The sequence below is a fragment of the Macrosteles quadrilineatus genome, unplaced genomic scaffold (assembly GCF_028750875.1).
Source record: "Macrosteles quadrilineatus isolate MER2022 unplaced genomic scaffold, UCM_ALF_1.0 Scaffold_1__1_contigs__length_201487025, whole genome shotgun sequence".
In the NCBI taxonomy this organism is placed as follows: Eukaryota; Metazoa; Arthropoda; class Insecta; order Hemiptera; family Cicadellidae; genus Macrosteles; species Macrosteles quadrilineatus.
The window spans coordinates 51346643-51418731 of record NW_026542594.1 but is presented as its reverse complement, the minus strand read 5'-3'; the positions used below and the strand labels follow the sequence as shown (position 1 = coordinate 51418731).

At 35.4% G+C, this 72089-nt stretch overlaps 1 long non-coding RNA gene across 1 annotated transcript; it reads right to left on the bottom strand.

Annotated features, from left to right (window-relative positions):
- Positions 1–34451: 34451 nt before the first annotated feature.
- On the bottom strand, positions 34452–39205 carry LOC128985616 (uncharacterized). The gene is made up of 3 exons (XR_008490054.1): positions 38978–39205; positions 36888–37047; positions 34452–34554 (listed from the first exon to the last, which is right to left on the bottom strand). It is a non-coding gene; the product is annotated as an uncharacterized LOC128985616 (long non-coding RNA).
- Positions 39206–72089: the final 32884 nt, after the last annotated feature.

The window sequence follows — 72089 nt, the reverse complement described above, 5'->3', positions numbered from 1 at the left end:
GCCCCAGAAGCCTTTAAAGTTGCCTCTTCAGATTTGTTTATATTACGACCATATGCATAATTCTACACTACCTAATTTAAATTGTGATTTATTGAATTTTTCAAAATGAAGTACAGTATTTGCAATGGATTTTTCTGATTTTAAAATTGATTTTCTTCTGCATCGTGTCATGTTTTGCAATACAATGTTCTATTACCAAATCAGTGGAAAATCCTAATATCACAGTAGATTTTGAAATTATTTCTTATGGAGTTAACTTATATCTATTGTATGGGTTGGTTTCTGCCTTTTTACCACTTCTTGGAGATTGTACGTAGGTGATATTCTTTGGCATATTGCATCTGTAGACGAAACTTTGGTTGGTGTAATTATTACAATGGAAAAGAGCGAGAAATCCTGGACAATTTGATATAGGCTAAAAATTAAACTCAATTAACACTGTGCTACATTTCTTGAGCAATCATTGAAATAACCGATTTGCAAACAATGGAAACATAGAAAAAGTCATAGAGCACAACCAAGTAGAAGAAATAGAAATAATGTTTTTTTTCACACTAAAAACGCTCAAAAAACAAGATTAACTTTTACGAAAAGAGATAAGATATTTACAAAAGATTTTGATTATATGTGGCCAACCGTCGTCTGGTTACGGTATGACGTTGATGCTTAGAATGGCCAGAGTCGTCTGGTTACGGTATGGGCCGAAATTTTTTTAACGGTAAAAAAAACACTTACAATCAACTCAGATTAGAATAATATATATACCATTCGAAAGATCACATTCTGAACTTTCATTTTATTACATAAACAAACCCTGTAGCAGGTATATAACAATGTCACGACGATTAGAAATCAAATGAAATTTTGGCGCGGTACGACATTTGCAGCCGACACTTGGGAACTGGCAAAACACGTCTTGTTTGGCATTACCCTGCTCGGGTAATTTTCGTCTTGGGATGTTGCGGGTGGTACCACGGGATAGCCATTGATTTTATCTTCATTGTGATAGTGATATTTATAACTAAATATTGATTGCACAATCGGTACGATTTTATGAAAACAGCTGTTTTTGAAATTTCTAACGAATGGCCAACAGTCGTCTGGTGACAGTATGGAAAATACGAATTATATACAGTGAAAGTTATTATTACCTAGTCATATAGTATATCATTTTGAAGAGGAAGAAATTTAGATTCAGAGAGTGGCAGCCCTGCACTAAGGGTTATTTCTGTATTCTCGCATGTAGACGACGAAGTGAGTCATTACTGCTACAGTCTGTCAGCTGTCTTGTATTGCCATTGTTTGTTTGTGTTGTTGCCGATCCGCGATTTATTACTAAATATGTTATTAGTTCGTAGTGTTAGTGTTAGTGAAGTGTTGTGTGTGTGTATAACAGTAATCTTCATGCATAAATATTACTGAATTGTGTGAAATAGTGTTCATAAAAGGAAAAGGTTGTATTTTGTTAGCATCATGTCCTAAAATGACGATTCTGACATTCAGAGATTGTTGTACCTATATAATGATATACCCAAGGTGTTATACATTTTTATAAAGGTAAATGAATACACTACAACATGTTTATAATGGTTTGGTTGGGGGTAAAAAAGTTTGTAAAAAAGTTATAGCCTATGCTAAACAGGCCTACTACTGTATTTTGTTAGCATCATGTCCTATAATGACATTTTTGACATTCAGAGATTGTTGTACCTATATAATGATATACCCAAGGTGTTATACATTTTTATAAAGGTAAATAAATACACTACAACATGTTTATATTGGTTTGGGTGTAAACAATTTGGTATAAAAATTATATAGGCTAGGCTACTAAATACTGTACACTCCATTTTCTCGAAATGCGCAAAAAATTCAAAACGTTCTCAAATTAATACATAGCCTAATCATAGGTGAAAATAACTTTTTACCATCATACTTATGACTTTTTTGGATTCCTTATTTCATTAGCTTTACAAATATGTAGGCTACATATCATCAGCCTACATAATGTTTCACAACACAAGCAAACACTGTAGGCTATAGTTTACACCTATTTGCGGTTTTGCGGTTATTGTATTATTATGTCCTTATTACGTACCTACAAAAAAATATTTCTAACATGTTATACATTTTTATGTAGGTAATTGAATACACTACAAGATTATTATGTTGGTTTGAAGTAAAAAAATTTGGTACAAAAGTTGTATACTAAGTACTGTGAATTTTTTTTCTCGAGAAATCGCTAAAATATAAAAACATTATTTTATATACGTATGTTTATAGGTAAAAAGTTATTTTTACCATAAACCTTATGACTTTTTTTGATTCCTTACTTCATTAGCTTTACAAACATGTATATATCATTATTAGTATACACATATATTATAGAACTTTTTACAACATAAACTAACACTGTACGGTTTTCAATTTTTTCGGTTCTCCGTTTGTCATTTATATTTCGCCCCAAAAACTTATAAAAAAAAAATATTTTCCTAACATGTTATATATTTCTATGTAGGGAATTAGATTGTCTACAAAATGTATATAATGAATTTCCCATAAAAAAATCCGTAGAAAAAAAATACCAAGGCCGCTTTTGAAATTTCAAAAAAAAAAATTTATTTTTTTTTATTTTTTTCACTTTACCGATAAAATACACTGTCTAAATCATTATGATATTACTATTTCTAGATTCTCCTGTTCTTTCCGAACAAAATGAATATGAGGTTGGCTAGGTTTACTTGTACGGTTGAATTTTTACGAATTTTCAAAAAAAGGTCTGCAAAATCGCCAAAATGGGTTGGCCATTCCCCACTTCTAACATTGGCCACTGCTAGGGCTAACTGTTGTGTAGATCGTGAGTATTTCCATAATTGTTGAGTCGCCTGTAATGCTTCGCAATTGCTCGAATTCAAGCAACAGGTACACTAGTTTTAATTAGTTTAAAAGGTAGGTTATTCTTTTGGCTAGGGCATATCTTGTTAAATATATTATATTAAAAGAAGAATGCTTGTTACTTTGTTATAAATATATATATTTGTTAAATACATTATATATTTGTGTCCATCCAGCTCTTGTGTTGTTATTGTTGGTTCTCCACCTCAGCAGTATTGCGCCTGTATCCCACCATTGATGTTGCGCTTCCAAGGGCTTTACCCTTTTAATAAATGGAGTTGGGACTTCAGTTATAAATTCATTGGTATAAAAGTGTTTAAACGAACCAAATTGTACTCCTCGACATGTTGTACATATTTAGTTTGAGACCACTTTTGTGCAGATGGTTACCTAGCCATACTTTTTTAAGTTAATGAGCATTTTAGTAGTGCTATATCAAATCTGATGTTCTTAAAGTCGATGTAAAGAGCCCAACTTGCTCGTTTTTAAACTTATACTCTAGTAGTTGTGTTCTATCAATATTTAACCATGCATTTTTGATTTTAGTCGTTTATATACTGTCGTATCATTGGATGTTTGTATGTTTGTATATTTGGCAGTGATAATCTCAGACACCACTAGACCGATGGCTACGAAACTTGGTACATACGTATAGATATTCATTGAATAGGTTTATACAACATCAATTTCATGATCCGTGCAAACGGCTCCGCCCCATGGGCTCTGGAGTTTCTCCTTGTTTACCTTGTGATTACGTAAATTATTATGTATATTATTATTATTATGTATATAAATCATGGAATTAAAGAATCTTAACAGTTGTTTCAACTAAACAATTTGATTCTGTGATTTTCAATAGAATTTAACAGTTAATAGGCTTACCAACAGGGTGCAGCTTTATTAATTGTTTAAATTTATTACAACACCTAATTTGTACCAAACAGAAACAAAAAGCTGTGATACATGGAATGTATGGATTTTTTTACAGTTACGTTTATGTAACCAGTTAGTACTAATAGTAAATTAATAAAAGCCTATCTACATACAGCAGATCTAGGGAACATAAAAATTGTTCTCTTAAGCGTTCTCAAGCTGCTTGCCATTATTTTCAAGGAACCAAAATTGTCTCTTCTGCATCTTGACCCCGTTGCAAGGCACGGATATAGCGGCTAGTTTACTCTATATTAACTTATTCCAAATTGTATATTAGGTCAAATAGTCATGTTAACAATTCAAATACTTCAGAAAAAAAGAGGTACCAGAGGGATAGGTCCGAATGCATTAACGTTGTAGTTATTACCTTTCTTGAATATTGGCACAACCTTGGATATTTTCAATTTACTTGAAAAATCCCTTTTTCAAGCGAGGCGCTTGAACACAAAATGAGAGATACGTTCACTTCCTCTACAATTTAGATAGTTTCACCACACAATTAGACACATTATATGTATCATAACTTGTTCTATTCTTCAGGTTTGAAATGATTTTTACAACATCACTACACTCGACGGGCTATCAATCCGAACAGATGTATAGATGGCTACAGCACATTGCTAACCAGACTTTTCAACCACTTTAGTTGAATTAAAACTAAAAAATAAACAAAAAATAATACTTAACAGAAAAACAATTATTTATATTGATAATTCGTTTAAAGCTTATGAGCAAAACTTTTTTGTATACATTTTTTGTTTGTTTTATAGACATGTATTTTGTTTTAAACTCGTACTAGTTAGATCTATGATGATCAATGCTACCGTATTAAATAAGTATATACATTTTGGCCAGTCTATTAATCCATCACACAAAAACTAATGAAACAATTTTGATTGGCATTCAGCAAAGACATAACCTACGACTATGATTGTACCATTGTACCATTGGTAAAATTTCCACCAGGAAATTCCAATTTATGTTACAAACCATCATAGTTCTGAGGTTTTAGAATGGGGATTGTTATTCATCTCAAAAAAGAAACGACTATTTTTTTTTACTTTTGTATCGTTTTGCATTTACAACAGTATTTATTTATGTAATGATACCATGACTGCTTCAGTGAAATGACTTCCGAGGTCCAACCTTATCATCATAATGTCAAATCATGTTTTTGAGGTGGTGGAAAATGCTGAACGGCTAGCTAGTTTTAGTTAGCCAAACTGTAATGCTAGTTTCCTAAACATTTACCTACAAATACAGACCAATTATCACAATACAATGAGTTTTTAAGAAAGAAAACCACACACTTCAAATTAGGTAATAATGTCCTCATACAGGGTCAGTTCACAGCAATAGAGCGTAGCAGTTATATTGTAGTAATATTGGTAATTATAAATCACTATACAATTCATTAGATTACAATCATTCAGGGGGGGACAATACGGTTGTATTGTGATGATAAGTCGGACTTGAAACCGAGACTTATTATCCCGCGAGATATTCCGTATTATACTATTCCATTCCATTTTGTAATGTTGAATAGACAGAAAACGTTTGTTTTTGCATAATCGTTTGTTTGTGTATATTTACTGCAGGGAATCTATTTTCTACAGTGTCACGATAGTTACAGAAGAGACTATTATCATTATGAAGGCTGTATTACACAGTGCGTGAGGAGCTCTAAATCAACCAATCACTTGAATGTCACGCCATGTCATACCAAGTGATGTGTCTGCAGCAGAGATATTTACCCTTCTGTCTCTTACTACGAGGACAATGTAAACGTTTGCTGCAATAATACAATTATAATTATTGGTACAACTACAGAACCATAGGGGGACAACTATAAATGTCAAGGGACTGAGAAATATATTCTCTATGTTGTGGTATTCTTAAAACGAGGTTATTAAAACACATAAAATGAAATTTTTCCCACTATAGTTGTACTTGAAAAAGTGTTTTACTTTATAACACTTGTTTAATAATTAAATGAATAAAAAAACAATAAGTAATAGTTTGAAGGGTCAAACTATTACTTTTTGTTTTTTTTTTATAAAAAAAAAAGTTAATCAAAAAGTTAAAAAAAATTCAAAAAGTTAAGCGTTCAAACTGAGTAGGGACTCAGTTTGAACGCTTAACTTTTTGATTTTAATTTTCGTTAGTGAAGCTGCGACGGGTTTGCAAATAAGATAAAGATAGGTTTCAAGCCAAACAATAACTAGTCAAAATGATATATATGGTTAAAAGATATATATAAATACAATGTGTAAATACAATGTAAATACAATTTTTACCACCAAAACTCCTCAACCCCAAAAAAACCGTTCCCATATTCCGGTCATGATTTTTAGCAAAATTGTTTGAATAAATATAGAATTACATGTTTGTTCCAAATTTAATGAAAATCAGATAATTTTAACGTAAGTTATCGTGCTAACGGATATATATATATATTGTTATAAATCGGAAGATTATTATTTATTTTATATTACACCTCAAGATATTTAGTTAATATTATAAAGTCAAGAAGTGGACATTTGGTTTTAAACATGTAGCCTACATAATACAATAGCAAGAGGAAGCGCTCGGTAGAGACAATGAAGACGACCCTTGTACTTTGCCCTACGCTTCTGGAAAGGCCTAGAAACGATCGGAGCTTCAGTTGAGTACGAGATACAGGTACGCATAGACTCGCGTTTCTGCCTGTAGTTGTAACCCGTAATTTATATTCTAAAGTTGTATTCTGATTACGTCTTTAAGTAACGTTCTATTAACTGGGGACGAGGAAGTAAGTGCGTATTCACGCGAGTTACGGTGAAAAGTATAGTACTGTTAACCTTAATTGAGTGGTTAATCAAATTATTTCGTGGGCTAGGCCTGGATCGGGTTTTCGTGTTGAGACAAAGTGCTCCGTTTTATGTTTCTTCGTGATGATTTTATGTTGCAACATCGTGAGCACATGTTTTATGGATGATTTTATGTAAGTTTTCTACAGTCTTTAACCATGGCAAAACAACTCATCGGCAAGGTTAGTGAGTTTAATGAGGATTTAGAAAGTTTTGAAAACTTATGTGGAGAGACTTGAACATTTCTTTACTATTAATACTATTGAGGATAAAACCAAGGTTTCATTTTTTGTGTCTGTTATGGGGCCATGCTTGTATTCAACCTTAAAGGATTTACTGCATCCTAAATTAGTAAAAGATGAGAAATATGAAGAAATTATCAAAGTTTTAAGGAAATATTTCACCCCTAAATGTAACATAACCTATGAAAGGTTTATCTTCAACAGACGTATTCAAAGGGAAGGAAAGAGTATTAGTGACTATTCTATTCAGCTAAAGAAACTTGCTGCTACTTGCAATTTTAGCTCATTTCTTGATGAGGCCTTAAGAGATAAGTTTTTATGTGGCCTGAAATCCTCACAGATTCAAAGTAAGCTCCTAGCAGAAGGGGATTCTCTTACTTTTTCAAAGGCTCTTGAAATCGCATTGGTCTTAGAAAAGGCTGATAGTAATGTTTGATCCTTGCATCCAGAAAAACAAATGACTTATGAAGTTTATTATGTTAAGAATAGTAGGCCTAGTCATAAGGTACCTACTGCACCATCTGCAGTTAGGCCTAAAAGTTTTGAGGTACGAAGGGGTAACTAACAAAAATGTTACCGTTGTGGGAAACAGCATGATGTTAAAACTTGTCCATTCGTAGATTTTACCTGTTTCCAATGTAAAAGGAAAGGTCACTTAGCCAGTGTGTGTCGGTCTAGAAATAAGTTTAAGCCTAGCGGCAATAGGCCTAGGCCTAATGGGAATATCAATTTCTGTGCTTCTCATGAGGATAATGATGACGGTCCCAGTCAAGATATTGGGGAATCGTCATACGAACTTTATACCATAGCATATGCTAATGATAACAAACCAAATAGTTTTGTAGTCAATTTGGTTGTTAACCAGGTTCCAATTGAAATGGTTATAGATACCGGTGCAGTTGTCACCTGCATGCCAGACAATATTTATTGTAAAAAATTTCAAAGGGCTGGCTCGGAGTTGGAAGATTGCAACATTAAGCTTAAAACATATACTGGAGAAAATATTCCTGTTCTCGGAAAGTTTCAGGCACATGTAACCACATCGAAGGGGGAATACAAGTTACCTGTTGTCGTCGTCAAGAGCTCCCGAGACAATCAACCTACCTTGATGGGACGGAACTGGCTGGAACAGCTCCAGTTGGATTGGAGGGCGGTCACCCCGGGTCGATTGGAATGTGCTAACAAGGAATGTGCCAGTAAGGATGTGCATCTCGTGAACGGTAAGTCCGTTCCAGAAAGCTATAATGACCTAGTCGCTAAGATTAAAGGGAAATTTGCTCCTGTTTTTGAGGAAGGACCCGGTGAAATCAAAGGCAGTTCTGTAAATATTATTTTGAAAGAAAATTCCAAATCGGTCTTTTGTAAGGCCAGAAGTGTACCATTTGCCCTTAGAGGGGCGGTTAAAGACGAGCTGGAGAAATTACAGAAAAAAATGGGACCATTTACCCTGTAACCAAGTCCTCATGGGCGACTCCCATTGTTGTTGTACCCAAGAATAATAATGAAGTTCGAATATGCGGGGACTTCAAGGTCACTAAATCAAGGTCATTAATCCTTGCTTGCGGACGGATCACTATCCGTTACCGAATCCTGAAGATATCCTTACTCGGATATCAGGGGCAAAATTTTATTCAAAGTTAGATCCCTCTGCGGCTTATAGCCAATTAAGGGTTAATGAGTCCTCACAAGAGTTGCTCACAATCAACACACATAAGGAATTGTTTCGTTACAAAAAGTTAGCCTATGGTATCACTAGTGCAGGGTCTTTGTTTCAAGCGACTATGGATCAGATTTTGAGTGGAATAAGTAACACAGTGTGTTATATTGATGACATTTTAGTGTTTTCAAAGAGCCTATCTGAAATGGAAGTTTTAGTCTAATTAGTTCTTAGTAGGCTAATGGAATATGGAGTAAGAATAAATATTAGTAAAAGTGAATTTTTCAAGTCTAGCCTTGTGTTCCTAGGCTACCGCCTAGATGAATTGGCAATTCATCAGAGTGAGGAATTAACCAAGGACATATTAAATGCACCCAAGCCAGAAAATGTTTCTCAGTTGCGGTCATTTTTTGGGCTCATAAATTTTTATGGAAAATGTATTCCTAATTTGGCAACTTTGCTACACCCGCTCTACAGGCTTTTGAATAATGATGCAAAATGGTTCTGGTGTAGTAAATGTGAGTTCGCTTATGAAGAAAGCAAAAGACTGCTAGTTAGGGACAATGTCTTAATGCCCTATGACCCAAATCTAGATGTAGTAGTCACGCGTGACAGTTCAAGCTATGGTATCGGTTGCGTCATCACACATGCCTTACCTGACAAGACAGAGCGGCCGATCGCATTCGCTTCGCGTACGCAAACGAAATGTGAAATAAAGTATAGCCAAATAGAAAAGGAGGCTCTTGCGTTAGTTTACGCTGTGAAAAAGTTCCACAAATTCCTATACGGAAGGAAATTTACGTTGGTCACAGACCACCGTCCATTGATATTTTTGTTAGGGCCTACTAAAGGTATTTACATATTTACATATTTACATTTGTTGTCATGAGAGCCGAAGCCCCCTGACTGCTTACCCGGTACCTATCCTTCAGGACATACCCGGGCCCCATGATGTAGGCCGAAGCATACGCATCAACCTTTAGCACATCATGGGCGGATGACTTAAGGTCATCAGGCTCGCCGGCTGCCGAAGCAGACCCTTCGGAAAGAGGGTTGCCCCTCAATCCTAACCAGGGATTCCGGCTGCTTGTTTAAGCGTCACTCAACCTGGGTTCCACTAGGTCGGAACCTAGAGGTCCATAGTTGAGCGCCCCGACGCATTTAGTGCAAGCAACACTCGGGACCTATCTCATCCCTGACAGGCAGAACCCGCCATCAATAGCCAGGAGGAAGGGGACCATCAGCACGCTGACGGGGGGAACCCCAACCTCCCATTTACACCGCTGCCCGATCGAGGCCTTACCCATTGCTGGGAAACCAGAGATAACCAGAGCGATAGATCCCCAGATACCCCTGGCGGGCTCGGACCCAGCACCCGATCTACTTCGTTTGCCCGTCAGACCCAACATCACTGCCAGGCCATCAGGGTTTCCCAAAAGGAGGCAGGTATAGAAGTGGGACCCACCCGGATGAACCTATCCACCAGAGGTGGCGACACCCTTGACTCAATTGAGGTTCCGGGAAGAACCCCCCACACTCAAGATAACCATACCGTCCGTGCTCAGAGACAGGGATAGGCTTGCATAAGTACCTACAAACCGTTGCCCTCACACTGCGGAAAGTTACGTTGCCCTTGATTGTCCCCGTGAGCTGCGGGTACTTGCCCGTTTTCACCTCCAGGAAAGGTTACTTCCAAAGTCGAGGATTTGCCCACTGAATGCTGGTCGCACACAACAAGTAGGCCGAAGCCCAAAGAACCACAGACACAGGTAGGTTAGAGATTATGATGTACTTCCATCTCTCCTAGAGCTAAACACCCCTCCATCCTGGATAAAGGAATGTCACTGGGACCCGATGCCCAGTCGACCATGTCTGTGGCCAACTTGAAAATGCCGATACCAACACGGAGCATTTACCTCCCCTCTGGGGGCTAGGTATTTCACCTCCCAGGACGAGGCTACTTCCAAAGTCGAGGATATGCCTCACAAAATGTCAGTCGAACACAGCAGGTAGGACTCAGTCACAACCACAGTTACAGGTAGATGAGGAGAGGCGGAATTAACGGCGTCACTGAGAGCTAAACACCCCCCCCACCCTGAATGGAGGGAATGTCACTGGAGGCTCCCCCTAAGGGGCTGGCGCTTACCAGTCGTCCATAACTGTGGTCTACCTGAAGTGCCGGGTCTGACACCGGGCAGTTACCTCCCCTCTGGGAGAGCTAGGGTCCGCGTGGTCGCCCAGGCCACGAACCCACGCAAGCGTGAGCCCCCTGCGGTTAAAGGTATCCCGATACTGGTCCAAAGGTGGGAACTGACCTTGGCCGCCTACCAGTACGACATTCGGTACCAGAAGGGTACGGATATTTCTAACGCCGATGCGTTATCACGACTGCCCTGTGACAAGGGAGAACTCGAAGGTGAGATTTCTTTCTTCTCTTACGCTCACCAGCTACCGATTACTTCAAGGGAGATATCTACAGCTACAAGGTTCGATCCAGTATTGTCAAAGGTAATCGACTATGTTACGAACGGATGGCCAGGACATGTTGAACGAGAAGATATGAAACCTTACTTCAATAAAAGCACTCAACTTTCAGTGGAACAGGGTTGCATTTTGTGGGGTAATAGGGTCGTAATACCTCCCACACATCAGAAAGAAATTATTTTGTTGCTCCACTCAGAACATCCGGGTGAGAGCAGAATGAAAGCTTTGGCCCGTAGTTTCGTCTGGTGGCCTGGATTGGACAGACATTATTATTATTATTTTATTATTATTATTTATTTGTCATGAGAGCCGAAGCCCCCTGACTGCATACCCGGTACCTATCCTTTAGGACATACCCGGGCCCCATGATGTAGGCCGAAGCTTACGCATCAACCTTTAGCACATCATGGGCGGATGACTTAAGGTCATCAGGCTCGCCGGCTGCCGAAGCAGACCCTTCGGAAGGAGGGTTGCCCCTCAATCCTAACCAGGGATTCCGGCTGCTTGTTTAAGCGTCACACCACCTGGGTTCCACTAGGTCAGGACCTAGAGGTCCATGGTAGAGCGCCCCGACGCATTTAGTGCAAGCAACACTCGGGACCTATCTAATCCCTGACAGGCAGAACCCGCCATCAATAGCCAGGAGGAAGGGGACCGTCAGCACGCTGACGGGGGGAACCCCAACCTCCCATTTACACCACTACCCGATCGAGGCCTTACCCATTGCTGGGAAACCAGAGATAACCAGAGCGATAGATCCCCAGATACCCCTGGCGGGCTCGGACCCAGCACCCGATCTACTTCGTTTGCCCGTCAGACCCAACATCACTGCCAGGCCATCAGGGTTTCCCAAAAGGAGGCAGGTATAGAAGTGGGACCCACCCGGATGAACCTATCCACCAGAGGTGGCGACACCCTTGACTCAATTGAGGTTCCGGGAAGAATCCCCCACACTCAAGATAACCATACCGTCCGTGCTCAGAGACAGGGATTGGTTTGCATAAGTGCCTACAAACCGTTGCCCTCACACTGCGGAAAGTTACGTTGCCCTTGAGTGTCCCCGTGAGCTACGGGTACTTGCCCGTTTTCACCTCCAGGAAAGGTTACTTCCAAAGTCGAGGATTTGCCCACTGAATGCTGGTCGCACACAACAAGCAGGCCGAAGCCCAAAGAACCACAGACACAGGTAGGTTAGAGATTATGATGCACTTCCATCTCTCCTAGAGCTAAACACCCCTCCATCCTGGATAAAGGAATGTCACTGGGACCCAATGCCCAGTCGTCCATGTCTGTGGCCTACTTGAAAATGCCGATACCAACACGGAGCATTTACCTCCCCTCTGGGGGATTGGACAGACAAATTGAAGACATGGTGAGTACGTGCTCAATCTTTCAGAAAAAACGCAAGTCTGCCCCATTAGTTCCACTCCAAACTTGGACTTGGCCGAAACACTGTTGGCAAAGGCTTCACTTGGATTTTGCCTACTTTGAAGGGAAAGATTTCCTTATACTAGTGGATAGCTGCTCTAAGTGGATTGAGGTATTTTATATGTCCACAACTACATCTCAGCACACCTTTGAAAAGCTCCGTCATTGCTTTGCGGCATTTGGGCTACCTTCAACAGTAGTAACGGATGGAGGACCGCAGTTCAAGTCATCTAAATTCAAGGAATTTATGGAAAAAAATTGTATACATCATATCCTGACACCTCCATTTCATCCTGCTTCCAACGGCTTAGCCGAAAGAGCAGTACAAACAGTGAAGGAATCATTTCTCAAACTGATGCTTCATGATGCCAAATGTAATAGCAAGCGCTCAACGCAACACCACATTGACGCTTTTCTGTTCACGTACGGGAATACACCCCATTCAATGACAGGATTGACCCCATCTGAATTAATGTTCAAATTCAAGCCCAAAACACATCTGAGTCTTTTGAAGCCTCACTTGACCAGTCAGATGGAGATTAAACAAGAAGGCATTACACGTACGGCCAACAATCACCTTGGTAAGCCTCGGAGTTTTGTAATTGATGACAATGTTTACGTCCGAACAGTTCGGCAGGAAAAGATCAAGTGGCAGCCAGGAGTTATAACAAAGGTTGTCAGTCCTGTGACATATTTGGTCAGAGTTGATGGTAGGGTTAGGTTTGTCCACGCAGATCATCTCAGAGCAAGGGCCGGTGAGGAGGAAGAAGAAGATGATTTTATTCGTTTCCCAAGAGAAGCCTTTCGATTAAGTCCCAAACAAACTGAAACAACTGAAAGGAGCCCTCAGAACTCGCCTTTGAAGAAGGCTATCACTCCCGCTACCCCTCCTTCACCGCAAAGGTCACCAGAACCAGTCGTCACATATGATGCAGACCAACGCCACGACCAACATCAAGAACAGGCTATCCTTCGACGCTCGCAAAGGCCCCGGAGAGTACATAAGCATGTAAATACAGAAAATACATGTAAATAGACAAAACATGTAAAACCATGTGTAAACATGGACATGTAAATAGAGAAAGAAAATCCTCCCAAGTTTTGTTTTGTTTATTTTATTTGATGGAAGCACATTCTCTTTTTGGTTGGTAGGAATTGTTATAAATCGGAAGATTATTATTTATTTTATATTACACCTCAAGATATTTAGTTAATATTATAAAGTCAAGAAGTGGACATTTGGTTTTAAACATGTAGCCTACATAATACAATAGCAAGAGGAAGCGCTCGGTAGAGACAATGAAGACGACCCTTGTACTTTGCCCTACGCTTCTGGAAAGGCCTAGAAACGATCGGAGCTTCAGTTGAGTACGAGACACAGGTACGCATAGACTCGCGTTTCTGCCTGTAGTTGTAACCCGTAATTTATATTCTAAAGTTGTATTCTGATTACGTCTTTAAGTAACGTTCTATTATATATATTGATTTGAACTGGGGGCGTTTTTGGCCATTCAGAAAATCAAAATTAAAAAGTAAATCGGTCCTGGATCTACGCCTTACCATGAAACGTGTGGTAATAGCTTATTTCATATAGGCGAAATTCACTAAAACTGGGTAATATCCAATGTTATTGTTTTTAATAGAATACACATTTTGTATAAATTATAATTATAGGTTTGATCATCCGTCCGATTAGGCCTACTTCCTTTGAAACATTCATCAATGTTTACGTTACTCGTCAGTAACGTATCTTTAATTTAAGGCCTTAAAGTGTTTTTTAAGAAATCTTAGAGTCATAAAGTATAATATGATTGACTTAAATAGTCATTATTTGTTTGTCAAATGGGAGTAAGGGATATTATAGAGCCCTTTTAAATTTGCATTGTAGCTCGTATACATTGACAACAAAACATTGAAATTATATTATGAAGGTCCTATATAAAAAGCACAATCTTAGAAATATTGGAAAAAGGATGATTAGAGAAGAGAGATATTTTCTCTCTAAATCTTAAACTTAGCCTGGTGACTATCAATTAGACATTTCTCTTCAAATGACTTAATGGATTTGGTACTCTTGGTTAGTTTAACAAATTAAACAGTTAGGTCTTGTTGTATGGAGCAAAGCTTTAGAAAGTTCGTAAGTCCATTAACCTAACTGTAGTATAACTCTTGTTCTTATTTAAATCCCTAACTGATTGTCCAATTGTTTTAAAGTGATCAGGCTCTCTAGTATATATAATCCGTTTTTATTAACCGTCTCAGCGTAGAAGTCCAGCAAGTTAATCCTAGTTGATTGTTAAAAACTTGGCAATAAGAAACTTGTATTTTATTGTGTTAAAATAGGAAGTTTATGCAAGTTATGTGAGCTATTTAACTTCACCGTTGTGATTGATGATAAACATATTTTATATGAGTTGTGCAGAGTTCATTTGGTTTATTCAATTTTCTGTCAACTGAACTTTGGGAATTTATTTTATTTAGCCTATAGTTATGACTTACCTCAATTTATTTCCTTTTTTATTAACAATTCATAATTTGATAGTAAGTTGGAATCCTTTCTATTTGCGAGTTATTTTTGGGGTCGCAAAATAGGTATCAATCGGTAGGCAGGTGTCTTGCAATGTGTTTGATTGAACACATTCGTTGCCAGACATCCTAACGGTTGGTTACGTTTTAGTTTCATGGGTGATAAAACATTTTAGCATTTGAAAAAAGAATTTTACATGTTAATGTCTATTATTTTGGATCTCAAACTTAATCATTTATGAACTCGAATCTTCCGAGCGAAGTGATTGAGCAGGTTATCAATCTAGCGTTAACCGTTAGGCGTACAGGTAAAATTAACGTTGTGCTATTTGGTAGGCCTAGTTAGGTTTTGGGCTTTCACCCTTCATTCTTGCTTAAAAACTATATTTTATGAACACTGTTCCAGAAAAAAGGCATATTTGAAATTGGCCCTAAGTCACTTAAAAAACATTATTTTCTTTATAATATTATGACCAAAAACAAGAATGAAATAGTTTTAATTTGTCAAATTACCTGTTATCTTTGACCCTTCAAATGGTCCAGGTAATTAACCGAAAGACATAACATAACAGTTTTATATTTATAAAATATGTATTAGAAAAGGGAATGATAAGATGTCACTAACATGGCTTCATACAACCTCAATTGATATCAGAGTCTATATTGCTCTTATAATGCTCTCAGGTGGCTAGTTTAACGATTGGTTGACATTTTGAAGCAAATGATGTAGAGTAACTACTATGTTGTATTATTTACTACGTGCCATTTAGTTTCAAAAAATATAACAGATCATTAGGTAGAAATAGCCCGGCTACTCACAAATAAATTCGTTTGTGCTGGACTATAAAAAACGTCTCACATACTTTCTTAGTTCAACATTGCATAAGTAAGGCACTAGTTATGATGTACATAACTTAAAAACAATGTAACTGGACCACTTAAAAAGAAGCCTATTATATAAAAGTGGTCATACTTATTCTTCATATTTGTCTTGCACTCTATTTATAAGGAAGTAATGATTAAGAAATAATGTACAAATTTTATCTTCGTATAAGATTTATTTGAGAGGATCTATTTCTTATTGTAATGCAGATTAGTGCACTGTAGCAGTTCGTAGTATTACTTGTTTTACGTTTTATACTATATACAGTTACAGTAAACTTAATATTACTAATTTTTATAATCCAAAGTATCATACATACTACAAAGTGGTATTAAAAATTTACATAGAGAGTTATTGTACTTCGCTAAATTAATATTCTTGGTTATAACGTTGTAAAAAATAATATCTCAAATTATCGTTTTAACATTTAGATTTTCCTGATTATCTATAGAATTTCATCTATAAAAATTGTTAAAATAAAACGTTCTACAGCCAGCAATGCATTTTGTAATTACCATACAGTTTCCTTCGTTTTCAACAATATTATTATAGCCTACATATCTAATTATGTATTTTTTATACTCACCCATTTTATTTTCTCGGAAATCCTAATGAAATACTCACGAGGACTCCATTCATAATTTTCATAGTTTATAACTTATTAAATTATCATACCTTAAAACATCAACTGCGCTTACTGAAATACGTGTCAAGTAAATATTTGCGTAAATACATTAAACGTATTACAACAAATTTCAACAACAAACAAGTTTAAATTTCAATGCTTCATAATTGTTTGCAGCACTGATACTATTTACCATGGTATATAGCAATACCTTATCATGGTATATGGCCATACCTTATCATGGTATATGGCCATACCTTATCATGGTATATAGCTATACCTTATCATGGTATATTGTCATACATTATCATGGTATATTGCTATACATTATCATGGTATATGGCCATACCTTATCATGGTATATAGCAATACCTCTTCATGGTTTACTCATTGACATACTTCATAATGGTATACATGGTGTCCCGTAACTCTCTGAACACATGTATATAGCTTTCTTGCTTAGTTAACAATTAAATAATTAAAACACTTTATCGCACTATACAGAACTAATATATAATCTTTTCGTGGTAAGGGATCTACTTAGACTATTTAGTATGTACAGTTAGTGGTTTTACCTCTTGTTTAAAATACCAAATCTTTGGCTTGTTTTAACCGTTTTATGTACGCGAGATTGATTTAAAAGTTAGATGGTTTGTTTTACACATCTGACATTATTGAAAATGTTTAATCAAACTGATTGGTCACATTGATCTAATATTGCTTTCGTCATACTGCAGCAAAAACAATAGTTTTTTAATACATGCGTTTTGGGTTTATAGTAGAATATTTACTCCCTAGAGTGGAAAAAGCCTTTTTAGAAAAGAATCACTTTACGCTCTAGTGATTAAATATACCAAAAATGCGTATTCCACTCAAACGCAAATGTCACAAAAGATCACCAGGTTTTTTTCTCTCATTTTACTGCATGCATACGTGCTATTTCGTACTTACTATATTTTGGCTTGTTATAATCATTTTATATAATTATTATTTTGTCTACATCATAATTTTTTTAAGGCCATAGCAACGCAAAACCGCAATGTAAATGCGAGTTTTTCTAAGGTCTAAATGTTTTCATATCGAACTTATGAGCTAAAAGCCATTTATTCCAATCTTGTAGCGAAATCCCTACTCTGGAATTCGAAATGATGTATACATACACAAACATACCTCATATTCTACATACTATTCAGCTAGGCTTGTGCTTGTTGGGAAGGGGAAGGGAGACCCAGACCTGCCATCCTCTTACAGACCTTTGTGTATGTTGGATACGGCTGGCAAAGTCCTCGAGAAGTTGATCCGTTCCCGACTGAATCCAGCCGTGCTGCGAGGGACCTGTCCCCTCGCCAGTATGGATTCAGGATGGGGCGATCTACGGTTGACGCTGTTGAGGAGGTGAAGCAAGCCATGATTAGAGCTGAGGATTTTAACCACTACTCTCGTAGGGTTGTGCTGCTCGTAGCTCTCGATGTGCGAAACGCATTTAATTCCGCGAGGTGGTGCGATATGCTGGATGCTCTGGAGAACACCTTCCACGTTCCGACATACCTCATGCGTATCATAGAGGATTATCTCCGGTTCCGTAGGCTGTTAATGTCTTCTGTCCAGTCCGTACTCTTGTACGGTGCTGAGGTGTGGGCAGACGCACTAAATAAGGAGGTATATAGGATGCGGCTCACCCGAGTGTAGCGTCAGGCAGCACTAAGAGTTGCATCCGCCTACCGAACAGTGTCCGAACCTGCCGACCTGGTGGTTGCTGGAGTCATCCCCGTCAAACCTTTGGTGGCGGAGAGAAAGGCAATTTATCAGCACCGTGGGGAGGACCAGGCACGAACAGAGGAACGCACCCGCACCTACCAGCTGTGACAGGAGAGCTGGGAACGGGAGACTTGCGGACGCTGGACTTGGCGACTGATACAGCATGTCCAACCTTGGGTTAATCGACGGTGCGGAGAGGTGGACTTCTACCTCAAACAATTTCAAACGGGTCACGGCTGTTTCCGGTCGTACCTGTTCAGGATGGGCAAAGCCGTGTCACCCGATTGCATATACTGCTCAGGCATTCCCGATGACGTGGAACATACCTTTTTCCACTGCCAGCGTTGGGAAAGGCCCCGCCTTGAGGCTCAACAGTTACTAGGACACGGTCATACTGATGATGACGGAGGGTGAGGACAATTGGACCTGTGTGTCACATTGCATCCAGGGTATTCTCCGCGCCAAGAAGCTCGACCTTGACCGGGATGAGGTGTAGGTCATAAATTATCTAAATGCCAAATACGGTGAGAGCCCTGAGGGCTTTGGTCACATGTTGGCCTGACTTGAAGTAATGTGACAAACAATTCAAGGTCTGTGTCGAACAGAGTAGAGGGGGTTTTTTAGTGAGTAGTCTGTGATAGATTCAGGAGTCTCACACTACATGCTGGCTACCTGTGAGCGTAAAAGCATTTTTCCTCCTCTCCCTAAAAAAAATCTACATAATATTTCTAAAAGTCATATGGGAATTATGATTGAAAAAAGGAATGGATTTTTTTTATTCTTGAAGTTAATAACTCTTTAATTTCCTAACAAAATCAAATAATTATTTTTTCAAAGCTGTGCTATTATAAAATGCTTGATATTCTTCGTTCACTCCGCTGAATAATGAAATGCAGATATTTTTATCATAGATATTTTTTTATGGAGAGTATCAACGGCTTAACAATGTTCATCAATAACTAAATAAGTGAACGGTTCCTGAAATCTGACGGTTCCTACATAAGTTGTCAATAACCCTTATCATGGGCAAACGGTGGGAGTAAATTTGTTTTATATGGAATATAAAAAAAAAACTTTACAATAACTTTTGAACAGTAATTTCTACAGCATTGGGGGTTGAACCATTTATTTAGAGGTTAAAGGACTATAAAATAGTACATTTCAATCGAGGTAGTTTGAGCAGTTTTCGTAAAAATTACAATTTAGCTGATTTCCGTTATTTTATTTGTTTTTAAGGGGAAACTACCATTATAAATCAAATATCCCAGAGAATAAAAAAAGCCTAAATATCCTATAAATTAGTACCCATATAATAAACTTCAGCAACGAACACATCAAAATTCAAAAATTCAAGTTAAAATGCTTTATTGAGTGCTCTTATACAGCTTAAACAGCCAAATACATAAGGCAGTAATACAAAATAGCATAAATTAGATTCAGATGTGGTTTGTAGCTCTGTACACATCCGCACACACGTACGCACGCATAACTGACACACACAGATAGACACACAGAGAAATTACTTTAAAACCACTTTTTGGGAGTCAGGTGGGCACAAAACAAATATCCACCTAAATCTGAAATTCAGAAATGTTGACGGAAACTATAATTTCTCTACATACGCAGAAAGTAAAAATAACTTCATTAAGAAATTACAATGTTAATATACTTAACTGACGATAATCATTTAGATTTTAGTTTGAAACGTAAAATAATTGCTAGATGCTTTCAAAACTACTTATAATTTTAAATTTAGTTTTGGTTGTATAAAATAACTCATTATATTGGATGTATTTATTTGGATACACTTTTTATTGTTTTGTTAAAAAATTGCTTTATTTTTTCTCTGTATCAGTCACATAGGTCTGTACATTATGTGCAGATTATGTTAGTAGAGCTAATAGAAGCTTCACTTCAAACATCAAAGTTTGTTGCAGCTTTGAGTCCTTACACGACTTCTCTCTGGTCAATTTGTATAAATCAATATCATGGAAATGTTGGCCTATTTATATGTTCATTGCAGGAATCATTACCTAAAATACTTAGGGTGATTAAAGGACCCTTTTGAATGTGGAATCTCGTCTGTGGTTTTGCATTGTTTTTGACCATACATTAAATTAGAGACATTCGTTCATCTAAGTAAATTGATACACTTTAATTGACCTTTAGGTAACCACCTACATTTTAGGTAACTATTAAAGTAGTCACCAAATCAAATATTATTTTATTACATAGCCATTAGAGAATTATAACTTTACTTTAAATTCATTTAGGCAAATGGAGGCTTTTAGTCATTCCATTACTAGATTTTGGTTCTTTTTTACATAAAAAAATTTTAAAAACTTTAAAATAAATATAAACACTGTAGGTGTAATTATCTATTTACTTGTTTAATACATAAATTTACAATACGACGTTATGACTATTTAAACAACATCCCTCTGGTATATTATACTCCCTCAGACGTTCTACCAATAGTCTGGGGGTTTTAACTGAGTTGTTCTTGATTTGACAGCATTTAGAAATTTATTAATTAGGACACAGCCAACCTTGTTCTGAGATCATTTGTGTAGCCTACATGTACTCAAAACCAAATTTTAGAAAGATGTTCTTCTCTAATGACACTTCAGATTTGTAAGTAGTGTTGAAAAGAAATCATAGTATATCTTGCTGTGAAATTTAAATGCATTATCCTTTGGTGGTAGTCAGGTAGAGTGCAAAATTCCCAATCATTTTAATGACATTGATATTTATTAATATGAACTCAAAATCATACATCTTGTAACAAAATAAATTTCTACCTTCAGGTATAAAACTACATGAAATAAAAATTAAGCTATATTCATTCCCAAACAAAATAAATGTGTGGATCTTTCTTTAACTGTGATACAATCAGGGATAAGGCTCCCCTGGGCTGCCCTTGCTGCTATTCATAGTCATTGACATATCATCATGGTAGTACATAAGGTAATTATTACATCTTGAACCTCGTCTGAAACATTGCAATATATACAAATAAAATGTATTATACATAAAATCTACCTGAAAATATCACATGACAATATTGCCTCTTTAAAGGTATTAAACATTTTTCATTGTGCATTACATTCAGACATAAAATGATTTCACGCAATTCAAGACTTAATATAATCACTCATTTAAATCTTTCTCAAACAAAATAAAATCAGAAATTTTTTTAAAGTAAAATCACATGTGGACTCAACTAATTAAAACGTTATAAGCCATTCATTGATAACTAAATCTAAAATATTTCTTTGACAGAGCATAGTGGAGTTCTAAATAAAATTAGAAAATATAATTTTCAGGGATACTTCTAAAATTAAATCAAATAATTTTGTTCCTTATTGACGAGTTCTCAACTAACATAGCCCAGTGTAACTAACACCTTCCACCGACCTATCTAACGGCTAGTTTTTAAATTATCAGTAGTACCACAAACAATGCAGTTACTCTGCATCCCCTCAGTCAATACTTCACTAATGAACTAAGTTGATACAATAATTCCCTCTTGTGCACGAATAGTAGATTGATGCAATTTTTAATTTATAGAATTGCGGTATTCAATGATAAGTATAATATTAATAAAGCCATAAAAATTAAACTTCATTCTAACAATATATTTGGTATATATTGACCTAACATCAAAACCAACCTTGAAACATTAATTTTTACCGTAGTTCTGTTTGACACAATATTTTCAAATATGTTAAAACCATATACTAAACGGTTCAGGTAATTTCCAACTCTGAGAGCTCTAGGTTATTAAAAAGAGGCAGGACTTTTACCATCAAAGTCAACATTTAAAGCATAACGTGACTCTCCGTAGAACAAGGAACAGGAAAGTAGGATGTCTCCACTGATTCTGGACACGTTTGAAGTCACGCTGTGTCACATCGTTTGTCTTTTTTATTTTGTTTGAGTTTTTTTATATTTATTTGCTTTATCTTTTTCTGTCTTCTTCTTACTAAAAAAAATAAACTATATCAATGTTACCTTTAATGCTTTATTCCTTTACACTTTCTTCCCTGATGAAACTCACATAAGACCCCCTTCCTCTTTTCTCACTTCTTTTATTGATTATTATCTAGCTTTTATTTGCGAGTAACTATTCAGGCAATTGAAGTAATAAATGTTTCGATGTATTAAATGTTAATTATACATAGGTACCATTAATAAAATGAATGAAGGTCGTTTTAAATTAAAAGCCATCAACGTAAACTATTTTTGGTTTTGATTTACACATTTAATCAATAGTATAAAATGTGTTACCCTTTTGAAAATGAAATGAATAAAAAGATACCACAATGTGCATAGCTAAAAGTATTGGGAACTGTTAGTATTTAAATAATGGCCCGCATCGGATAATGATTAGATCTTTAAAGGAGAATGTAGGCCTGCAATATGTTGACCTTACTCAAAATTCCAAAAAGACAACGCTGTAACAAATAACTAAATGACTGAAAAAATCCCTAGCTAAAAGAAAATGGTTAAGTTGGACCAGCAAAAGGGATGTTACAGAAACACCCCCATACTAAATTAATTATATAGGTTTTTTATGCTTATATGAATAATAAGGAGAAATCTAAAAATAAATCTATGGAAGTATTCAAATAACTTGATAAGGAACAACACACAATCTTATGCATACCTGAATTACAAAAATCATATTAATATAATATATAACTTGAATATGAAACATTGTTGTGATCTCAAAACAAAGTGAACAATAATTTTAAAATGCAAGTTTTCATATTATTACTCTAGTTAAACATCGGTACCTTCCAAACATAACTATTGATGAATATCCTAACTATAAATGTTTGTTCAATGAGTGTAGCCAGCGATCATGAATATCGGGATTAGTAAATTGGGATTTTAAACTATGTCTAGGACGTCAGAGCAAAAAGGGGGAATGTCACAAAAACACGAATTTGAGATAACAACGATTGAGTGTTTTCAAACACTCCCAAAATAAATACTTTACCGTCCCAGTGCGATGGACATTCCTCCTTTTTACCCTGTATGTCTTTAATTAAAATATTCCTTATAATGTTATATCGTTTTATCTATGGACATTACACTTTTTCTCCCAGGTCATTATACAGAACATTGACCCGTCGTTATCTAAAACAAAATTGTTGGACATTCCCCCTTGTTCCCTTGGTGTCTTCTTATTTAAATGAAGTAACTATTAGTAATTACCATGCTTTTTTATGAGCCTATTTTGATCACATTTGGAACATGCATTTATTTCATACTAAACTAATTACATAAAAAACACTTTTTCACTCTCCCTGTTGCAACAAACATAGAGTACTCGTTAAACTAATTCTATTTAAATGGGGAATAAATCTGATCTTTTTTAAGGAGACATTTTAGTGTAAATCCAATTAGGCAAGTGGAAATTCGCTTAGTCTGCAGGTTTGCTGCGGCAGGGGTATTTATTAAAGTCATACAGAAATAATCAGAACAATTTTTAATAGTAGTTTAGGCCTACACATTCTCGTCAATTTACCGTCATGAATTAAAACAACCAATAAGAATAAGTTAGTACACTACTTGCATTTTTATTTTGTCCACATTCGTTTACACTCTGTAAATAAAATAACAAATGAGATATTCTTAACATATACTATAATAAGCTACAAAACGCTTATATTATATAAATTTATAAAAAAATATATATATTTATATATAAAATTATATTAGGCTACAGTACTATAATTTTAGGGGGAGCGAGCTGGCGTAGTGGTTAGAGCGCGGGACTTCAGTCCCTGAGGTCCCGGGCTCGATCCCCGCCAAGTCACCAATGGATTTTATCCAAGTGATAATGCCGCAACCCCTAGGTCTAGCCTGAAGTAATGTGAATAACAATCCCAGGTTCGTGTCTTAGGACAAAAAAAAAACATGTAGGGTGACTTGCCCAGTGAATGACCGGTGCCTATGAATGACCGTTTCATTCTAAATCATCTATAATAAGAGTTAAATTAAGACAGGAGTGAAAAAAAAACTAGTTTAGACAATAGATATTACTCTATTCTTCATATTGAATCGTAATTTTTTAATTATTGTTTATTAATTATGTTTATTTTGATGATTTAGCTTGGACATGTTTTGAATTTTCGTTTTTAGCTTCTGCCACTATAAGAACTCTGCAGGTAAGGCATATTTCATTAATTTTTTTTGTGAAAAATAGCTGTTGAAATGGTGATTTATTTGCCTTATACTTAATATTAAGATTGTATATTAATCTTAAACTATCTGATTTCATACGTAAGCCAAAAAATAAGTTTTTATTCAAGCAGTCACATACTGGAACAGATTCCTGGGCTAAACCAATGAATGACCACCCAGTCATTTTTATTGGGTTTGGACTAAAATTTACAATTTACTTATCAAAATGCTCAGAAATTATTATGGAATACAATTATCAATATCAGACTAAAATTATAATTCATTTTCTTTTACCTAACCAGTAAATGCTATATCGAAGTCATCTACTTATTTTTTCTAGTAAACATTTGTCATTGAAATGGTTATTGATTGGTGTTTTATTTAGACCAGAGTTACTATTTATCCCAATCGAATATCCTCTTTAGCAGTTTAAGACTTTTTTTTATCAGCTAATCAGGCCTGCCTATGTTTTCATTTTACATTACACGTAAAATTGTATATATTTCTGATAAGATTTTTAAATAGCATTAGGCTTTTTCTTTTAAGCTTTGTTAACATTTTTAAACAATATAAATCCCCCTTTTTTGTATATTACTGATTTTATAAGTGATTTACTAAACCTTCCGAAGTCGGTCATTCACTGGCACAGGACTGGTCATTCACTGGCACGACATCGGTCATTTACTGGACTCATGACTTTGGTGTATAAAAAAACAATTTTTACATGCATAATTGATCTTTTATGGGCAATTTATGATATAGGGCAATCCCTTAAATAGCAACCAAGAAGTGGGTGTAATAATATATTCAATTAATACTCTCATTTAAGAGCATTGTTAAGTTAACAAAGAATTTTACCCTTAACCGGTCATTCACTGGGCAAGTCACCCTACTTAACAAATGTATATTTAAACAGTATAGTACAGTGTGAGTAGAGTTACTACCAAAACAACCGTATTTAGTAATGCATTTAAAATTAAACGAGCAATCATTGGCTGATACACAAAAGCTACCTCTTCATCATGATGTCGCCTACAACAGTGTTCGCAATATATCACCGAGACTGGCGTATAATGTATTAGTTTGAGTATAATTGATGGCCACAACTCCATTGTTATGGCAAATAATTAAACACCCGAATAAATAAATAATTTTATATTTTATAGAAAAATCATATTTTTTCACGTTTAAGGAATTTTTTTGTTTTTTTCTAGGAAATTTTAAACCCATATAAGAAATTTTCAATAAAGACAAATAAGATAAATTCATGTTAATTAAGTATAAATATTAAACATCAACCATATATTAATGGTACGTTAATTTGTGATCAGCCAAAGGCTTAAAAATTTCTCATAATTAGAAAAATCTACCTTTTTATAACTCAACGTCTTACTTTCTTTTAAGGTCGCAGAGAAATAGGTTATTTATAAAGTAAAAAAATCGAGTTAACTGAAGGACACTCAGGAGATCGCTTTGTTCTCACTCCAGACTTATAATTAAAATGAATGTAGTTGAACTAAGCAACTGATAGAGTGTGAAATGCTGAATAATTATGTCCAATATGCCATATAGGACCACTGTTTGTAAGGTTTACATATGTTATGTTGCAGTCTAACTATCGCAGTAACAAATCTAATGGAGGAAATATACTTTTGTCAGTTGATACCACAAACATAAAGTAGCTTTAGTAGTGCATAGCTAAAAGTATTGGGAACTGTTAGTATTTAAATAATGGCCTGCAGCGTCAGCATATTCAGTTCACTGTGAACGTCTCCATCAACGATGTTCTTTTTAATATAAAATAGGTCCTTAAATATAGGATATCTATTTCATACAATTTCAAATTTAATAGTAAATTGTACAGTGTAAGCCTGGAAAGTTCCATAAGTAATATCATGGTGCTGGGGGAAGTTTGATTTACTTTGACGAATTAGTTAACAATAGGGATATTTATCATAAGTATAAGGTAATGAAAGTTTGGCATTTTCTTAGCGATAAGATTCTTCTTTGCCTCTAGACTTTAAGTTCAAGGTAATAACACTTCAAGTTGGTCATTTGAAAAATAAATAAATAATATCGTTACAGTATTTTTCTATGTGTATAAGCGATATGATTCGTACGAAAAAGGTAAAATGTGTTTTCACCGGTTACGTTAAATATAATAGTAAATGCGTAACTATTAAAATTGTTAAGGGCCATACACATGTTCCTATTTCACCACGTCCCCCTGGTTCAAACTCAAATCACTAGTAACTGAAAAATGCATGTAAAAATTAATGCCAAACCCATACGAAAGACGGCTACTCTGCTAGTACTTTAATAAAAACACAAACTTCTGCAATATTGGTGTGCCTTATTAAGGATTTTCGAGTTATATGTATATTAGCAAAGTACCCGTACTTCGTACGGGTTGGGCGTATGAGTTTAAAATGAGTATTGCAGTTATACTCGTGCTTTGAGTTTGCAATGAGAGAGGACCCTGTTTGATAAAATGTTGGTCTTTAATTTTATGGTATACTGTAGTATAACACATTTACCATAGCCATAATGTTCTACTACTGCCCCTAAATAATTGAAAAAGTAAACAATGAAACATTTGAAAAATATCACTTATTATTTATTATATTAAAAACATAAACATTACGATACAAAATCCTATGTTGAAAGTTCTCACTGTGTATCACAGATTTTTTTTCTGCTTGTTTCAAATCGGCTGTTGTCATAATTGCAAAAAAATTAACAGTGCTACACCCTGTTGGTAAGCCTTATAACCTTTTATTGATAATCACTGAGCTAAAATTATAACTGGAGGTAGCACTGCCATGGCAGAAGTCTGTTAAAAGCGTGTCGCTGATTTTGTTAGGTTGGTATAGCAGTGTTTTCTTATCATAGCAATAACATCGCTTCTTATAACTAGGTTGGTATAGCAGTGAGTTTTCTTGTCATAGCAATAACATGGCTTCTTATGACACCCGCCTCACGCAAACATGGCGGCTGGCGACACGCATCTTTGACATTCAGTGCTACCTCCAGTTAGAATAATTATAGCTCAGTGTTGATAATAGAATCAACTTGTTTAGTTGAAACAGCTGACAGAATTCTTTATTTCTTTCGAAAGGATTTTTAAGATAAGAATAGACATATATGTTAATCGAAAATGTGAGCTATCATCACGTCAACTTTTAGCCCAATCCAACCAGTAGTTAATGCGTAGTGGTGTAAAAACGCTATTCACTGGATGAGCAGCAGGAGCAACCCCAATTGAACCATAGCACCCCACCATTTTAGTAATATAATTGTTAATTGTATAAATTCTTCAAAGAAATTAGTTGGTAACAAATCAACAAGGCTCAATAAACTCAAACCATGGATAACCGTTGACTTAATCAGACAGATCAGATTTAGAGATAAAATCAGCAAAAGAGTTAAAAGACAACCCTTTAATTTAGAATTGAAACAATTTTACCATAATTTAAAGACAAATGTTAATACTAACTTAAAGCAAACCAAACGTAATTATTACCGATCAAAACTTAATGAAGCATCTCAAAATCCCAAGAAACTATGGGGATTAATCAATGAACTGGCTGGCAGGGTAAATAAAAAAGAACCCTTTCCTATTGGAAAATTTGTTTCTAGCTCGCAATCTCAGATTTCTACAACATACAAACAAGTAGCAGATGAGTTCAATGAATTTTTTTCGGAAGTAGGTAAATCACTCGCTGACGCAATTGATTATAGTGGGGACCCAGTTATGAATGACTCTGACTTCCGCCTTGATTGCGACTTTACGATTCAACCAATCACTGAACTAGATCTCCGACGCTATGTCTTCAGTTTAAGGGGAGGGTCTGCTCCGGGCTATGATGGTGTATCGGCCGACGTCATAAAAAATAATTTTAATATTCTGTGGGAGCCACTGTTACATATAGTCAACTTGAGTATTAACACAGGATCCTTCCCAGAATGTTTTAAATTAGCCAAAGTATTTCCTATATACAAATCAAATGACATCACAAATAAAACTAATTTCCGACCAATCTCCTTGCTTAGTGTTTTTACTAAGGTGATTGAAAGAGTGGTGAAAGACCAATTAGTTACTTACTTACAAATCAATAACATACTCAGCGAGCGTCAGTACGGGTTTCGTCAGGACAAAAAAATTTCAGATGCGTTGTTCGATATTAATAAAGAATTAAATTCTGCGATTTCAGAAAAAAATCATCCAGTACTAATTTTCCTTGATTTAAAAAAAGCATTTGATTCTGTTGACCGTTCAAAATTATTGAGAAAAATGGAATACATTGGTATTCGCGGAAACTCCCTTGCATGGTTCCAAAGCTACCTTTGTAACAGATCACAATTTGTTTCCATTAATGACATTGCTAGTAATGTATTGCCAGTAGACTATGGTGTGGTCCAAGGCAGCAACCTTGGGCCAGTTTTATTCCTAATTTATATAAATAATATTTCAAGACTAAACATCTTTGGTAAAATCTTTTTATTTGCCGATGATAGCCTAATTTTCTTGCAAGGAAAGACCTGGCCCAAGGTGTATGACAGAGCCACACACGACCTCATGATAATTAAGAAGTGGTTAAATCAACATGTCCTTTCATTAAATGTTTCTAAGACAAAATTCATGCCTATATCTATTAGTAAGAGTACAGACTTCAATTTAGGCAATCTCACAATCCACGAATGTGACGATTATCAAAGTAATTCTTGTAGATGTGACAGTATAGAAAAAGTCAACTCTTATAAATATCTAGGTGTATTGTTTGACGAACGATTAAAATGGATAGATCACGTTAATTATGTTAGAAATAAAATTAGGAAATTAATTTTTGCCTTCAAACACATGAGAGAAATTTTGACTGTTAAGGAATTAAAAATGGCTTACTTTGCTTTTGTTCAATCATTACTTTCATTTGGTATTATAGCTTGGGGTGGCTGTTATAGGAGTATCCTGGAACCATTAAATATTGCTCAAAAATTGATTTTTCATTATTCTACACACGAAAGTACACTTTCTAAACGTAAAATGAGATAAGAAAATAGGTAATTCCCGCTACTGCACGGAAAAGTTACATAACGTTAACTTTCCGTGCGTATGTACTGCACGGAAAGTAACCGCTATGGGATTTTGCGGTGCAGTCAGATCAGCTGATTGTATTGTTGTTGAAAACACATTCCTCGCTTATATATTGACATTGTCAGTTAGGTTATGTTTGTTGAGATAGATTCTTTGAACTATGTGTACTAATATGGATAATATTCCTGAAACTTTGATGAACAGAGCGGTAAGTGTAACAAACGAATTATTGCCTGATGTGTCGCGTTTAAGATACGAAAATGAATACGATAAGCTTTGTACTTGGTGTCAAAAAGAAAACATTAAACCTAGCCAGGTTAATGATGACATACTTCTAGTCTATATGTCAGAACTGTCGAAAACTATGAAACCTAGCACCTTGTGGAGCAAGTATTCAATGGTTAAAAATGTCTTAAAAGTAAAAGAAAATCTTGGAAATTTAAAATTTCCAAAAACAGTTGCATTTTTAAAGAAAAAGTCTGTTGGTTTCAAACCTAAAAAAGCGAATGTTTTTACATCTGATCAAATTTCTCAGTTCATGATCAACGCTCCCGACAAAGAATGGTTGTTAAGTAAAGTAATTTTGACGTTTGGCATTTTTGGAGCCCTTAGGCGAGATGATCTATTACGCCTTAGCATAAATGACGTAAAAGATTATGGCAGTTTCATTAAGGTTACATTGAGAGATGGTAAAACACATGCTAGCAGAAGTTTCATCATTACAGACGATGAATGTACGTATCAACCCTGCCAGCTAGTACGTAAATATTTGTCTTTACGCCCATCAAAAATGACGAGCCCTAGACTTTTTGTTGGCTTCAGGCAAGGCAAGTGCGTAGCACAACATGTCGGGAGTCATACGATTTCGGATGTTCCCAAAAAGGTCGCCCAGTACCTTAAGCTAGAACAGCCTGAATCCTACACAGGTCATGCTATTCGACGCACATCCGCGTCAATGCTGGTGGAAGGGGGAGCGGATTTACTCACACTCAAGAGGCACGGAGGCTGGAAAAGTGCAACCGTTGCTGAAGGTTACATTGAGGAGTCCATAAATAGAAAAATTGATGTGTCTAAAAAACTTTTTTCAAAACCAAGTACTTCAATCTCAAATCAAAACAATTCCTCTTTGAATTTACTTCCAATCAGAGACATTACTAATTCAATTTCAAATTACAACAATTCCTCTTTGGATTCACTGCCACTCAATAACATTTCTAACAATGATGAAGAGGTGAATCTGGTTTCAAAACAATATTTTACAATCGACGATGTAATTTCATCAGAAGAAGATACTGTGCAAAATCGCAATTTCATTCAAGAAAATAATAAAGTTGATGGAACACACTCGGAAGTCAATGTTGCAGAAATGAGAAAAAACCTAAAGCTACCACAAAAAATGTTAAACATAAGTGAAAATCAAAACTGCGACTTTAACATACATTTTCATTTTCATTAATAAAGATTTATCAGCGTGTTGATCCTATGTAATCATCAAAGGTCTCTTTCTTTATTTGTTTATTCATCAGCTTGTTCTGTAGTTAATTTAATAAAGATACTTTTTTTTACCCAAAATAGTCTGTTTTTCCTCAAACTATTGGCCATGCAATTATTAATAAGTGCACGGAAAAAACTCATAACGTTAAGTTTCCGTGCTTATGTCGAGGTACATACACACGGAAAGTTAGCGTTATGAGTTTTTTCCGTGCACTTATTAATAATTCAGAGTTGAGTTTTTTTTTCATTAGTTCGGTTTTTTCTCTTAATACTAAGTTAAATAAACGAAAATTTTCATGTTTTTATAAGTTTTCGGTATCGTAATGAAAAATAATGTTCAATACTCGCCTCGAAAGTGTCATTGCGGGGCACGATGGCGTTTCCAGCGCTCGGCTTCGCCTCGCGCGAAAACGCCGTCTCTCCCCGCAAAGAGTCACTTTCCAGTCTAGTAATGAAAACTACTATTAAAAATAGGATTTGGGAAATGCAAACGTTACCCGACTGACGCTCTATTTAAAGAAATAGGAGTCCTCACTGTTCGCCAGTTGTACGTAAAATCAATATTAATAAACATTCATACAAATTATAATAACATTTTTCAAAATATTTCACATTTATATAACACAAGATATTCTTCTAGAGTTGGAATCACCACAATTCAAGTGAATTATACTTTTTCTACGACTAATTCATACTATGTTTCACACCTAGTCTATCGTAACATATGCAACATTTTTAGGGATTTCAATTTTTACTTTCTCCCCCTATACCATAGTATATGGAGAAAGTATTGTTTTCGTCAAAATTTTCGAGTTTGAGTTTTGAGTGGATATATACGTTTTGGGTCCCCCTGGACCCAAAAAAGTGGGTTTTGAAGTGATGTCTGTGTGTGTGTGTGTGTGTGTGTCTGTGTGTCTGTGTGTCTGTGTGTCTGGATGTGTACAGAGCTAGGGACTACACCTGTGGTCCGATTTCAATGAAATTTGGTATGTAGGTTCTAATCCGTGGTATCTCCAGGTGTTTTTTTCATTTTTTTGAAATTTTGATTTTTTATGGGGATTTTCCCATAAAAACCCATAAAAAACTGAAAAAATCGGATTTTCTCAAAAACGGCCCGACCGATTTTGATAAAAATTTAGTATGTTGTAGCCCTTTAAATTCTGAACAAAATGGTACAAATCCCATTTCTGTAAAAATTACGGTTCAAAAGTTATGGTAAATTATGTTATTTTCCCATAAAACCCCCATAAAATAACAAAAAATAGGATTTTAGACAAAAATCCGGTTTTGATTTAACAGAGTATGTTATGATCCTTACAATTTTGATAGTTTTTGTCATTTTTTAGATAATTTTATTTTTAATGGGGATTTTCCCATAAAACCCTATAAAAAACTGGAAAAATAGGATTTTCTCTAAAATGGCCCGAACGATTTTGATAAAAATTTTGTATGTTATAGTCCTTTATATTCTAAACAAAATGATACAAATCCCATTTCTGTAAAAATTACGGTTCAAAAGTTATGGTAAATTATGTTATTTTCCCATAAAAATCCCCATAAAATAACGGAAAATCGGATTTTCCCAAAACTGGCTAGAACGATTTTGATAAAAATTTAGTATGTTATAGTTAGAGTAAATATACGGAAATGTACAAATCCCATTTCCGTATATTTACTCTCACCGCTTACTCATGAGAAAGGTTGTTGACAATCTTATGGGAGAAAGTATGTGTCAGAATGCTGATACCGTTTATTTTGATTGTGACTCATTAAAGGTATTTAAATTCCGCGTCAATGATTTCCTATTCAGTTTAAATATCGACGAGGCCAACTCTATTATCACGGCGGACTACCGGCGCACTTGATCCGACCTTTGCACTGACTGACCTTGGCACTTTGTTAGGACTGTCCGCAGTCGAATTACCACTCTCCTCCACCCCACTGTACTCTTACCCTACAATCCACTCATCACTCTCTTCACTACGACCATTACACACGAAACTCACTCACACACATACACACTCTCTCTCCCTCTCTCCTGGCCACCACGGAAATCTATAAAGCGCTATCTTACCAGCACTGTGTTCATGGAAATACATTCACTTATTTAACTAATAATAATAACGACCTATTGTCTTTTTTAACTGCTATTCTAAAATTCAATAATTTTTCTTTTTTCTATTTGACAGCAACTTAGCAGACGCACAGGTAGCACTGCCTATGTCTGCTAGTTCCTTTATTTTATTGTTATAATTTTTGGCTTTATTAAAACTAGTATAATATATTTTAGTGACAAAAGATCTGTCTATTATATTTCATTTAGTTTATAATCACAGTTTGTAGCCTATGTTTTTTGGAATAAACGATATTCATTCATTCATTCATTCATTCATTCATTCATTCATTCATCATGTGTACACAATATTTTACTCCATGTTGTGTGTTTCACCTGTTTTGGTTTGAGTATAAAAATGCTATTCACCACATGAGGAGCAACTGTGTAAAAACGCTATTCACTGGATGAGCAGCAGGAGCAACCCCAATTGTACCATAGCACCCCCCCCCCCAGTCAGCACACAGAAGTATATAATATGTATTATTTACTTTGAGCCAAAGTAAATCCAAAATAAATTATACGTATTGAATTGATATAGAATACTTCTATTTTACGTCTATACGTCCCACTTTATTTTGTAAATAATACGTATTACTAATACGTCAATTTACGTAAACCATATACACAAATAATACGTCAATGATATATGTATATGGAATGTAAATTTTGTACAAGCTAAACTGAAGCAATAATATGTAAATTTAAGTATTATTTATGTAAATCATCTTAATTATGTACAGTAATGCAAAAAATATCTGAATCTAATTAAATTGTATTAAGAATCAATTTATCCAATTATGTTTAGCACCTAAATAAACTTAATAATAAATGTTCTGTCAGTAATCAACATAAGAAAGATGGATTAGTTCTCAGCTAAAGTCAATTATTATAAAAATATTACTCATCTTAAAAACTTGAGGCACTTTTAAGGGTGACTCTTTAGGCGATAAACTATGGTCAGTACGGTAGTACTATGAAAACTGTGGTAAGTTCTAATTTATTTTTTTAAATTGTCTTCACTCATTCATGGTGTGTTAGTATTTGTTTGAATTGAATGCATAAAAATGTGCATAAAATAAAACTTTATAGGAAACAAATTCTCATTAATCAAAAGGAAAACTAATCATTCTAGAATTATTAACATAATATCATATAATTAGTAATTAGAATTGAATTTGTACCCAACAAAACTAAAATCAGAACAGTAGGCAATAAGTACAAAGTACAACTTTACAATTAAAAATGTAATCTTAATAAATCAAGTACAGCTTTACATTTGAAAATTTAATCTTCGAGCCTGCTGGAACCATTCTTTAACCTTGGTTTCAAATGCCTTGTATGTGACATTGTCTCCATGAGACGCTGCAACAACACCTGAAACATGATTTTACAATGTGATACCACAGAGTTTTCACTATAATTGTTATGTTATAAGCAAGTGTTAATGTGTTTGATTCAGTTTTTTCTCATAAGGTCGTTTCTTTTTAACTTAGAAGAAGGCTTTTTACGGGGGTTCAAAACAATTTACCCTTGATAATCCGACATGGCGGTGATGCCACTGGACACTAATTAGTTAATACTAAATACTTTATGAGTATAAACTCGGGAATATTTTGCAGGGCCAGTTTGAGTAGTAAGCATAGTACGTGGTCGAAGCAAAGCAAAATGGCGCATCCAATGTTCAGGATTAAGGAGACCCACAAATAGACTCGTTCATCAACACTTCTCTGTCATCTACTTGGACTGGTCTGGTAGACCTTTGCATGTTTTAGACATAGCCTACATACTCTAGCTTATTCGTGTATCCAGAAATAATCATTACTAATAACAGTGCCATAATTAGAGTACTTGCGGACCTAGGTCAAACTAACCTTAGCAGTTATCCTACGATCACGGCGAAATCGTTAACATATCCTGTGATCATGAAACCATTGCCACCTACGATCGCCATGAAATTGGGAAAATCACCACACATTGGTAGTCAAACATTTTTGGCAAACTGACATTCTAATGGGCCTATTTAAGTAAATGTCCGATTATTGAGAGCCAACTGTAGTTACCTAGATTAATAGAGGCCAAGTAATGATTTACAAAAAGTTTTTTTATGTTATGGATATCAAATACCCCCGCCACAGCAACCCTGCAGACTAAGCAAATTTCCATTTACTGGGCTGGATTTCTACTTAAGTACAGTAGAGTCTCGCAAACTCGGCACTCGATAACCCAGCAGTCTGGATAACTCGGCCATCACCTGGCTCAGAAAATTAGTGATTTTTGAGTACGACATGAGTTAAACATGGGCTCAAGTTAAATCATTCCCAACTTGTACCAAGGATTTATTGTACTATATCTGATGACTTAATACTGACTTGTAATATAAATATAAATAAATAAGGCAGCTAAGAGGATTACAAATTGTATGGTTCTTATTTATAACCCTAGTTCCCAATAACCCGACATTTCACAAACTCGACACCCTTCCAGTCCACATTACGCCGAGTTTTCGGGACTCTACTGCATTCCCTTAAAATTGTAAGATTTATTTCCTATTTAAATAGGTAACATTGATTATAATGAGTACTGTACTTAGGTTTGCTGCTACAAGGAAGGAAGGTATTGAAGTGTTTTTTTTTTAATTTCAATTGAAATGTTCATAAACTAGAATGAAACAAACAAAATTGTCAAATTTGACAAAAATATATTTATATAGCCTACAAGCAAACTAGCCTACAACAGTTTTTCTCCATGAGAATAACATAGAAATTATTAATTTACAATATTTTTCGATTATCTCCGTAACCGATAGGCATACAACAACGCTTCAATATACAAAATTATTTCTTTTATAAGCTATACAAAATGGTATGGAAAGAAATCGTGAAGTTTTGTGTTTTTAGAGTCAAAAATCAGAAAACCCAATTTTTACCCCATAAAACCCCCCATAAACCCTCGTTCCCATAGTCTGTTCAAATTATTTTGAATAAACGTAGGTTATACATTAGTACCAAATTTGATCAAAATCTGTTCATTTTTGCTCGAGATATCGCGCTAACGGACATATACATACATATGTATATATTTCATATATATATATGAATTTAAACGGAGGGTGTTTTTGGCCTATGGAGGACCCCAAAATGAAAAAGTAAATCGGTCCCGGGTCGAGGTCTTACCATGAGACCTACAGTAATAGCTTATTCCCTATATGGGAAATTCGCTAAAAGAATTTAAACTTGTTGTTAGCTTGTTAAAATTTTCCTTTAACTTTTTTTATAACTATTTCTTCTTTTTCTTTTTGATATTTTCTGTTTTTGTTGGTTTAAATTAGGGGCCCCAAATAAAGTCTCCGGTTGGGAACATAAGAGGGTTTTAATTGAATCTAATGATGAATATAGAACGGATTCACGTTTAACATTAGCCTATTAGTTTTAGAAGAAAAAAAAACGGCATCTCATCCTTACAAATTTCTCCCACAGTCTCCCCATGATTAGATACAGATTAGATTTAAATAAATCAAATATTTCACACACCTTTAAAAAAAGAGTGTTCATAAATATTAAGTTGGGTAGCTTTTTAAAAATAGATTTAAAATTATAACTCAAACAAAAGAGTTAATCACTGCTCCCCAGGTAAAATAACTTTTCAGGGACTATTATTTAAATTCCATTAGATTCCAGTAACTATTAGTAGGCAACTATTATACTCACTCTCCAGTGTTTTATGAAGTTGAGGCTGTGGAGGGTCCTCTTTCCCTTCCTTCCCTCCCAACTGAAGCTAACATCTACTTCGTTTGTCCGCGATCTGATGAGGGCTCGACAGACAGAGTCCACCACTGTTGCGCCCCCCAATCCTTTGGAAGAAGTCGATCTACAAAAACAAAAAAACTTTTTAGTCATATTTAATCGTTTTATACTTTTGGCTAAGTACCTTCTTAGGTGTGTTTGACTGTTATAACCATTCTATTTCCCAAAACAATAAGTAAATCCAGACCTGATTCCACAACTGGCCCCTAGGAGTGAACATAACATAACCTAGATACAGCAACAGAAGGTATGTTTTTTAAATTAGGCCTATTTGTTGCATTCACAATTAATTAAGTTTATCTTATTTACTTATGACAGATATACCTATCCATGCATAAGCTAACTTAATTCCTTGTAATAATTGTTGAATGAATTGTGTATGCCTAAGGCCCATGTTATATGGACAGAAAAAACGCGACAGATTTTTCGCCGCGTAGACGCCAAGCCTACCGAGCAATGGACGTCACTGTGTGCAAGTTATACGAACGTTTTATCTGTCGCATCGGACACTGTAAACCTGGCGTCAGCGTGGACAACGCGACCGGACCGGTAAAACTGGCGGAAAAAACGCGACAGAAATTATGCGAGTACCTAAACTGTTATACGGGCAGCTTTTACACAGCAGATCCGTGCTTCGCCCCACCATACTTCTCCGACAGGATAGTTCCCAGGCGACTTATCGGGAGTGGAAATTCACAGTTCGGCGACCTTCGGGCTCCCTCGGAGCCTGTCGCGGCGTGTTTACTGCTCGTATAACAGCTCCCTGGCGTCGATGACACAGCGTGATTGCTGATTGTATAACAGCATTGAATTTGTAGATCAGCGTCGGCGTTTTATCTGTCGCGTTCTTGCTGTCCGTATAACATGGGCCTAAGTTAATTAGCATATAGTATAGTTACCTATTAGTCATTTGTAAATAAACAAACCGTCTAACAAAAACTGGACAAGTTCAAAAACCCTTAGCAAAAAATTAACTTATCTCTTGATAATTTAACATAAGGAAGCATATAATTAGTTTTGTTAAAATCTTAGTGTAGGCCTGGGAATTACCATTACCTACTGTAAATTTAAAAAACATCAAGCGTAACTTAAAACACAGAGGATACTCGTCCAGTAACAGGACGTGGATTAACTTAGGCGTCCGGCACTGACGTCACAGGGTTGTGAGGGCCCGGAACGCCATTACCACAACGATACGATGTACAACCATCGGTGTTTGTCGTGTAGTGGATAGAGTGCTAGGCTGATTAACGCAAGAGGTCCCTGGTTCGAATCACATCGGTAACTTTAACTTTTTGTCAAAGATTTTGCTTTGAATGCCATTAACTGTACATCTTTTGTTAGAATTTTTGGCATTTATAATTTTATTTTATGAACATAATTTAACCTTCATTCATTATCATTTTTCATTATCAGCAAGTTGGGTTGATTAGGTTAGGTTAGGTTATGACAGTAACTGCTGGACGCCTAATCCATGTCCAGTTACCGGATGCGTATCCTCTGCGAATTTAAAAACCCTGTAACTTACTAATGTGCTAATTAATAGGCCTAACCTAAGTTAGTTAATATCGTAGGCCTACTTGATAAAATCTTGGCTGCACTTTAGTTTCTGTCCTACATTTACTCACATAACTCAAGTTACCTAGTACTTAACTGCATGTTTGGTTAAGTTAAGTTTAGAACAGTTTCATCAGCTGGTAGCACAAATAGGCCTACCTATTTGTGTAGTACCGTACCTAAATAGGTACTAGAAAACATGTTCTAGTATTCGTGGCTAGTAGTCCTATAATAGTAAATGTAGGACAGAAACTAAAGTGCAACCGAAATCTTGAAAGAATACACACCTACCGAAAATATCATCCAAGACCAGTAAAAATGAAGATGTAACTTAAACCTTCTTTATCCAATTGTCTGTGATGTAACTTAACTTAGCCTAGCCTAATTAAAATCCAGTATTTGTAAGTTTAGACCATAAATAAAAGCAGAACACTTACCTTTGAGGGTTGTAGAAAATTGATGATGAATTGAAAACATAAATAAGTTAGGTTGATCTAGCGAAAATCTTAAAAGTAGGCCTAGGACCAACGGTAACACCGATGGCCAATAACCTTCTTCTTGATTCTTGAACTTAAATAAGTTACAACTGTAAAATAAACTTTTAAAACTAACTAAAAAACTGAATAATTAACAGCTAAGTTTTGGAAACAACGATTGAAATATTGATCTCGAACTAGAAGAGGGCAGAGACTACACAGAATAAAAAGCAGAAGAGATAAAGTAAAGCACTCGAACTGCAGCAGAAACACAGAACTAAACAACTAAAACAAAAACAACAATGGCGGCCTCGGCTGACGGCTAGTCGGCGTTACGGTACTGTCCGACCCATTCGATACTATCGTGCTAATACGATTTTCAATGCATATCGAAAGACCAGTAATGCTCCGTGTAGAAAGGATTTATGATTTATTTCAGTTATACCTTAGTAATAATAATAATATTAGTTATTAATTATTAACTTATTTAGTTTTTCTAACTTAGACTTTAGTAGTTACATAAATTTAAATTAATCATAACTGCCCAGTAAGCTATCGAATAGAAATATCGAGCCTATCAAGTTCGATGTTGATATTGACTATCGATATAATTCTAGTATCTATCAGTCTGGCTTCGATATTTTTATTCGGATCCAATAAGTCAACGCTGCAACCCCAACCCCAATCCCAAACCGGTTCGGTCTAACTACACTTCTTGGCTTGGTGAAGGAATTCTACAAGTGACCTTCACACTTGCCACCCCTTTGTATTACAGCTCTTTGTCTAGCTGCCTGTATTGTAAATTCCTACTGTCCCTTCTTCTAAGAAAAACTTTCTCTAAAAGCAACTGTTTGGTCTGAGTGAAAATATCTCTTTCTCAAGGCTTTGAGCAAAATTTACAAATCTATCTGGTATGAATCCAGGAAAATGGTTTATGTATATTTGACGTAAATATATGTATATTTTACGTCAATATTAAAGTATATGGGATGTGAATAAGTTACATTCAGTATACATTAAATGTATCGAGAAATAGGCCAGAAAATAGGTTTAAATCAATCACATATTAATTAAGACAGTATTTCATGTTGACCTAAAACAAAAGGTAACGATATTTTCTATGTAAATATCAGCGAGTAAATTATATGTGAATTTTACATATTTCAATATACTTTACATAGTTTACCAAGATTGACCTTAAATATATGTATATAATACCTCGTGTGCTGACTGGGCCATCATGTGTACAGGATATTTTACTTCAAGTTGTGTGTTTCATCTGTTTTGGTTTGAGTGTAACATCTGTTTTGGTTTGAGTGTAAAAACGCTATTCACTGGATGAGCAGGTGCAGGGGAGTAGTGGCAATATGATGGTTTTGCCTCACTTTCGGCACGTTTTTCCCATAAGAATAACATGGTGAGCTTTTTTTAGCCACCAATTCCAAAATTCCTGCTCTCGACTATACAAGCCTATACAAATGTCCAATACTATTGTACAACTTTATTACTATTTCAAATCCACATCCATTCGCACATATATTCTCAAAATCGAGCAAGGTTTGCATGTGAACTTAGGGTTGCTTCTCAACATCCTTTGTGGAAATCCACGAGTTCTGGCTACTTGGGAACCCAAGCCATTTGACATACAACAAATCACCCTTTCTCCTAATCACCTTTTCTACCAAATACATGTCTTTATACTTGGTCTTTAACAACTCCTCTGTATATAATCCTCCCCTGATTATTTTGCCATTTTCATCTTTCAAAATATATGTCACAGGCTTTGTATTCTTTCATTCTGCTATTATAAATAGCTTCACTGTCCAATTTGGGGTATAACCTTTACTAAATACATGTTTATACTTGGAAATTCTCACGCTATCACCCACCTTATATTTGCTCCTCGAGCAGTAAATAGCATTTCTACACTCAAACCAAAACAGATAAAACACACAACTTGAAGAAAAATATCCTGTACACATGATGGGGTGCTATGGTACAATTGGGGTTGCTTCTGCTGCTCATCCAGTGAATAGCGTTTTTACACAACTATGCGCTGTTGAACCCCAAACAAACTAACACACAAACACACAAACCTTCACATTTATATTACCAATTATTATGATGAAATTCAGTATAGTTAATTTAAAATGAATAAATAATAACGTAATGGTCAAAATGCGTTACCAGCACACAACTCTAAAACTTGTTAATAAGAACATTAAAGTGTAAAAAACGTAGTTTTATAATAATAGAGTAGGCTACTTTGTTTAGTAGAATGGAATCATTTTCAGGTATTTACGACGATTTACGACGGTTAGAACAGTGTCATCTCACCTAACCTAACCTAACCAACCAATTAAGTAAAAAATATATATACCAATTAAGTGTTGGGGGGGGGAAGGTATGGGGGTTTAGTGAGTGGGAGAAAATTTCGCGCCGTTCCGGCCAAACCTCGCATGCGGGGTTGGTTCGGCAGATTGGCCACAACCTAAACCCCAACTCTCTCACTTGTTAGCTGCGGAGAGCTACCTTCTGCCACTGGGTGTTGGTCCACCTACAGAACCAAGTGAGGGGGCCCTAGACTAAGGTGTAATGCGATCCGTGCCAAGAGTCTTGTGGCACTGAGGGCCTAATATTTGGTGTCTTAACGGAGCCTTCTGGGAACCAGGGGTAACCCAGTCGTACACACCCCTTACCTCTCTAATCGGGTCACTTGGGAGGTGGACTTAAATACCCGGTATTCGTGAGAACAATGTAGACAATCTGACCCAAATGGAGGAGGAAGGTCTACTGAAATCTGAAAATGACGACAAGCTCGCAGAAACCGGAAAGGAACGAAAAACGACTTTCCAGGGGCGAGTTGCAAAGATGGAGGATAGCGGATGCTTTAGCCAAAGGCGAAAAGGTGCTATCCAGAAGTAAGAGAAGGCTGGTGTGGGCTACCAAGCACCCTAACTCTGCTGCCTACAAAGCCAGTTTCTCCGGGAACTAGGATGCTGGGAAAAAGCAGGGCAAGGGTGGTACCCCCAAAGCTGACTCTAATGAAGCCTCCAATAAGAAAGGCTGTGCTGACGCGGCCACAAAGGATTGGCTGGTCAAGCAAGTTCAGGAGCTGAGTCCTTTCAGGGAAATCTCGCTATGGCTTGCCCCAGCCTGAGACCTTGTGAAAGCTGTGAAGGTATATTTATGTGCCCAGCCCTACAAGGTCTGCCTATGAGATCCCTCGTACGAAAAACGACTTTCCAGGGGTGAGTTGCAAAGACGGAGGATAGCGGATGCTTTAGCCAAAGGCGAAAAGGTGCTATCCAGAAGTGAGAGGAGGCTGGTGTGGGCTGCCAAGCACCCTAACTCTGCTGCCTGCAAAGCCAGTTCCTCCGGGAACTAGGATGCTGGGAAAAAACAGGGCAAGGGTGGTACCCCCAAAGCTGACTCTAATGAAGCTTCCAGGAAGAAAGGTGGAGGCTGTGCTGACGCAGCCACAAAGGATTGGCTGGTAAAGCAAGTTCAGGAGCTGAGTCCATTCAGGGAAATCTCCCTACGGCTTGCCCCAGCCAGAGACCTTGTGAAAGCTGTGAAGGTATATTTATGTGCCCAGCCCTACAAGGTCTGCGTATAAGATCCCTAGGCCTATTGATGGGAGATCAAAGGGAAGAACAGGTCACCATAGTCAAAAGGCTCTCACGGTTCACCAAGGACCTGGGATTTGACGGAGAATGAGGACCTGTGAACGAGGGTGCACAATAAGCTGTTCTAGCTGCGATGCAATCCCATGGTAACTTGTAAGCCTGGCCCTTTGTTTGAAAAAAAAGTGTTGGGGGGAGAGGGCTTAGTCAAATACAGGAATCAGTATTTGATCTCAAATATTTTCCCCCACTTCTAGTAATCTTCAATGTAATCTTTGCTCAATAGTTACATCTGAAATTTTTCCATTTGTAATTATTGTAATGATTTGTATTTGTAATGATTTGTATTTCTAATAATTTGTATTTGTAATAATTTGTATTTGTAATAATTTGTATTTGTGATAATTTGTAATTTCCCTTTGTAATGTGTAATTTGCTAGCATATTGTGCATGGCTTGTTATCAACACATGTTACAAGTCCTTTGATTACATTTTTATTCCAATTTTGTTCAACCAATATAGTTACTTAACAAACCATAAGGTCAGTGATAAATTTTTAAATTTTCAATTGAGTTATGTAGTGAAATACGAATTTTCCTGAAGTAGTGGCTACACAGGCAGATTGTAAACAAAAGACTAAACAGCTAATGAAAATCAATTTTAAATAGACTAATTTTTGACAACTGTGACCTAAAGAGGTAGGTAAATAATTCATTATAGTGTATATCTAAAAATGTACAAATATATTTTAAATTAGTAGTTATACTAATCTAACTAATCTAACCAATCTAACTCAACTACTAACTGTTCTAAGCAAACAAAATATTGAAAAGATAAATGGGTATTGCACGTGGTTCTTTTTGCTTAGAAAACAAGTTTTGGCTGCACAGTTTTCGCACAGGTTCCCTTGTTATTAATTATTACGTATAACTTTTCCTGGATAGTATTACATTTCTGCACAACTGTACCATTGTATTTCAGCACTAAGAGCATACAATTATATGTAAATCGGCCAGTTGAGTAGTAGGATATCTGGGCTTGGACTTGTAGTAACTGTTATTGATACAATAATGATCCTCTCAAATACTCCAGTCCAGAGAACTGCTAGTACTATCTAAGATTAGTTCATAGAAGACTTTCTCGACAACCATTGATCTGCTTTAACATTCGCTTCATTCTGCATTTCCTAAAAATAATTTAATTTCAATACTCTATCAAAAAATCTAACTCCAAGATCAATTCTTTATTGGAGCTGTGAAGAAGCTTAAGTAATATAGATTTTTTAGTGGAATTTGAGATATTCCGAAATTAAAAAAGTAAATTAATACATAACGCACTACAACTTAATAGGATTGGTATCATAAATGTGTACTAAATGTGTGGACGTAGTACAAGAATACAAAGATGTTAATGTCCATTGTTAAATGTAATTATAAACAGAAATCCCTTATGGCTCCAGTAGAAAAAAAAACCAATAGCATGTCATAGGTAACGTAAAAGTTAGTTAAATAATAAATGTACATATAAATTTATCCACACAATGAATACAAACACGCCAGTCGGTTGTGATATTCACAAAACAGAATTGATTTATGTTGAATCAACATTTCTTGCTTACCAACAAAGGAAACCAAAATAAGAGTGTTTCTTACGTCAAAGCAAAAACCCAACTCCTGAATGTCAGCTTCTACTACTAACTGGTTCTGCCGTCATGACAAATATATATTTGAATATTTTATTCCTAAAATTTGTATAATTTTTCCATGCGTATTTTCAGTGAAAACTGCGAAAGTAAATTTAAGTACTTTTACTTTCTCCCCCTATACCATAGTATATGGAGAAAGTATTGTTTTCGTCAAAATTTTCGAGTTTGAGTTTTGAGTGGATATATTCGTTTTGGGTCCCCCTGGACCCAAAAAAGTGGTTTTCGAAGTGATGTCTGTGTGTGTGTGTGTGTGTGTGTGTGTGTGTGTGTGTGTGTGTGTGTGTTTGTATTCACCGAATAGTGGCATCCTTCACAGGCACACGGCCGTACTGTGGCACCTTCAAAAATTGTGGCACCTTTTTCAGGGTGCCACAGCTAATTCGATCATTTTTGAGGTTTTCCAGCATTATTACGTCGTTTAAACATCATATGCCACAATTGAGTATTTTTGAACTCGTTGATGTGAGTTTAAGTAGCGCAGGTACACACCGAATTGTGGAACACGAAACCATACAGGTAGCTAGCGCGCCTCGCGCCGTCCGCCGGAACTATAACTTTCCTAATGCTACGTTGCCAATTCTCGCGCCAGCCTACACTCGAAATAGTGGCACCATGCCACAATTCAGTATATATCAACAGTGTGTGGACAGGATGCCACTTAATGAGCTGTAGAGCTTGAGCAGTGTGTAGAACAGTGCAACAAGCAACTAATAAACTAATAATACTATACTGCCACGTACTATAAAACAATTTAAGTACCATAAATAATATACTTTTGCTCCAAGTTGAGAACAATGTTTTACATTACAAATAATTTGTGTAGTAAATAAAAATTTAAATTGATTTACCTAACCCGCCATGTTAAACTTCCCTATCCCAAGCGTGATGTATACAACTTCCTTACTTCTCGAGTGATGTAAAGTATCAAAAACTCACTCGGTGATGTAAAGAAACCCATTTAAATATCATTGAGTGCTTAACTTAAAAAATATAACTCTATGGAGCCAACGATGTTCAACGCTAGAAATCAGCTGTGCGCTTGAGTGTTATTATTATGCTTTAAAGTATTTTCCTACCTAACCTAGCTTTTGTTAGTAAAAGAACGTTACTGATAGAAGATGAGTGAAATGGATAATGAAAAATACTGTACGTAAACCCATGTTTATTGTCGGGTCAGGTAAAATCTTGTTCGTTACACGTTACGCAAGAGCGTGCTGTTTACATCACTTAGGTGAATTATGCAACTCGCTTCCGCTCGTTGCACAACATTCACCTGCGTGAAGTAAAAACGCTCTTACTACACTTGTAATGTAAATAGCTATTACGCAACCATTAAAAAATTGATTTTTGTTTACAAAACATAAATTGGTAACGTAGTTATTTTGTATCAATTGAATTTGTACACTGAAACGATAACAATGTTTGAGGTTAGAACGCTATTTAAGTTGTCCTAGACTGTTTTTTTTATCTTACAAACTATTTCGTGCTGATACATCTATTTTTTTTTACATTTTAGTCATGTTGACAAAATATTTTGCAATTACATTTCTGAATCAGTGCATCATTGCTGAAAGTTATGTTTTGCTTCTCACTCTCAGAGTATTCCAAAGACATCGAATGTTTCAATCCATGTTCAAATGTCATATGAGGTAAACATATAACCGAATCAATTAAAGTACTTAAATTAAAATACATATTATTATCAACACGCATAATCTAGTTCAGATTATAATATCATCTCACAATCATATTTGTAAAACCTACTGTGGTGTTTTAACCAGTCCCCACTAACAAAAGCATAAAATGAAAGGTCCTAAAGAGGTTAACATTGAGTCATAACAAAAGTAGTTTAAAAGTTGTAACCGTGATACTGTAAGTAATTTGATATTGTTAGATATTATACGATCGTTTTACAATTTTGTCAATCTATCTGTTACTTTCATACAAATGTATTTTTATTATTCAATGTTTTGTTTTGTAGAACCTTTAGTATTCTCAACTTTATTAATAACTAGTAGAATACCCGACCTTCGTACGGGGTTGGCATATAAGTATAACATGATCATTGCAGTGATGGAAGAGGAAACGGTCTAAGAAAATATGGTCTTTTAATTTATACGGTATCCTATAGTGTGGCACACATATACATATAATAAAAGAATGTGTTTAATGGTATGCACTGTAAACGAAAACCTATCACAATAGTTCCAAACATGTTAATAGGGCAATTTTCTAACATATTTTAGTGAAATTATAATCAGGCAAACGGGAATTGGCTCAGTCTATAGGTTTGCTGGGGCAGGGGGATTATATTACTATTTACAAACAAATAAATCAAAAGAATATACCCCATAACTCAGGATAAGGGCCTAGGTTGATAGGGCAATATAGAATGTTGATTATTTCCTATATCCATTGAATGATTTATTTTAAAATGAATTATTATAAAAATAAATAAATAATATTACAACATTTCACAAATATTATAACAGACTCAGTATAGTTAGATCATAAACAAATGAAGTACTGTAACTGAAACAATCCTATAATAATGAAATTACATTAACATATGGTTTGACAGCTCCTTTAGGTAATCTATACTATTATATAAAAATCTAATGGTGTCTGTATGCGTATTACTAATAGGCGCGAAAACTACTGGTCGGATCGGGCTGAAATTCGGCATGATGATAGCTCATATTCCCGATTAACATATAGGCATATTTTTATCCCAAAAATCCTTCCGGGCTCCGCCCCAGTGGCTCTGGAGTTTCCCATGTTAACCTTATGAGAAATGGAATTAATGAATCTTAACAGCTGTTTCAATTAAACAAGTTGGTTCTGTTCTATGATGTTCAATAGCATTAAAGTTACAAGGATTACCAACAGGGTGCAGCACTAGCACTATTATTTCTTTTACATTTATGACAACAGCTAATTTGCAACCAAAAGGTGAGTGAGCGTAGCGAACGAACTTCAACCTGGAGGCGAGTGAGCGTAGCGAACGAGCTAACCCGAAGGTAAGTGAGCGTAGCGAACGAGCTAACCTGAAGGAAAGTGAGCGCAGCGAACGAGCTCCAACCTAAAGGTGAGTGAGCGTAGCGAACAAACTTCAACCAGGACGTGATTGAGCCATGCAAACGAGATCGTCTTGAAAATTAAGAAGTTAAACGGGGCAAAGCCCGCGGGTTACAGCTAGTGTTAAATAAATTCAGGCTAGTGACATCATTATTTTAAATTTATAATCCTTACCCTCTCTGTTCTAATATTCGTGCAGTTTTTAATAAGGTTTGAACCAGCTGTGTTGAATTGAGAAATCAAAATAAATTTGACAGTTAGTTCTGCTTGTTTACATTTTTAAACTTACTAGGTTTGTTCTTTGTTACCATAGATACCATCAATCAATATTTACTTTTAAATCTCTCATCTCAGATTTTTGAAAGCCCACGGGGCAAAGCCCTAGGTGAATATCGAAGCGGTAATAGTTCTATATGTATCCTAGGAACTGTAGCTTCATTTGTGTGCAATTTGAGCATAGTCGGATCAGTATTTTTTTAGATTAGCTCATACAAACACACACACGGACACCCCCTCTTCTTTATAATAGTACTAGCAGAGTACCCGTCCTTCGTACGGGGTTGGCATATAAGTATCAAATGCCTATAGCAGTTATGAGTGAGGACATGGTTTAAGAAATTTCGGTTCTTTTTGAAGTTCGTTCGCTACGCTCACTCACCTTTAGGTTGGAGCTCGTTCGCTGCGCTCACTTTCCTTTAGGTTAGCTCGTTCGCTACGCTCACTTGCCTTTTGCTGTTGTCATAAATGTAAAAGAAATAATAGTGCTAGTGCTGCACCCTGTTGGTAATCCTTGTAACTTTAATGCTATTGAACATCACAGAACAGAACCAACTTGTTTAATTGAAACAGCTGTTAAGATTCAATAATTTCATTTCTCATAAGGTTAACATGGGAAACTCCAGAGCCACTGGGGCGGAGCCCGAAAGGATTTTTGAAATAAAAATATGCCTATATGTTAATCGGGAATGTGAGCTATCATCATGCCAAATTTCAGCCCGATCCGACCAGTAGTTTTCGCGTTTACTTTTCCCATACACACACACACAGACACCACCTCTTTTAGCGAATTTCCCATATAGGGAATAAGCTATTACCGTAGTACTCATGGTAAGACCTGGACGCGGGACCGATTTTTTTTTTCATTTCGAGGTCCCTAGAGACCAAAAACACCATCCGTTCAAATTCATATATATATATATATATTTATATATTTATATATATATATATATATATATATATATATATGTGTCCGTTAGCACTATAACTCGAGCAAAAATGATCCGATTTTGATGAAATTCGGTACAAACGTGTAAATCTACGTGTATTCGAACGAGTTCGCGATCCAGCATGATCGGACCATGGGAACGGGGTCGTTTCGCATTTTTGACCCAAAAAACATAAAATTTAGCAATTTCTTTCCAAACCATTTTGTAGAGCTTAAAAAAACAAATAATTTAGTATATTGAAGCGTTATTATGCGCCTAATGGTTACGGAGAAAATTCCAAAAAAATTGTAAATTTAAAATTCCCATGTTATTCTTATGGAGAATAAGTAAACTGTTGTAGTTTGCTTGTTTATGAACATATTTTGATCAAATTTGAAAAATGTTTTTATTTCTTACTAGGCCTAACTGTTAACATAAAAAAAAACAGTTTTACCTCCCTGATGCAGCAAACCTAAGTACTTGTTAAACTAATTCTATTTAAATCGGGAATAAATGTTATATTTTTAAGTAGACATTTCAGTGTAAATCAAATGGAAATTCGCTTAGTCTGCAGGTTTGCTGCGGCGGGGGTATTTTATAATAGTATAGATAGATAGAATAGAATATAGAATAGAATAGATAGATAGATAAACCTATTTCAACGTACAATATCAGTTTTAGGAAATTCCTAGTAAGGTTGTTAGAAGTATATTGGCATTTGTGAAGTTTGTGTAATGTTTTTTAAAATCACTGTGGGATATATTTAACTTCACTTATTATTTATTTAATATGTTTTTACTTCTTGAAATTCTCAGTTAACTGGGAGGCGGAGCAAACAGTTTGTTCTAAAATGAACTTGAAAATTTTAAACAATCTTTTTCTGTTGGTTTACTTAAAGTATATAATGTTCTACTATGAATGCAAATCTTTAATGTAGTCTAAATTTCCAGTCCCACCCTCAAAAACTATGATATTTAACAGTTGAATCTTTATAACGTATAAACACATTATTTTTAATCGGTCATCAAACTGATTCTTGAATTAGTAGTAGCAAGAGTACGCAAAACTGCAGAGAGTCCTTGAAAATGCTTGTGCAATGATATAGTTTTAAATTATAAAAGAAACCCTTCAAAGAATTGTATTAACAGGACCAGAGGACCAATATGCACATGGTATTTCATTTGTATAAGGCAAAAAGTTCAAATCATATTAACTTATGATTGCCAATAGATTTTGGGTTCCCTTAAAACAATTATATAAAACTGTCTGCAAATGTCAATAAAACTAATTTTATAAGAAATTGTAGATTCTTCTGTTGCTCTGTAGGCGACCATTTTGGTCACATAAGGAAGTCCAAACTTATATCTTAGTTTGAACAACGTCATCTTGATTTTACATTGCTCAAGATACATAATCGACACATAGGCTTTCAAAAAAAATAAGTAAAGAAAGTAACTAGTGATGGACCGCGCAGACATAGGAACAGTCTAGACTTGCCTCTTACTGACGTTTTCCAAACGAATATAGAAGTTAGATATACATTCTTCATTTTAGGCTTGAAATAAATTTGTTTGTGGGTAAGAGCGAATGAGTAAGCATGAACAATAACCCTTCTCCCCGACACGCTACCATACCACAGCATCTTACTAGCAGAGCTCAAGGTCATTGACGTAATTGTAATGAACTAAATTTAGACTTCCACCCCCCAATGTCACCAATGGGCCCTAAAGGTTGGTATGTAACAATTCATGACGGTTAAACAATGGCTTTTAAAATACGCTTTTAATTTGTTTCCTAGCGTTTACCGTATCTTAGAAAAAGTTAGTTAACAATAATTACAAAAACTTGTTGGGCGAAAGAAAAATTCTAAAAAGCTACAAATTAATTTATAATATATGTATCTATATCGTATTAAAGTGTGTTAAAGGTTTAGCGTTTGGTTTACAATGTAAAAATTTTCAAAGTCACAAGATGGTTTCTGAAACTCTTTATACAACTCTCCTTTATAAAAATTAAAAAAAAATATTATCCAAGAAATTGAGCTCTTTAGCCACAAAATCCACCGTTTTTTTACTTACCTGACGAAGAAATAAAAACAGTAGCAGCCGACGAACTTTGTTATGTCATATTTAAAAACTCATTTAAAAGTACCGACTTTATTTCAAGATTTAAAATAGAAAATATAAACTTTTGAGCTTTTAAAGAACCAATAGTGTCCTAGACTAATTGACATCTTTCACACGAAGTGTCAACGATTTACCTTTAGTCTAAATGTCAAGTTATTTTGAAGCTGGACATTGAGTTTTGGTGCCGTTTTCATTGGCATCTACCACTTCTAACCTGCACTAAGATGGCGGACCTGGCTTCAACTGCTTGTATGTTAGTTATATAGATGTGCTCCATCTATTGGTCTTATGTGATCGTTGATTTAAACTAACGGAATTCTGATGAAAATTTGATCATGAATTATTAGCAGTTTTGCAGGATGATTAACAATAGTTTTTTTTTTTAATTTAAATTGCTTGTTAGTTGGCAACAAATCTTAGAGATGTGTATACATTTTTTAGGACAAAATTGAATTAGCAGATGCCATGGTAAAGAAGCGTACTAGAAAAAGTTACTGTCGCCTCATCCAATTTTTACAGCAGTCAGCTGTTGACATGCTAGGCGAGCAACCGCGACAGTGAGGACGGGGAACAGCTGATTTCATGTTCCTAGTTGGCAAATTGTCTGCTAGCTACTAACGTACACATAAGCCATCAGCGGTAGCACCAGTAGCCTCAATGAATATATAAACACTTGTGTTAAGGTTTAAATACAGTAGTCAATGTTATTACTGAATTTGATACTATACATATTGTTACTAATATATGCAATGGAGAAAAACGTTACCTTAAAAATACAAAATTTCCCAATTTATATCCAGACCTTTTTAAATAGCTTAGAAAACAAATAATTTAGTATATCAAAGTGTTTTTGTACGGTTATTGGTAACAGGACAAATTCAAAAATTGTAAATTTAAAATTCCCTTGTTATTCATATAAAGAATATTGTAAAATGTTGTAGTTTGCTTGTTTATGGATATATTTTGATCAAACTTGGCAAATTTATTCAAACAATTACAAAACTATTTGGATCATGAACGGTACCTACTCTAGTTTTCCCAAGGTAGGACACGTGAATTGGAATTTTTGCGTTACAGGCACAATGACAGTAAGAATCAAACAAACGTACAGATATATACACAAGACTCGTTTCGGCTATCTTATTATATACAACAAATAGCCAAACACTTCATGAGTCTACGCAATGTACAGACAAAACAGTAAAGACTTTATAATCTTATAACTAACTATCTGCCCATGCTTCGCAACGGGGTGAGAATCTTTGGGTCTCTAATTCCACCGTAAAAAAATAGTATATTTCGTACCTAGGGCCTAAAGTAAGGTTTTGCCGACTCGATATCGGGTTTTAAGTTCGGGACGAAGTCGAGAACGTGAAACGATCGAGAGCTGCAAACCCATTTTGGCTCGTGGTACGAGCGGTTTTTTTTTACCCAAGTATGTTTTGCAATATAACGTCCCTCTTATTTATGTGAAATATTTTGAGGAATCAGCAAAATCAAAAATAACAATAAATAGTTGTCTAGGCAGCTGTGACAAAAAACAAGTATATTGCAATGCCATGGATACAGCTTGTGCATTTAATATACATTAATGTTTTAAGTAAATAGGCGAACAAGTGATTTTGCGGCCCTAGGGATGTAAACCCCTGCTCGGTCCCCATATGACGATGACAGCTGGCATGGCCAGCAAAACGTAACTTTCAGCCACCAATATAAACTAGCTAAATGTATGTAAAACAGCTAAAAACATCATAGTGAGGTGAAAAATTCGTTACGCATACTTTTACATTACCATGAATTAATTATATGCATACAGAAAAAACGGAGTCATACTTATTGCGTATTTAATGTAAACTAGTGGCTTGTAGGGACATAGTCCCTAAAAAGCTACGGAAAAGGAATTATTGTTGGAATATTTAAACAAACTCAGAATCAAATTATCTATATGTCAGGATAGGCCTAGATATCCCACTACAACATATCTTTTGTGCAAAAAAAACAAAACAGTTTGTTGTTTGTCTTTGTTTGCTTTTGTTGATAACGTTATGTTCAATAAAGAATTTGAATGATTCCTGAGTTTAACTGCTAAAGGCAGCAAACATGTTTATGAATAAATATTGGTTTATTAAGGTAGCTTTGGTTTTTTGGTTAATGCTGATAACAAGGCTTCCCCGATTGATATACAGTATTGGAAATTGTCTTCGTCAAATAAAAAAGGCAAAAAATGGTGTGTTGAGATACCCTACCCAGTTATTATTTCTAAGTCTATGCTCATTTTGTAAAGGTTTAACAAAATTATTCTTAAGTAAAGGCATCCCATTGACATAACTTGGACCTAAATTTGTTTGTGATCAACATTAAAAAACCACTATTAGCCTAGTGTAAGTATGTGGTGTTAATCCTCCTAAAGGTGCGATTGATTTACATATTCTACCAAAAAAGGGCCTAGTCAACGTCTAATTACCAACTATTTTGCGGCTAGTTAGGGTTCCATTACCCAGTTATCGAAACTAATCACGACATAAATATTTTTGGTTCGTTTAAATACCTGTACGAACCTACTTCATCTCTATTCCCAAATTGTTTTCTAAGAGTAACCGTTGAGGTTATTCCACTTCATACAAAATATTGACTAAACACTACAATAAATCTCAAATATAAATGTTAGTAAATTAAAAAAAATTGGAATAAATCTTTTACATATGTTTTGAAATAAAAACAAAGAAGATCTTCATTTAATCTTGAATCGTTTCTTAAATCTTGAAAACAATTTATTTCAACTTTGACATAACTAAAAAGTCTTGATTATTAAAGGTAACGTTATCTATCTATCTATATATTAATAGGCAAGCATGTTTCTTTAAAACCTTTTTTCTCAGCTCGTGTGTATCGTACGGAAAATCTACGCATACCGTTAGAAAGCTATTTTCCTGTAGGTGTGCAGAATCCCTTTATAAACTAAAATAGGCTCAAAAATAAGCACAAAAAATGAATTTGAAATTTTAAAAAATTAACATGGGTTTTATGGGTTGCTATGGTGATGACGAAATAACAACAAAATATAAACAGAAAATCAAAACAAATGGAAGACATTCCAATCACATGTTTTATTTAACAGTGTGGGGTGAAAATAGAGAAGTTTGCACAAAACATACTTTTGGTCGATTTTTCGACCACGGGGCGTGCTCTCGTCTATATATTAATAGGCAAGCATGTTTCTTTAAAACCTTTTTTCTCAGCTCGTGTGCATCGCAGGGAAAATCTACGCATACTGTTAGAAAGACATTTGCCTGTAGATGTGCAGAATCCCTTTATAAATTAAAATAGGCTAAAAAATAAGCACAAAAAACGAATTTGAAAACTTCAAAAAATTAACATGGACCAACTGGGTTGCCATGATGGTGACGAAATAACAACAAAATGTAAACAGAAAATCAAAACAATTGGAGGAAATCCCAATCACATGTTTTATTTACAGTGTGGGGAGAAAATATAGTAGTCTGTACATTAATTATTTTTGGTCGAGTTTCGACCACAGGACGACCACTAGTCCCTTTATATAGTTGGTTTTATATAGTATACATTACATTGCAGAATTGACTGGCAAATGAGTAATCCAAATGTAAGCTTACTTGCTAATGATAAAATCACGATCAGCTGGATTGAAGTAAACAAAAATCAGCAGTAAATGCCTTCTAATGCTATTCTTATGGAGAACATTGTACGTTATATCTAATTTTGTGTCAAGATTTTGGGAATTTCACTATTTTCCCGCCGTCACGGGATAAAGACCTTTAATTTGAGCCCTCTCACGTCGTTCTACGACTTCCCAGTCGCCCACAATTTTGACGCAAAGAATCGGCTTACGTAATTAATATATTGATTCCCATGAAACTGATAATTTACCCAGCACATTAAGGCCTTTATTCCAAGTATCTCAGTTCGTAAACCATACATACAATGTGACGATAAAATATCAACAAAATAGCATGTAGTTTTATGTAATCCTCACGACATTTCATTTGGTCCATTGACTTTAAATCCAATAATTGTAAAAATTATTTGGAGCTTTGAAAAAAACTTCATATAAAATCCTTACACTAATAAAAGACGACGTCATGAGCGCGGGAAATGAGCTACAGCGGCTAGGGCATAGCCACATGAATACAGAACGGAATGAAGGAACTAGAACGGAGAACTGGCAACAGCGCACGCGAAAAGTAGGGGGGGCGCACACACCGCTCAAGCACTACAACGCATTAGTGGCATCCTGTCCACACACTGTTGATATATACCGATTTGTGGCATGGTGCCACAATTTAAAAACTGGAATGTTAGATGTTAAAATGGAGTGTTCATTAAAAATATCGATGCAGACATGTTTCTACCACCTTCCTTCATCCACTGGTGGCCTCAGGTTGAAAGATGCCACAATTAGGTGTTTGCGAGTATTCGGTAAAACCCCGTATGTGTGTGTGTGTCTGTGTGTGTGTGTGTGTGTCTGGATGTGTACAGAGCTAGGGACTACACCTGTGGTCCGATTTCGATGAAATTTGGTATGTAGGTTCTAATCCATGATATCTCTAGGCGTTTTTTTCATTTTTTTGAAATTTTGATTTTTAATGTTGATTTTCCCATAAAAACCCATACAAAACCTGAAAAATCAGATTTTCTCAAAAATGGCCCAAACGATTTTGATAAAAGTTTAGTATGTTGTAGCCCTTTAAATTCTGAACAAAATGGTACAAATCCCATTTCTGTAAAAATTACGGTTCAAAAGTTATGGTAAATTATGTTATTTTCCCATAAAAACCCAATAAAATAACGAAAAATAGGGTTTTGGTCAAAAATCCGGGTTTTATTTAACACATAAAATGGTCCTTACAATTTTGATGGTTTTTTTTCATTTTTTAAAATTTTTTATTTTTAATGGGGATTTGCCCATAAACCCCCATAAAATAACGGAAAAACAGGATTTTCCCAAAAATGGCCCGAACGATTTTGATAAAAATTTAGTATGTTATAGTCCTTTATATTCTTAACAAAATGGTACCAATCCCATTTCTGTAAAAATTACGGTTCAAAAGTTATTGTAAATTATGTTATTTTCCCATAAAAACCCCATAAAATAACGGAAAAATCGGATTTTCCCATAATTGGCTCGAACAATTTTGATAACAATTTAGTATGTTATAGTCCTTTAAATTCTGAACAAAATTTTCAAATCCCATTTCCTTATATTTACTCTCACCGCTTACACACGATGAAGGTTGTTGACAAACTTATGGGAGAAAGTATGTGTCAGAATGCTGATACCGTTTATTTATACTGTGGCTACATAGTTTGCTGCTTACTCTCTCAACTGTACTTTGAATTTAAAAATTATCGTATGATCAGCTGACTGTTTGTAAATGTTATATTTGATTTCATTGTAGTTCTTTCTTAATACAGATAAGAAGTGTTTTCAATGTTATAATCTCTTCTTTTAATTGACTTATTTTGTGTTAGTATATTTATATTAGGCACAATCCTTATTTGGTGACCCCTTATTATACTTTTTATTGTCATTAATTTAATTAGACCATAATGAATAATCAAGAATCTTCTCCAACTCCTGGTACACCAGAGGCTTCAAAAATCTCACCAATTTAAGTGAAAATTCCATCATTTTGGACAAAAAATGTTTCGCTTTGGTTTCATCAAATTGAATGCCAGTTATCTCTTCAGGGACTTTCAAAGAAAAGAACTAAATACAATTATGTAATGAGCTCACTGAACAATGAAGCTGCAAGTCACCTTTCAGATTTTATTACCAAACCTTTTTCTCAAACTCGCTACTCTAAATTAAAGGAAAGGCTCTGCTCAGAATGTGAAATTTTAGAAAATGCCAAACTAAAACAACTTACAACAGAAGTTTTTTCTCGGAGATAAGAAGCCAACAACTCTTCTTCGTGAAATGAGAACCTTAGCAGGCACACAGGTAACTGACATTTTTTTTTAAAGTTATTTTTCTACAACGTCTACCTAGTCACATTCGTACTGCTCTAGCTGCTTCTCAAACCAATTCTCTTAATGACTTAGCTGAATTAGGTGACCTGAAATAGCTGAACTATCAGCTGTCGACAACTGTGTTTGTGGTTAACACGTTGGGTGCTGATGACGGGAATTCCCGCCATTGCTTAACATTGAAATAAATGCAATTTTCATGTTCAAACATGTCAACGGCACTTTAAGTGTTAAGGAGATGTTGCGCAATCTAGGGATCGGATTGCCAACTTAGAAAAACAAGTCAGCGAACTAACTCAGTCTATTGATGGACTTCTTAAGTTAAGTAAGCGCAACTTTCCAGCCAAACATAAGAACAATTACTATACTAAAGAGAGAAATGATCAAGGTGAAATTTGCTGGCATCATAACAAATTTGGTGAAAATGCTAAAAAATGTGTTCAAACTTGTTTGTTCACTCCAAAACAGAATGCACAACAGGAAAATTTCCTGCTCCGTCACTAAATGCGGCTCAGGATGACAGGTTCTTTCAATCTCGCCGCTTATTTGTAACTAACTTACCCTGTGGTCGTAAAGTTTCTCGTAGATTCTGGAGCAGACATATCTGTTTTGCCTCTCACAAACAAAGAAAAATGTGCTGTAAGTAATAGACAATTATATGCTGCCAATGGTTCTGTTATCAAAACGTATGGTAAACAAGACATAAAACTTGATCTAGGCTTGAAAAAGAAAGTTTACCTGGTCTTTCATAGTTGCAGACGTAACCCAACCCATAATTGGCGCAGACTTTTTATTACATTATGGTTTACTTGTTGATATATAAAATAAAAGAATAATCGATAACAGGACTCAATTATCTGTTATGGGAATCCAAAAACTTTCAAATCAACAATCTGTATTGGTTCTTGACCCAAAAAGTAAATACTCAAAACTTATCAACCAATATCCTAATTTACTGAAAGAAAATCCTAATTTTCAAGTTTCACAGGACACAGTTTTTCACTCAATTCAGACAACAGGTTAGCCTGTGAACTTTAGAGCTAGACGTTTACCTCCAGAAAAACTTGCGGTAGCTAAAAAGAAGTTTCACAAGATGGTTGAGTTAGGCATTTGCAGGCCTTCAAAAAGCTGTTGGTCCAGTCCACTTCATTTAGTTCTAAGAACTGATCATACATGGAGACCTTGCGGGGATTACCGTGCCATAAATGCAAAAACAGCTCCTAAAAAATATCCTATACCTTATTTGCATGATTTTAACAGCCAGTTAAATGAAAAAACTAAATTTCCAAAATTGATCTTGTTCGGGCTTTACATCACAATCCAGTCGCTCCTGATGACATTCCAAAAACTGCTGGCATAACGTAGTTACTAACGGTTCTACTGGGACTAAGAACATATATTATTCCAGAACACAATGTTACTGCTGCAGAAATGACACTAGGTCAGTCCCAGCGAGCTTATTCTGTGCTCGCTGGTCAGTCCATAAGACTGTCATGCGATCTTTTTCAAACCATAGAAGGATACCTCAACAAATATTCCTGATTTAGAGTACAATCTGAAAAGAAAAATGAATGATCTCAAACCAATAGAAGCCAAATACCATTGTTCTAAAGCCGGGTTTTCCTAGGCGTGGAGTCGGCGAGCGGAGAGAGGAACGCGGAGAGCGGACTCCACTTGTCTTAGGCAATTTAATGTTTCTGTTTTCCTAGAAGCGGAGCGGAATGCCATATTAATTTCAATTCCGCTCTCAGCGTTCCTCTCTCCGCTCGCCGACTCCGCGCCTAGGAAAACCCAGCTTAAGAAGGTCTTTGTTCACACAGAGTTAAGAACATCCAACCATGTATTTTGTTCGTCATGATTCAACCCGACGACCATTGCAAGCTGTCTACGATGGCCCTTACCAAGTGGTTTCGCGGTCTGACAAGTGGTTTAATATTCTTACTCCACGAGGACCTACGTCGATTTCTATTGACCGACTCAAACCGGCATTTCTCCTTCAAGATTCAACGAATGATACGACCATTAACGCCAAAAAATACATACAATCTAGAGAAACTCAAGTAGACAAGACCTAGGACAGAAATGAAGATGATGACCTTCAAAACACACTGATTTTTACAATATCAGGTCGTAGTGTTCATCCCCCGCATTGTTACGTTCCTCGTTGACACTGGTATTTTGATTTACTTAGTAATCTTACTAATATTATACATGTGAAAGTTTGTGTGTTTGTTTGAAGTTTAATCACGCATTTACTACTGGACAGATTGGGCTGACATTTGGCTCATTGGGCTGACATGATAATAGCTCACATTTCCGATTAACAGGCTCTGTGGTTCCCCATGTTAACCTTATGAGTATTTATATTTAAAGGGAATAAAAGAATTTAGTCAGCTGTTTCAACTTAAAAAGTTGGTTCTATGGTATGTAAAAGCATTAAAAGTTATGAGATTTACTAACAGGGTGCAGCACTATTACTTTTGCATTTATGCATTTATGGAAACAGCTAATTTGAACCAAGCAACAACAAAAAACTATGATATGCAATGAGAACTGTCAAAGTAGGATTGTTTACAGTTACTTTTATGTTTTTAATTTCATGAATCATTTGTGATACTTTGCGAATCTTTAATAATTTATTTTTCTCTATTGTTTGGGTGAAGTGGTAGAATATTATGGCTATGGTTGATGTGTAATACTATAGTATACCGTCAATTTAAAGAGGCAAATTTTATCAAATCGTTTTCTCCCCCAAACGCAAAACTTGAGTATAACTGCTATAAGCATTTCATACTTATATGCCAATCCTGTACGAAGGATGGGTACTCTGCTAGTATATATATACATACATAGTGCCTCTTTTATACATATAGATTTGGTGTCTTATGCTCCTTTAAGTAAAATAATACTATAACAATTTAAGTTCAAAAGTTATTGCAACTGTTATGTTTTTTCTAGAAAATATCAGAACTTCTTTCACTGCTTGTCCATGATAAGGGTTGTTGACAAGTTAATGGAAGAAATCACGTGTCAGATTGCTGATATATACTGTTTATTTCAATAGTTATGAATAACTGAATGGAAACAAATAACTTCAACCTTTCGTAGCTTCAACAGAAAACCTTTCAAATTCGCCTGTGAACATTATGAATATCTAAAATATGAAAATAAATTACTCTTTGTTATGGGTGAGGTGTTTACAAAATGGTGACAAACTGAAGATTGATCACACCTTTTCTTAGACGAGAAACTTTAAAAACGAGTCTTATTCTTTATTGACTAGAGCTGAGGAGTCAGAGCAAAGATTTCCAAGAAAATAAACCCGAGATTTTAATTTGGCTGTGTTAATTCATAAAATAGTTCATTAAATTAACGCTTGTTGATAAGACAATTACCTACGACCTTTTTTAAACTATTCATTTCAGTTTAGTTTTTAGAATTAAAAGGATTTACTTAACAGCATTGTTTACTGTACACACTTATCAGCATTGTTTTTTTTACTTAACAACACAGGTAACGAACCAATGAGGTTCGAGGATTTGGAGAAAATAAGTAAAACAGCTGTAATGCTTCAAACTTCAACAAATCAGCCGTTCAGGCCAATTTAATTGTTGAGTGGTGCAATTAGTGTTTGGTACGATGGTTCGTTGCATGAGTACTATATATTTCATATATGTCAGTGGCAATGAGAGGTTGTAAACGAAAACAATTGATTGTAGGCAATTAAAAACTTTCGTAGGTAAAGCAGTGTACGCAACTCGTGTAAATAGTCTTAACAACACTCGCAGAAGTTTTTAAGGCACTCACTAAGGCTCGTACCTTACTACTCAATCATTCTCGTTAACACTATTTTTACAACTATTATTCATCAAATCAAAATATCCTTTATTCATATAAGTACAATTGTAAAGGAATAGAGTAAAATCTTACAAAATAAAATGTTTTACATGAAACAAAAAATAAAACAGAGTATTCATTTTATTTGTTCTCCCAAAACTCTTTAAGATAATAAGGGACAAGTTTAATCAAATACTGTTTCAGACAATTTTTAAACGTTTATGTATCATTTTTATTTAGAAGTGTTTTTGGTAGATGGGACATAAATTTATTTCCTGTAAATTTCGTTTTTTTTTACTTCAAACTACACTTGTAGATACTTGTTGACTTGTAGATACTGGTTATTCATATTTTGTGTCTATTAATTTGAGTTTGAGAACGAGTGTTATAATTATGACTAATTAAGTTTGTTGCTTGACTTTTTGCAATATTTATCTTATAAATAATAGTTTCCAAGTTGTATAAATAGTCCATGAGGATCGTAAATCATGAAGATCGTATTCCAAGATCGGTAAAAAGATATTTTACCCAATCTTTCCTTTTCAAACTAAACATTGCCATAATTGCCCTATTCTGGTACGATAAAATCCTTTTTGTGTTTTTTTATGTAGTTGCTCCATATATACTGATTCCATAAGTTAAATCAGAATGAACAAAGGCATAATATATTGATATTGATGTTTTTAAGCTGCAAACTTTATACATTTGTCTTAAAGCAGATACTCCAGAATACATTTGATATCAAGATCAACATGTTTGTTCCAGGTTGGATTTTTATCAATTATTAAACCAATAAATTTTGTATGTTCTAGCTGCTGTAATTTATAATCTTCTAACATTATGTCTGGATTTAATTTGTTTTACACCATTTTATTTTTACACGATCGTTGCGTAAACTACTTATTACAGTACGAAATATGTTTAATCAAGACTATGTGATTATATGCTAATACTAATAATATCTAATCTATGTTTATTTTTAGTTATACCGTATTTTTATCTTTTTAAAACAAAAAAGTAGAAATAGGACACAAAATATACCGACTCGAGGTTTTACGTAAAATAATTCTTTATTGAGTCGTAATAAAACTGTGGACGGTGTGATTGGCTTTTTACTTTCGATTACTTTTTTAGTCGTATCGCTCTTTTGCACTGCGGAACGAACCAGCTACCTTTGATGATTTCTAATATCATTGATATTACACTTTGATCAGCTGTCCTGGTTACTATGCAAATTTAACTTGTTTATTTGTATTATTCTGTAATGTTGGTTTTTACTCAAATAAAGTCTAATAATTTGTAAAAAGTTTATTCATTGGTTCAACACTACCTCGGAGAATACATTAACTATATCCAAAGTGGCTAAACTGTAACGTGGACTCTGATAAGTATCTCTATAATTGCAATGATCTAAAACTGTATGTTAATAGGTAATTAATTGTGTTTAATGTTAACCTCTCCTTATTTAAATCCAATGCAAGACTTAAACGACATCACTTATTTTGAAAATAAGTATAAAAACAATACAAAAACAAATTAGACCCAAAAACCCTTTAGCCAAGTAGAACCTTCAAGAAATACGCAATGAACTGTATGACAAAGTCAAAATCGTAATTACATAATGCTCATAATATTTGATTAATTATAAATTTATTCTTTATTTATATTTTGGTATTTTAATTAAATGTTGATTTAAAGTCACATGTACACTCTGATAGGATGTTTTCGCCAAAACGACCACAGCAAATCCAGTTACGCGAGAAGAGCTGAAAAGGCACTCAATTATATTTGTGAGGCTTCAGATACTGTTATCGAATTTACCGACAGACTTTTATAAATACTACTGTCTAAAATGTTGTTGTTTTGCTTATTCGTTCTACCCATGAAATAATAGTTTCCTTCAGAATTAAGATTGTGAATAAATAGTACCTATAAAATATACTAAGGTATTTGTAACAAAGTATTTAAAAATATTTGGTCTTACATATAAAAAAAAAAAAATTAAAATCTGGTTTTTATAGTTTGGATAATAATTAAATATCAAGTAGAATAGTTGGTTTCCACATTATTGTGAAGAGTAAGAACTTCTCAACTTTTGACAATAAATATGACGTTAATTTTACTCAATAAAAATGACAATGCTGTCAGTGTTTTGAAAATTCTAATTTCAGTCAATCAGTCAATCTAATCACTGTTCGCTGTTTAATTTTCAAACCAAACCAATTCACTTAGTTATAACGAAGTTGTGTTACCAACTAATTTTGTATGCCACAATGTAAATTAATTAGATCTATATATACATACATATATTAAGCAAGCATGCTTCTTTAAAACTTTTTTTCTCAGCTCGTGTGCATTGCAGAGGAAATGTACGCATACTGTTAACAAGACATTTTCCTCTAGGTTTACATAATCCCTTTATAAATTAAAATAGACTCAAAAATAAGAACTGCGCTCTAAACCTTATATAAAATTAGAATCGAACTAAAGTGGTCATACCAATATACAACCGTTTCAATTATAGTATAGATATAAATTATGTTACCCAATTAAAGTAACAAGAGCGTTGTATTCAACATTATTATTTTTAAAAATAAAAACAAAACTAAACGAGATAACATCCATAATAAGAATAATAGTGCCTTATTCTACTGTATACAGTAAGCCCTTAAGACTCAGATAATGTTAGACCAATGTTTGAAACTAAAAGAAAACACTTGCTTTGAAGGATTAACCTCGTGTCATGTTCATTTGTTGATATTTTAGCACATATTTTCTACAGTATAATTTTAAATGAAACTTCCTAGAAAACAATCTAAAAAATCACAGGATTTGATTCGGCTACAGTGTAACAAGGGGCCAAGCTGAATACACATTTTGACAGATGTTCTTACTTGCCAGGACTTCATCGCCTATGTCTTAGGACCCATTTTAGACGTGCCAGTCGCCATATCTATACTAGAACATAATATTTAATCTCATATGCCAGTCATCATATTTAAATCGCTATATTAACATATTGTTACAGCTAGTTCGTGCCCAGTATACAGGGTGGAACGGAGTTAGTGTTAAAAATTGTATGTGTTTAATTACTAAGTATTGGTGATAAAATCGCTCCAATTTAATTTTCCATACCCTCAAAGGTTGGGAATAACGGACAATTTAAGATTTTTTCAAAATATTTGTATTTGCTTACATAAAACGGCCACAAGTGCACTAAAAATTGTTTTTATTCCAAATTCATTGTCATTTTTAAAATCCCCGTTAAATTGTCAATATTAATAGTACAAGTCCATTGAGATGAAACATCTGCATCAGCCCTTATTTGGCGATGGAAGTTTAAATTTGTGATGTTTTAGAAAAAATTAATAACTTTTTCCAAAGTTTTTCTATACCACACTAGACTTCAGAAAGTGTCAAATATTACTAAACACTTCAGCAGTTAATAACCTTTAAAATTATGTATAAACATCAAATGTTCGTTTGATTTGTAGTTCTCAAATTTAAGAGTTTCTCTTGAAAAACACGGAATGGCCAAAATCGCCTCCCTTTAAAATAACATGTATTTGCTTAAATAATATGACAATAGCTACAATAACAATTATATTTGAATAGGGTTTATTGTTATGTTTACAATCCTTGTGAGATTTATTGTAAGAATATTAAACATCTATCATCAAGGTTACGTTAGATTTTGTGTTTTCACAGTATGTGTCATTAGTATTATTAATTTTTCTAAGTTGCCTTGAAGAGATCGCACACGCAATGAAAATAATAGAGATATGATGAAACATCATGGTTTCACCCTTATCAAATAAATATATCGTAGTACGAATATTGTGAAATTTTGTGAGTTTGCTTATTTATTTGTTTGTTCGTTTGTTTTATATCCAATTACGCATTAACTACTGGTCGGATCGAGTTGAAATTTGGTATGAAGATAGCTCACATTCCCGATTAACATAACTAGACATATTCTTATCCCAAAAAATCATTTCGGGCTCTACCCCAATGGCTCCATAGTTTCCCACGTTAACCTTATGAGTATTCATATTTAAAATTAATTAAAGCATTTTGTCAGCTGTTTCAGTTACACATGTTGGTTCTATGATATTCAATAGCATTACAGAGGTCACCTCTGTGTGTTGTAAGATTGAAAACGTTAACAAACACTTGACCTGAATAGACCCCATTTTTGTCCCTCCTAATTAGGACCTTTGGTCAATCTGTATGCTATAAAATACCCCACTGTTGCCATTCAAATTAGTCCAAACTTCCATTGCCAAATAAAGGGTTTACGCAGGTGTTTCATCTCAATGAATTTCTACTATTATTATTTCAAATTTAACGAGGATTCTGAAAATGACAATGAATTCGGAATAAAAACAAAGTTTAGTGCACTTATGGCCATTTTATGTAAGCAAATACAACTATTTTGAAAAAAAATCTTAAATTGTCTGTTATACCCTGTGAGGGTATGGAAACTTACATTGGTGCCATTTTGTCACCAACACTTAGTAGTTTAACACATACAATTTGTTTGCACTAACTTCGTTCCACCCTGTATATAACAAGTGTAGAATAGACGAATAGCTGAACCTACGAAAAGCTACAAACTCAAACTGCTGACATTGTAATGTATTTTAAACACCGCAGGTACAAGTGTGTTCTTCTACGTAGTGTATTGTACGTCACACGAACCTTGATAAGTATTGTCTCTAATGCTCCTAATATATAAAGAATTTATAATTAGCTGTAAAACCCGTAATAAGCTTAGTTACGTTTGGTAAAAGCAGAACAATAGATATTTAAGGGAATCAGCGAGAGGAGAAGCTACTTCCTTTTTTATAAAAATTTACAAAATTCCTTCCCATTAACTTTTGACCCAGCGGCAAGATCCTACAAACTTTGCCATACCATTCTATTGACAGTAAAAAGTATTTTGATTTTATATTTTTTACCTGGGATGGATTATTGATTATTGCATATAAGAACAAAACAAGTCTCTTAATAGTTATTGTACGATTATTGATATATCTTACTATTTATCCTTCTTCTAGTATCCGTTATCGAGTTATTATGCTGTAATGTCAATACTACAGATGAACAAAATTACGATTAATAACGTAACGATTTCAATCGAGAAATCCAAATGATGTTGGAAAAAACAATTAAAATAGTCAGAGAAATAGGATATTACCTTAAAAAATTGCATGAAAACGTTTTACGGGTTATCTTTTTTATTATTGAGTGTGCAGAGTGACATACTAACATTTGCCATAAATCGGTCCAAGGGAAACCTCCTAAAATCACTATTAAAAAAATGGAGGCTTTTTCTAACACTGGACACATAAAAAAAATACCATTTTTATGTACATTTTCCCAGAATTTGACTCTGGACCATCGTTGATATTTATTGGGTGATCAGTACCTACTTCATTTCGAAAGGAAACGTGTGTTTGGCATCCATATTGCATAATGCATATGAATAAAATTTCTTAACTGTAATGATAGTGTTGTGATTCATAGTTATAAACTAGTTTTTCATGTTGAGTTCCAAAAGAAAATCCGTTTTTAAATTTGTGTTTTCCTATTAAAGATATATCCAAACGAAACCCCTCCCCCAAACATTTCTTATAGACGTTTCTAAAAAAAAAGTAGTACTTAAGACTTTTTACTAATTTGTTTAAGATTCTTTTTCTTATATCTCCAGTTCTTATTAACGCTTGCAGTTCATTCTAGCCTTAAAATATTTAGTGATGTAAAGGCTTTAATTTGGGGATGATCATTAAAATCTTAATTGTAATAATCACTGACAAATTTAAAATTAGTCATAGCCCTTCATTTAACATTAGATTATTCTCATTTTGAAATTTGTCTTTAGTTAAAGACATGTCTCCCGAATTCTAAATACCAGTAGCTCCAAATAAGTAATCCATAGCTAAAATAAAATTTAATACTTTGAAAAATTAAGACTATAAAGAGTTTGACAATTATCATAATATTCTGTCGATCCTGTTACTCATAATAAATATGAATTTATAATTATTTAGGTGCACACAGTGATAATACGAGACATAGGAATGGAAAATATAACAAATGACCCCATGCTACGAAGCTTGGGCGTTACCACTTTTATATAAAGACCAGCAGAGTGGGCGCTATTGTATGTTGAATCAAATATTGTGCATGTTTGATTTATCTTGTCCCATATTTACATTGCAAAAGAGTTAAATTCTCTGTTAAAACTTTGTGCAGTGTGTCGTCGTTTTATGGCTACGTTAGAAGAAAGAATCTTCTAACAATATGTAAAATATTGTATTTATAATTTGTTTTATTCATATGATCGAAATACCTTAACATCTCTACGAATTGCAGCAGTTCACCAAACATTTTAGTTAGTATTTTAAGTTTACGTACATAAAATGTCTAGTTTTAAACATACATTCCTACTATGTTATAGTTCAAGCACTGCTTGTAATTAGTCGCCATTTCCTTTAGGCCGGGGCCACACGACGCGGATCATCCGCGCGGACGGACCACGCGGATGATCCGCGTGGTCCGACAACACATTGAATCAAATGAGAGTGGCCACACGGGGCGATCCTAAGCCACCTGGGCGGATTGTCCGCGTCATGTCGCGGATTGTCCGCGCGATCATAAGCCGCGTTGGAGGGGATGACACACGTAGTCTTATGAGAGTGGCCACACGATACGGATTGTCCGCGCGGTTGGAGCTCATTTTCAAGCATTTGTAGTTGTTTTTTTTAGTTTGTGCTTGTGCGTTTCGGTTTATAGGTGTAAAATGTTCGATACAGACAAATCAATAGAGCTTGTTAAAGACAATGTGGGATTTCTCATGTTGTACATTTCTCATGAGTATATCTTCCTTAGTTATAAGCGGTCAAAGCAATTGAAGTAGCTCGTCAAACGATGCTATCTAGCCTACATGCGATAGTAACAAAAAAAGACTCCGAAATATGGTTTCACATGTGCTCGTAAAAGGTTTGGAACACAAATGGTTTATCGGTTATGAAATGATGGACCCAATGATTTCGGTTTGCTCTAGCTCACCACACGCTTCTAATGCACAAACTAACATACGTGTTTCTTCCATGACTACAACGAGAACGAGTGAATTAAACCATGTTAGAATCTCAGTACGTAGGCTGGGAAACCTCAACCGGAAGCGGTTCATCCGCTCCGTGTGGCCGGGACATCTTCGCGCGGCTTATGATCGTACGATCATAAGCCGCGCGGACGATCCGCCACGTGTGGCCCCGGCCTTAGGTTGGAATTCTATTATAGCTACTTGTATAAAATTAATCAGATGAAAAATTATTTTTGACAAGGACCAAACTAAAAAAAGTTGTTTCTTTTTACGAGAATAGACTTAATTTTGTATTGTCATATTCGGACTTCCAAGAGTTTTTTACATTCATGAATAAAAACACAATAAATAGTATATATTAGTATATATATATAGTATAATATATATAGTATATATTAGCAAATATATAATAAATATAGTATATATTAGTATATATTCATAACAGGAGTAGAAAGTGAGTAATATTTGAGACCATGTTTGAAGAACAAGATTGATAGAGCACTTTCAATGGTCGAGAATATGTATGTATAGACCCACTTTGACTCATGTTTTGAACGTTTCTTTTCGCTACACTACAAAGAAACATTATTTTCTAAGTTAAAAAAGACATTTTATATTTCTTTATTACAGCTGGGAGCAAAATGATTACCGGTAACTAAAAAAAAAATTACGAATAAAATACAAAAGGTATGAATAAATAACGGAAGATTAAAGTTATGTTAAACTAGATTACCGTATAGATCAAGTTAAGACTTGACTAATAACAAGAATACTCTTTGAGAGATTCTTAGTGAATTGGTGGGATGGTGACTTTGTTCAGAACATCTAAGACATTTATTCATTCCCATGCAGGTGCTGACTCATACGACGTCACATGTCGAAGGGCTGAGACGCGGGTGTGGGTAATGGCTTCTGGCTGATTTCACTGAATAACTTCATACAGGACTGTCTGAGACTCGATCTCAGAAGGCTGACAGGAAATATCTATACCCTTATGGGAGAATCCTGAGATAAGATAGTTCACATAGTTTTTTTCTTCATAATGTTATATATCCCCGGACGAGTATGGTTGTTATTCCCACGTAGTTAGTGTTATTCCCATTTATAGTTTAAATGTGTTGAAACTGTACAGACCTTTCCTATTGCAATGTTTATTGTTTAACGGAATAAAGAATTGTCTACTGTCTATTGTTACGTGAGGCGAACTCGGGTGCGGGATTCATATACGAGTACACATTTGTACAATTGCTCTAATATGTTTTTTTTATTTTTAAGTTTTATTTTTTTATACAGTGTGATGTGTAGACGAAGTAATGTGTCAAGATACAGACAGCAGTTTAGTAACAGCACTGTAAAGGACTGTGCCAATTAAGTTGTAAAAAGTATAAGCAAGGAATGTAGCTATTGTAAAAGCTGATATAAGTGATACATTTAATAAAGAATTGTCGGTACAAGGTATCGTACATTACCGGTTTGTAGGCTCTTTCTTCTGCCTCACCTGAAGTTTGGATATATGTACCGGGTGATTCAAAATAAAAAAAAATTGTTTTAACGGTTTATAACTTTTATACTATTAAACTTACCACTATAAAACACACATCAAATGAAAAAGCAACTCAAAGAGTTTATGTCTTTCAAAGACACAGTATTTAACAAAATCGATCCAGTAGAACTGTAGATTTAATTGTTCAAAGTTAAAAAGTAATCTCCAACTTTAATCACCACTAAAAATTTGAGGTTGCTTGACTTTTTGGAAATAACTTTTAAATGTAGAGGAAATCGACCAAAGTAAAAGGAAATATTCCGAAAGAGAACATGATTTCCTACAATTTACTATTATGCATTTCATGAAAATATTCAGTAAATGCAGCCAACAATTGCCAGAATGAAACAAAAATTGAAAATCCTCGTTTGTTATGTCTATTGTCTACATTGAGCTTCTTGGCCCGGAGAATACCCTGGATGTAATGTGACACACAGGTCCAATTGTCCTCACCCTCCGTCATCGTCGGTATGACCGTGTCCACTGACAGCAGTCCTACTAACTGTTGAGCCTCCAGGCGGGGCCTTTCCCAACGCCGGCAGTGGAAAAAGGTATGTTCCATTTCATCGGGAATGCCTGGGCAGTATATGCAATCGGGTGACATGGCTTTGCCCATATTGGACAGGTACGACCGCAAAAAGCCGTGACCCGTCAGAAATTGGGTGAGGTAGAAGTCCACCTCTCCGCACCGCCGATTAATCCAAGGTTGGACTTGCTGTATCAGTCGCCTGGTCCAGCGTCCCCGAGTCTCCTGTTCCCAGCTCTCCTGCCATAGCTGGTAGTTGCTGGTGCGTTCCTCTGTTCGTGTCTGGTCCTCCCCACGGCGCTGATAAATTGCCTTTCTTTCCGCCGCCAAAAGTTTAACGGGGATGACTCCAGCAACCACCAGGACAGAGGGTTCGGACACTGTTCGGTAGGCAGATGCAACTCTTAGTGCTGCCTGACGCTGCAATCGGGTGAGCCGCATCCTATATACCTCCTTATTGAGAGCGCCTGCCCACACCTCAGCACCGTACAAGAGTACGGACTGGACATAAGACATTAACAGCCTTCTACGGCTGGACCGAGGCCCTCCGACATTGGCCATCAACCGGCTAAGAGAGGAGACCACCCTAGCGGCCTTGTCCGCCGTACGGAAAATCTGATCCCGCCAGCTAAGCTTGCTGTCCACCATAACCCCAAGGTACTTGGCAGAACGAACGGTCTGGACTTCGACGGCCCCTAGCCTCAACGGCACGATAGTGTCAATCCGTTTTTTTGTTAATATCACGATCTCAGTTTTGCTCAAAGCAAGCGAGAGACCGTCATCTGTCATCCATGCGTTTATAGTACGCATAACTCGGTTCAGCTTTAGCTGAGCCAGCTCAACGCTACGTGCAGCTATCAAAACAGTTTCCTCAGGCATTTCAGACCTCAGGAGGTTGTCATTCGCGAAATTCCAGAGGTCTGGGCCGGGTATGGAACCTTGGGCAGCACCGGAAGTGACACTCATCGTCCGTGGGCCCTCTGTAGTGTCATACATGAGGAGGCGGAACCGGAGATAATCCTCTATGATACACATGAGGTATGCCGGGACGTGGAAGGTGTTCTCTAGAGCATCCAGCATATCGCTCCACCTCGCGGAATTAAATGCGTTTCGCACATCAAGAGTTAAGAGCAGCACAACCCTACGAGAGTAGTGGTTAAAATCCTGAGCTCTCATCACGGCTTGCTTCACCTCCTCAACAGCGTCAACCGTAGATCGCCCCATCCTGAATCCGTACTGACGAGCGACCGTGGCTGAATTCAGTCGGGAACGGATCAACTTATCGAGGACTTTGCCAGCCGTATCCAACATACACAGATGTCTGTAAGAGGATGGCAGGTCTGGGTCTCCCTTTCCCTTCCCAACAAGCACAAGCCTAGCTGTTTTTCAGCACGAGGGGAAAACTCCTTCGACTAGGCAGGCGTTGTACATGCGCAAAAGTATCAAGGGGTTAGTAGTCAAAACCTTTTTGAGGACTTCGCCGGGTACCCCATCGGGTCCAGGAGCCTTATTGTTCTTCAGGGATAGGACGGCCGCCTCCACCTCTCCAAGACTGAAAAGTGGTACGTCATCCACCCTTCCAAAATCCCGCAGTGGGCGCAACGTGTGAGCCGGGAAAAGGGACTCGACTCTCCTCTCCATAGTGGCCATATCCATGACGGAAGGTAGAGAGCGGGTGCCAAGTTTCTTGATTACAAGTTTGTAACCCAGGCCCCACGGATTGGAATCGACATCGTCCCTTAATGTCTCCCAGCAACTGCGTTTACTCGACGAAGAGACCTCCTAGCCACTCTGTAAGCATCCGACTTACGACGTCTGTCTACAGTTTCTCTGGCCCTGGTAGCAAGTCTTCTGGCTCTCAATGCTGACCGACGCAATTCCGCAATCTCGGCAGTCCACCAGTGCACAGGTCGCTTATTGCACTGGGATCTCCTGCGAGGCATAATAATAATCAATAATCAAACGGAATTGTGCTTCCAAAGTTTAGTCTGCGGTTGGATGTTTTGGCTAGAACGTTAAGTACTTACACGAACATGTTTGTACACGATTAAAGGGTGATGGCCAATGTATCAGAGCTCATTTACATGTTGTTACTAAAATTGAGAATACAATTTGTAACATTAAATCAAATTTAAAAAGTGATAATATACAACGACTTTTACTGTATGAAAACCTACATTTACTAACATCTAATTGTGAATAGATTCTAATAATGAAGAAAGGCTTAAATGTTTACTGTTCCAACCACAGTTTGTTCTTACTGTGTTTATTGACGTAAAGTTTTCTTAGTTTTTTTGAGTAGGCCTAATT